Source organism: Salmo salar, chromosome ssa14 (assembly GCF_905237065.1).
Source record: "Salmo salar chromosome ssa14, Ssal_v3.1, whole genome shotgun sequence".
NCBI classification, from domain to species: Eukaryota; Metazoa; Chordata; class Actinopteri; order Salmoniformes; family Salmonidae; genus Salmo; species Salmo salar.
The window spans coordinates 101,043,854-101,115,942 of record NC_059455.1 but is presented as its reverse complement, the minus strand read 5'-3'; the positions used below and the strand labels follow the sequence as shown (position 1 = coordinate 101,115,942).

The following is a 72,089-nucleotide window of genomic DNA, read 5'->3' as shown; positions in this document are numbered from 1 at the left end:
TCAATGGGGAGGCTATATACAGGGGGTACCGGTACCGAGTCAATGTGGAGGCTATATACAGGGGGGTACCGGTACAGAGTCAATGTGGAGGCTATATACAGGGGTACCGGTACAGAGTCAATGTGGAGGCTATATACAGGGGTACCGGTACCGAGTCAATGTGGAGGCTATATACAGGGGGTACTGGTACCGAGTCAATGTGGAGGCTATATACAGGGGGTACCGGTACAGAGTCAATGTGGAGGCTATATACAGGGGGTACCAGTACAGAGTCAATGTGGAGGCTAAAAACAGGGGGTACCAGTACCGAGTCAATGTGGAGGCTATATACAGGGTATTACGGTACAGAGTCAATGTGGAGGCTATATACAGGGGGTACCAGTACCGAGTCAATGTGGAGGCTATATACAGGGTATTACGGTACAGAGTCAATGTGGAGGCTATATACAGGGGGTACCGGTACAGAGTCAATGCGGAGGCTATATACAGGGGGTACCAGTACAGAGTCAATGTGGAGGATATATACAGGGGGTACCGGTACCGAGTCAATGTGGAGGCTATATACAGGGGGTACCAGTACCGAGTCAATGGGGTGGCTATATACAGGGGGTACCGGTACCGAGTCAATGTGGAGGCTATATACAGGGTGTACCAGTACAGAGTCAATGGGGAGGCTATATACAAGGGGTACCAGTACAGAGTCAATGTGGAGGCTATATACAGGGGGTACCAGTACCGAGTCAATGTGGAGGCTATATACAGGGGGTACCGGTACAGAGTCAATGTGGAGGCTATATACAGGGGGTACCAGTACCGAGTCAATGTGGAGGCTATATACAGGGGGTACCGGTACCGAGTCAATGTGGAGGCTATATACAGGGGGTACCGGTACCGAGTCAATGGGGAGGCTATATACAGGGGGTACCGGTACCGAGTCAATGTGGAGGCTATATACAGGGGGTACCGGTACAGAGTCAATGTGGAGGCTATATACAGGGGGTACCGGTACCGAGTCAATGTGGAGGCTATATACATGGGGGTACCGGTACAGAGTCAATGTGGAGGCTATATACAGGGGGTACCGGTACAGAGTCAATGTGGAGGCTATATACAGGGGGTACCGGTACCGAGTCAATGTGGAGGCTATATACAGGGGTACCGGTACAGAGTCAATGTGGAGGCTATATACAGGGGGTACCAGTACCGAGTCAATGTGGAGGCTATATACAGGGGGTACCGGTACCGAGTCAATGTGGAGGCTATATACAGGGGGTACCGGTACAGAGTCAATGTGGAGGCTATATACAGGGGGGGTACCGGTACAGAGTCAATGTGGAGGCTATATACAGGGGGTACCGGTACAGAGTCAATGTGGAGGCTATATACAGGGGGTACCAGTACAGAGTCAATGTGGAGGCTATATACAGGGGGTACCGGTACAGAGTCAATGTGGAGGCTATATACAGGGGGTACCGGTACAGAGTCGATGTGGAGGCTATATACAGGGGGTACCGGTACAGAGTCAATGTGGAGGCTATATACAGGGGGTACCGGTACAGAGTCAATGGGGAGGCTATATACAGGGGGTACCGGTACAGAGTCAATGTGGAGGCTATATACAGGGGGTACCGGTACAGAGTCAATGTGGAGGCTATATACAGGGGGTACCAGTACCGAGTCAATGTGGAGGCTATATACAGGGGGTACCAGTACAGAGTCAATGTGGAGGATATATACAGGGGGTACCGGTACCGAGTCAATGTGGAGGCTATATACAGGGGGTACCAGTACCGAGTCAATGGGGTGGCTATATACAGGGGGTACCGGTACCGAGTCAATGTGGAGGCTATATACAGGGTGTACCAGTACAGAGTCAATGGGGAGGCTATATACAAGGGGTACCAGTACAGAGTCAATGTGGAGGCTATATACAGGGGGTACCAGTACCGAGTCAATGTGGAGGCTATATACAGGGGGTACCGGTACAGAGTCAATGTGGAGGCTATATACAGGGGGTACCAGTACCGAGTCAATGTGGAGGCTATATACAGGGGGTACCGGTACCGAGTCAATGTGGAGGCTATATACAGGGGGTACCGGTACCGAGTCAATGGGGAGGCTATATACAGGGGGTACCGGTACCGAGTCAATGTGGAGGCTATATACAGGGGGTACCGCTACAGAGTCAATGTGGAGGCTATATACAGGGGGTACCGGTACCGAGTCAATGTGGAGGCTATATACAGGGGGGTACCGGTACAGAGTCAATGTGGAGGCTATATACAGGGGGTACCGGTACAGAGTCAATGTGGAGGCTATATACAGGGGGTACCGGTACCGAGTCAATGTGGAGGCTATATACAGGGGGTACCGGTACAGAGTCAATGTGGATGCTATATACAGGGGGTACCAGTACCGAGTCAATGTGGAGGCTATATACAGGGGGTACCGGTACCGAGTCAATGTGGAGGCTATATACAGGGGGTACCGGTACAGAGTCAATGTGGAGGCTATATACAGGGGGTACCAGTACAGAGTCAATGTGGAGGCTATATACAGGGGGTACCGGTACAGAGTCAATGTGGAGGCTATATACAGGGGTACCGGTACAGAGTCAATGTGGAGGCTATATACAGGGGGTACCGAGTCAATGTGGAGGCTATATACAGGGGGTACCGAGTCAATGTGGAGGCTATATACAGGGGGTACCGGTACAGAGTCAATGTGGAGGCAATATACAGGGGGTACCGGTACAGAGTCAATGTGGAGGCTATATACAGGGTGTTAAGGTACCGAGTCAATGTGGAGGCTATATACAGGGGGTACCGGTACAGAGTCAATGTGGAGGCTATATACAGGGGGGTACCGGTACAGAGTCAATGTGGGGGGCTATATACAGGGGGTACCGGTACAGAGTCAATGTGGAGGCTATATACAGGGGGTACCGGTACAGAGTCAATGTGGAGGCTATATACAGGGGGTACCGGTACAGAGTCAATGTGGAGGCTATATACAGGGGGTACCGGTACAGAGTCAATGTGGAGGCTATATACAGGGGGTACCGGTACAGAGTCAATGTGGAGGCTATATACAGGGGGGGTACCGGTACAGAGTCAATGTGGAGGCTATATACAGGGGGGTACCGAGTCAATGTGGAGGCTATATACAGGGGGCACCGGTACAGAGTCAATGTGGAGGCTATATACAGGGGTACCGGTACAGAGTCAATGTGGAGGCTATATACAGGGGGACCGAGTCAATGTGGAGGCTATATACAGGGGGTACCGGAGTCAATGTGGAGGCTATATACAGGGGGTACCGGTACAGAGTCAATGTGGAGGCTATATACAGGGTGTTACGGTACCGAGTCAATGTGGAGGCTAAATACAGGGGGTACCGGTACAGAGTCAATGTGGAGGCTATATACAGGGGGTACCGGTACAGAGTCAATGTGGAGGCTATATACAGGGGGTACCGGAGTCAATGTGGAGGCTATATACAGGGGGTACCGGTACAGAGTCAATGTGGAGGCTATATACAGGGTGTACCGGTACCGAGTCAATGTGGAGGCTAAATACAGGGGGGTACCGGTACAGAGTCAATGTGGAGGCTATATACAGGGGGTACCGGTACAGAGTCAATGTGGAGGCTATATACAGGGGGTACCGGTACAGAGTCAATGTGGAGGCTATATACAGGGGGTACCGGTACAGAGTCAATGTGGAGGCTATATACAGGGGGTACCGGTACCGAGTCAATGTGGAGGCTATATACAGGGGGTACCGGTACAGAGTCAATGTGGAGGCTATATACAGGGGGGTACCGTACAGAGTCAATGTGGAGGCTATATACAGGGGACCGGTACAGAGTCAATGTGGAGGCTATATACAGGGGGTACCAGTACAGAGTCAATGTGGAGGCTATATACAGGGGTACCGGTACAGAGTCAATGTGGAGGCTATATACAGGGGGTACCGGTACAGAGTCGATGTGGAGGCTATATACAGGGGGTACCGGTACAGAGTCAATGTGGAGGCTATATACAGGGGGGTACCGGTACAGAGTCAATGGGGAGGCTATATACAGGGGGTACCGGTACAGAGTCAATGTGGAGGCTATATACAGGGGGTACCGGTACAGAGTCAATGTGGAGGCTATATACAGGGGGTACCAGTACCGGAGTCAATGTGGAGGCTATATACAGGGGGTACCAGTACAGAGTCAATGTGGAGGATATATACAGGGGGTACCGGTACCGAGTCAATGTGGAGGCTATATACAGGGGGTACCAGTACCGAGTCAATGGGGTGGCTATATACAGGGGGTACCGGTACAGAGTCAATGTGGAGGCTATATACAGGGTGTACCAGTACAGAGTCAATGTGGAGGCTATATACAGGGGTACCAGTACAGAGTCAATGTGGAGGCTATATACAGGGGGTACCGGTACCGAGTCAATGTGGAGGCTATATACAGGGGGGTACCGGTACAGAGTCAATGTGGAGGCTATATACAGGGGGTACCAGTACCGAGTCAATGTGGAGGCTATATACAGGGGGTACCAGTACCGAGTCAATGTGGAGGCTATATACAGGGGGTACCGGTACAGAGTCAATGGGGAGGCTATATACAGGGGGGTACCGGTACCGAGTCAATGTGGAGGCTATATACAGGGGGTACCGGTACAGAGTCAATGTGGAGGCTATATACAGGGGGTACCGGTACAGAGTCAATGTGGAGGCTATATACAGGGGGTACCGGTACAGAGTCAATGTGGAGGCTATATACAGGGGGTACCGGTACCGAGTCAATGTGGAGGCTATATACAGGGGGTACCGGTACAGAGTCAATGTGGAGGCTATATACAGGGGGTACCAGTACCGAGTCAATGTGGAGGCTATATACAGGGGGTACCGGTACCGAGTCAATGTGGAGGCTATATACAGGGGGTACCGGTACAGAGTCAATGTGGAGGCTATATACAGGGGGGTACCGGTACAGAGTCAATGTGGAGGCTATATACAGGGGGTACCGGTACAGAGTCAATGTGGAGGCTATATACAGGGGGTACCGGTACAGAGTCAATGTGGAGGCTATATACAGGGGGTACCAGTACCGAGTCAATGTGGAGGCTATATACAGGGGGTACCGGTACCGAGTCAATGTGGAGGCTATATACAGGGGGTACCGGTACAGAGTCAATGTGGAGGCTATATACAGGGGGTACCGGTACAGAGTCAATGTGGAGGCTATATACAGGGGTACCGGTACAGAGTCAATGTGGAGGCTATATACAGGGTACCGGTACAGAGTCAATGTGGAGGCTATATACAGGGGTACGGCACAGAGTCAATGTGGAGGCTATATACAGGGGGTACCAAGAGTCAATGTGGAGGCTATATACAGGGGGTACCGGTACAGAGTCAATGTGGAGGCTATATACAGGGGGTACCGGTACAGAGTCAATGTGGAGGCTATATACAGGGTGTTACGGTACCGAGTCAATGTGGAGGCTATATACAGGGGGTACCGGTACAGAGTCAATGTGGAGGCTATATACAGGGGGGTACCGGTACAGAGTCAATGTGGGGGCTATATACAGGGGGTACCAGTACAGAGTCAATGTGGAGGCTATATACAGGGGGTACCGGTACAGAGTCAATGTGGAGGCTATATACAGGGGGTACCGGTACAGAGTCAATGTGGAGGCTATATACAGGGGGTACCGGTACAGAGTCAATGTGGAGGCTATATACAGGGGGGTACCGGTACAGAGTCAATGTGGAGGCTATATACAGGGGGGTACCGGTACAGAGTCAATGTGGAGGCTATATACAGGGGGTACCGAGAGTCAATGTGGAGGCTATATACAGGGGGCACCGGTACAGAGTCAATGTGGAGGATATATACAGGGGGTACCGGTACAGAGTCAATGTGGAGGCTATATACAGGGGGGTACGCGCAGAGTCAATGTGGAGGCTATATACAGGGGGTACCCGAGTCAATGTGGAGGCTATATACAGGGGGTACCGGTACAGAGTCAATGTGGAGGCTATATACAGGGTGTACCGGTACCGAGTCAATGTGGAGGCTAAATACAGGGGTACCGGTACAGAGTCAATGTGGAGGCTATATACAGGGGGTACCGGTACAGAGTCAATGTGGAGGCTATATACAGGGGGTAGACCGAGTCAATGTGGAGGCTATATACAGGGGGTACCGGTACAGAGTCAATGTGGAGGCTATATACAGGGTGTTCCGGTACCGAGTCAATGTGGAGGCTAAATACAGGGGGGTACCGGTACAGAGTCAATGTGGAGGCTATATACAGGGGGGTACCGGTACAGAGTCAATGTGGAGGCTATATACAGGGGGTACCGGTACAGAGTCAATGTGGAGGCTATATACAGGGGTACCGGTACAGAGTCAATGTGGAGGCTATATACAGGGGGTACCGGTACCGAGTCAATGTGGAGGCTATATACAGGGGGTACCGGTACAGAGTCAATGTGGAGGCTATATACAGGGGGGTACCGGTACAGAGTCAATGTGGAGGCTATATACAGGGGGTACCGGTACAGAGTCAATGTGGAGGCTATATACAGGGGGTACCAGTACAGAGTCAATGTGGAGGCTATATACAGGGGGTACCGGTACAGAGTCAATGTGGAGGCTATATACAGGGGGTACCGGTACAGAGTCGATGTGGAGGCTATATACAGGGGGTACCGGTACAGAGTCAATGTGGAGGCTATATACAGGGGGTACCGGTACAGAGTCAATGTGGAGGCTATATACAGGGGGTACCGGTACAGAGTCAATGTGGAGGCTATATACAGGGGGTACCGGTACAGAGTCAATGTGGAGGCTATATACAGGGGGTACCAGTACCGAGTCAATGTGGAGGCTATATACAGGGGGTACCAGTACAGAGTCAATGTGGAGGATATATACAGGGGGTACCGGTACCGAGTCAATGTGGAGGCTATATACAGGGGGTACCAGTACCGAGTCAATGGGGTGGCTATATACAGGGGGTACCGGTACCGAGTCAATGTGGAGGCTATATACAGGGTGTACCAGTACAGAGTCAATGGGGAGGCTATATACAAGGGGTAGCAGTACAGAGTCAATGTGGAGGCTATATACAGGGGGTACCAGTACCGAGTCAATGTGGAGGCTATATACAGGGGGTACCGGTACAGAGTCAATGTGGAGGCTATATACAGGGGGTACCAGTACCGAGTCAATGTGGAGGCTATATACAGGGGGTACCGGTACAGAGTCAATGTGGAGGCTATATACAGGGGGTACCGGTACAGAGTCAATGGGAGGCTATATACAGGGGGTACCGGTACAGAGTCAATGTGGAGGCTATATACAGGGGGTACCGCTACAGAGTCAATGTGGAGGCTATATACAGGGGGTACCGGTACAGAGTCAATGTGGAGGCTATATACAGGGGTACCGGTACAGAGTCAATGTGGAGGCTATATACAGGGGGTACCGGTACAGAGTCAATGTGGAGGCTATATACAGGGGGTACCGGTACCGAGTCAATGTGGAGGCTATATACAGGGGGGTACCGGTACAGAGTCAATGTGGATGCTATATACAGGGGGTACCAGTACCGAGTCAATGTGGAGGCTATATACAGGGGTACCGGTACAGAGTCAATGTGGAGGCTATATACAGGGGGTACCGGTACAGAGTCAATGTGGAGGCTATATACAGGGGGGTACCAGTACAGAGTCAATGTGGAGGCTATATACAGGGGGTACCGGTACAGAGTCAATGTGGAGGCTATATACAGGGGGTACCGGTACAGAGTCAATGTGGAGGCTATATACAGGGGGGTACGAGTCAATGTGGAGGCTATATACAGGGGGGTACCGAGTCAATGTGGAGGCTATATACAGGGGGTACCGGTACAGAGTCAATGTGGAGGCAATATACAGGGGGTACCGGTACAGAGTCAATGTGGAGGCTATATACAGGGTGTTAAGGTACCGAGTCAATGTGGAGGCTATATACAGGGGGTACCGGTACAGAGTCAATGTGGAGGCTATATACAGGGGGGTACCGGTACAGAGTCAATGTGGGGGCTATATACAGGGGTACCAGTACAGAGTCAATGTGGAGGCTATATACAGGGGGGTACCGGTACAGAGTCAATGTGGAGGCTATATACAGGGGGTACGGTACAGAGTCAATGTGGAGGCTATATACAGGGGGGTACCGGTACAGAGTCAATGTGGAGGCTATATACAGGGGGTACCGGTACAGAGTCAATGTGGAGGCTATATACAGGGGGGTACCGGTACAGAGTCAATGTGGAGGCTATATACAGGGGGTACCGAGTCAATGTGGAGGCTATATACAGGGGGGCACCGGTACAGAGTCAATGTGGAGGATATATACAGGGGTACCGGTACAGAGTCAATGTGGAGGCTATATACAGGGGGTACCGAGTCAATGTGGAGGCTATATACAGGGGGTACCGAGTCAATGTGGAGGCTATATACAGGGGGTACCGGTACAGAGTCAATGTGGAGGCTATATACAGGGTGTTACGGTACCGAGTCAATGTGGAGGCTAAATACAGGGGGTACCGGTACAGAGTCAATGTGGAGGCTATATACAGGGGGTACCGGTACAGAGTCAATGTGGAGGCTATATACAGGGGGTACCGAGTCAATGTGGAGGCTATATACAGGGGGCCGGTACAGAGTCAATGTGGAGGCTATATACAGGGGTACCGGTACAGAGTCGATGTGGAGGCTATATACAGGGGTACCGGTACAGAGTCAATGTGGAGGCTATATACAGGGGGTACCGGTACAGAGTCAATGGGAGGCTATATACAGGGGGTACCGGTACAGAGTCAATGTGGAGGCTATATACAGGGGGTACCGGTACAGAGTCAATGTGGAGGCTATATACAGGGGGTACCAGTACCGAGTCAATGTGGAGGCTATATACAGGGGGTACCAGTACAGAGTCAATGTGGAGGATATATACAGGGGGTACCGGTACCGAGTCAATGTGGAGGCTATATACAGGGGGTACCAGTACCGAGTCAATGGGGTGGCTATATACAGGGGGTACCGGTACCGAGTCAATGTGGAGGCTATATACAGGGTGTACCAGTACAGAGTCAATGGGGAGGCTATATACAAGGGGTACCAGTACAGAGTCAATGTGGAGGCTATATACAGGGGGTACCAGTACCGAGTCAATGTGGAGGCTATATACAGGGGGTACCGGTACAGAGTCAATGTGGAGGCTATATACAGGGGGTACCAGTACCGAGTCAATGTGGAGGCTATATACAGGGGGTACCGGTACCGAGTCAATGTGGAGGCTATATACAGGGGGGTACCGGTACCGAGTCAATGGGGAGGCTATATACAGGGGGTACCGGTACCGAGTCAATGTGGAGGCTATATACAGGGGGTACCGCTACAGAGTCAATGTGGAGGCTATATACAGGGGGTACCGGTACCGAGTCAATGTGGAGGCTATATACAGGGGGTACCGGTACAGAGTCAATGTGGAGGCTATATACAGGGGGTACCGGTACAGAGTCAATGTGGAGGCTATATACAGGGGGTACCGGTACCGAGTCAATGTGGAGGCTATATACAGGGGGTACCGGTACAGAGTCAATGTGGATGCTATATACAGGGGGTACCAGTACCGAGTCAATGTGGAGGCTATATACAGGGGGTACCGGTACCGAGTCAATGTGGAGGCTATATACAGGGGGTACCGGTACAGAGTCAATGTGGAGGCTATATACAGGGGGTACCAGTACAGAGTCAATGTGGAGGCTATATACAGGGGGTACCGGCACAGAGTCAATGTGGAGGCTATATACAGGGGTACCGGTACAGAGTCAATGTGGAGGCTATATACAGGGGGTACCGAGTCAATGTGGAGGCTATATACAGGGGGGTACCGAGTCAATGTGGAGGCTATATACAGGGGGTACCGGTACAGAGTCAATGTGGAGGCAATATACAGGGGGTACCGGTACAGAGTCAATGTGGAGGCTATATACAGGGTGTTAAGGTACCGAGTCAATGTGGAGGCTATATACAGGGGTACCCGGTACAGAGTCAATGTGGAGGCTATATACAGGGGGGTACCGGTACAGAGTCAATGTGGGGGCTATATACAGGGGGTACCAGTACAGAGTCAATGTGGAGGCTATATACAGGGGGTACCCGGTACAGAGTCAATGTGGAGGCTATATACAGGGGGGTACCGGTACAGAGTCAATGTGGAGGCTATATACAGGGGGTACCCGGTACAGAGTCAATGTGGAGGCTATATACAGGGGGTACCGGTACAGAGTCAATGTGGAGGCTATATACAGGGGGTACCGGTACAGAGTCAATGTGGAGGCTATATACAGGGGGTACCGAGTCAATGTGGAGGCTATATACAGGGGGCACCGGTACAGAGTCAATGTGGAGGATATATACAGGGGTACCGGTACAGAGTCAATGTGGAGGCTATATACAGGGGGTACCGAGTCAATGTGGAGGCTATATACAGGGGGTACCGAGTCAATGTGGAGGCTATATACAGGGGGTACCGGTACAGAGTCAATGTGGAGGCTATATACAGGGTGTTACGGTACCGAGTCAATGTGGAGGCTAAATACAGGGGGTACCGGTACAGAGTCAATGTGGAGGCTATATACAGGGGGTACCGGTACAGAGTCAATGTGGAGGCTATATACAGGGGGTACCGAGTCAATGTGGAGGCTATATACAGGGGGTACCGGTACAGAGTCAATGTGGAGGCTATATACAGGGTGTTACGGTACCGAGTCAATGTGGAGGCTAAATACAGGGGGTACCGGTACAGAGTCAATGTGGAGGCTATATACAGGGGGTACCGGTACAGAGTCAATGTGGAGGCTATATACAGGGGGTACCGGTACAGAGTCAATGTGGAGGCTATATACAGGGGGGTACCGGTACAGAGTCAATGTGGAGGCTATATACAGGGGGTACCGGTACAGAGTCAATGTGGAGGCTATATACAGGGGTACCGGTACAGAGTCAATGTGGAGGCTATATACAGGGGTACCGGTACAGAGTCAATGTGGAGGCTATATACAGGGGGTACCGGTACAGAGTCAATGTGGAGGCTATATACAGGGGGGTACCGGTACAGAGTCAATGTGGAGGCTATATACAGGGGGGTACCGGTACAGAGTCAATGTGGAGGCTATATACAGGGGATATCAGTACAGAGTCAATGTGGAGGCTATATACAGGGGATACCGGTACAGAGTCAATGTGGAGGCTATATACAGGGGGACACGGTACAGAGTCAATGTGGAGGCTATATACAGGGGGTACCGGTACAGAGTCAATGTGGAGGCTATATACAGGGGGGACTAGTACTGAGTCAATGTGGAGGCTATATACAGGGTATTACGGTACAGAGTCAATGTGGAGGCTATATACAGGGGGTACCGGTACTGAGTCAATGTGCAGGGTACGGGGTAGTCGAGGTCATTGAGGTAATATGTACATGTAGGTAGGGCTAAAGTGACTGCATAGATAATAAACAGAATATCAGCGGCGTAAAAAAGTAATGCAAATACTCTGGGTAGCAATTTGATTAACTGTGTAGCAGTCTTATGGTTTAGGGGTAGAAGCTGTTATGGAGCCTTTTGGACCTAGACTTGGCACAGCATCACATTCCACCGGCTCTTAAAGGGGCAGCAGCATCATATGCTCTGGCTGGCATTCGTATCCTTCTCACCAAAAAAACGTCCTGCAGAATCAGCAAGCTCCTCTCCACAGAGGAGAGGAGAGGAGAGGAATGAAATGGAGAGGAGAGGAGAGAAATGGAGAGGAGAGGAGAGAAATGGAGAGGAGAGAAATGGAGAGGAGAGAACTGGAGAGGAGAGAACATTAGAGAAATGGAGAGGGAGAGAAATGGAGAGGAGAGAACATTAGAGAAATGGAGAGGAGAGAAATGGAGAGGAGAGAAATGGAGAGGAGAGAACATTAGAGAAATGGAGAGGAGAGAAATGGAGAGGAGAGAAATGGAGAGGAGAGAACATTAGAGAAATGGAGAGGAGAGAAATGGAGAGGAGAGAAATGGAGAGGAGAGAACATTAGAGAAATGGAGAGGAGAGAAATGGAGAGGAGAGAAATGGAGAGGAGAGAAATGGAGAGGAGAGAACTGGAGAGGAGAGAACATTAGAGAAATGGAGAGGAGAGAAATGGAGAGGAGAGAACTGGAGAGGAGAGAACATTAGAGAAATGGAGAGGAGAGAAATGGAGAGGAGAGAACTGGAGAGGAGAGAACATTAGAGAAATGGAGAGGAGAGAAATGGAGAGGAGAGAACATTAGAGAAATGGAGAGGAGAGAACTGGAGAGGAGAGAACTGGAGAGGAGAGAACATTAGAGAAATGGAGAGGAGAGAAATGGAGAGGAGAGAACATTAGAGAAATGGAGAGGAGAGAAATGGAGAGGAGAGAACATTAGAGAAATGGAGAGGAGAGAAATGGAGAGGAGTGAAATGGAGAGGAGAGAGAAATGGAGAGGAGAGAAATGGAGAGGAGAGAAATGGAGATGAGAGAACATTAGAGAAATGGAGAGGAGAGAAATGGAGAGGAGATGAGAGGAGAGGAAATGAGGGGACAACAGGAGCTTGCCACCTGTATGTCAACGCCTGCTTGCACAATCCTTTCCTGTGTTTCTCCAGTGGAGGGTGAGTTCAGCTCTGATGTCACCTTCTGATAACTGGCTGCATCACTGAGAGGAGGCCTGCGCCCAAACGGCACACTATTCCCTACATAGGGCACTACTTTTGACCAGGGCCCATCTGCACTACTTTGACCAGAGCCCTATTTTATTTATTTATTTCACCTTTATTTAACCCGGCAGGCAAGTTGAGAACAAGTTCTCATTTACAATTGCGACCTGGCCAAGATAAAGCAAAGCTGTGAGATGCAGTCGAGGAGTACCACGTGAGGTATATGATGGTAGTGTTGTGCCTTGTCTGACAACACCGGGACAATGATGGTGGAGGGAGAGAGGAGGGGAGGGGCAGGGAGAGAGGAGGGAGGGGCAGGGAGAGAGGTAGGGGAGGGGCAGGGGAGAGGTAGGGGGAGGGGCAGGGGCAGGGAGAGAGGTAGGGGAGGGGCAGGGAGAGAGGCGGGGGCAGGGAGAGAGGCAGGGGAGGTGCAGGGAGAGAGGCAGGGGAGGTGCAGGGAGAGAGGAGAGATGGGGGGAGGGGCAGGGAGAGGGGAGGGGCAGGGAGATGGGCAGGGGAGGGGCAGGGAGAGAGGCAGGGAGAGAGGCAGCGAGAGAGGCAGGGGGAGGTGCAGGGAGAGGTGCAGGGAGAGAGGCAGGGAGAGGTGCAGGGGAGAGGCAGGGGAGGTGCAGGGAGAGAGGCAGGGAGAGAGGCAGGAGAGAGGCAGGGGAGGTGCAGGGGGAGGTGCAGGGAGAGAGGCAGGGGGAGGGGCAGGGAGAGAGGCAGGGGAGGTGCAGGGAGAGAGGCAGGGGGAGGTGCAGGGAGAGAGGCAGGGAGAGGTGCAGGGAGAGAGGCAGGGGGAGGTGCAGGGGAGAGAGGCAGGGAGAGGTGCAGGAGAGAGGCAGGGGAGGTGCAGGGAGAGAGGCAGGGAGAGAGGCAGGGAGAGAGGCAGGGAGAGAGGAGGGGAGGTGCAGGGAGAGAGGCAGGGAGAGAGGCAGGGGGAGGGGCAGGGAGAGTGGCTCGGGAGGTGCAGGGAGAGGCAGGGGAGGGGCAGGGAGAGATGCAGGGGAGGGGCAGGAGAGAGGCAGGGAGAGGGGCAGGGAGAGGGGCAGGGGGAGGTGCAGGGAGAGAGGCAGGGAGAGGGGCAGGGAGAGAGGCAGGGGAGGTGCAGGGGAGAGGCAGGGGAGGTGCAGGGAGAGAGGCAGGGGAGAGAGGCAGGAGAGAGGCAGGGGAGGTGCAGGGAGAGAGGCAGGGGAGGTGCAGGGGGAGAGGCAGGGGAGAGGCAGGGAGAGATGCAGGGGAGGGGCAGGGAGAGATGCAGGGAGAGGGAGGGGCAGGGAGAGAGGCAGGGAGAGGGGCAGGGAGAGAGGCAGGGGGAGACGAGAGATGGGGGGAGGGGCAAGGAGAGAGGAGGGGGAGGGGCAGGGAGAGAGGAGGGGCAGGGAGAGAGGAGGGGGAAGTGCAGGGAGAGAGGCAGGGGGAGGGGCAGGGAGAGAGGAGAGATGGGGGGGAGGGGCAGGGAGAGAGGAGGGGGAGGGGCAGGGAGAGTAGTAGAGGAAGTGACTGAATGAAAGGGAAGAACAGAGTTACTTCCTGTTCCTTCAACATCCTTCACCCGGGAAGGGAGAAAAAGGACATGTGAAATTTACATGTAAACATGTACGACACCAATAAAACTGGGTCTAAATAAAAACAGTAATCATCTGGATACTGCAACAACTCTTCTCAGCGTTCACTAGTCTCTAGCCCTGTGGGTTGAAAGTATTGTTGTGGGACATATTCTGACAATAGTCTGCAGACACAGATAATTGTCCTGTCTTATTAATGAATAGAAGGACTTGAAAACACATTCAAAGCTCAGTGATTCTCTTGGCACTTCATCTGACCTTACGCTCCCCAATTTAAAACATGTTTTAAAACAAATTGATTGTCAAAAAGAAAAGTTGTGAATAATCGTATTTCCTAAACTATATTGTATCGATGGCCAACAGAAAAACAGTCGGTGGGTTAGCTAACCCAAAGTTGCTCTGCTACGTTACAGCTCTACCTCTGGAAGACAAAGTAGAACAGAAGCCAGAATGGGAACTAACTCAGGCTGTCTGAAGCAAATCCTCCCTTTTCACAGGGACAATGAACAGCCTGATCAAATTCTCCTGTGCCACTATTGAATGACTGACACCTGGGAGATTTCCTTTTACACAGCCTGGGGCTGGACAGCTCCACCCAGCCAGGTAGATGGTGGTGTGTGTGTGTGTGTGTGTGTGTGTGTGGGAAGGAGTAGGATCTAGGCTGCGATGTGTGTCCTTTGTCATAAGAGGACATTCTCACTGAAAGCAGGGAGGTTTTGTCCTTCGAAGCATAGTCATGTCCTTCACTCTCGAGAGAAATTTCCCTTTCACAAAGGACTGTAGGGATTCTCTTTCTTATGATGTGAAAGGAGGCGAATATTATACAAGCCCCTAAATGGAAACAAGCACCTAAACACGTGGAAACAAGCCCCTAGCTGGAAACAAGCCCCTAGCTGGAAACAAGCTCCCTAGCTGGAAACAAGCCCCTAAATGGAAACAAGCCCCTAAATGGAAACAAGCCCCTAAATGGAAACTTTTCTCACAGTAACCACGTTTCCATACACAGTATTATGTGAGTATTAAAAAAAAAAAATCAAGACAGCTGTCATGGAAACAGGAAGTTGATACAATATTATAAATGTCAACAGATAATTTGTTAGTTTGGCATAGTGGAATCTACCCCAAGCCATCAGACTGCTGAACAGCTTCTACCCCCAAGCCATCAGACTGCTGAACAGCTTCTACCCCAAGCCATCAGACTGCTGAACAGCTTCTACCCCAAGCCATCTGACTGCTGAACAGCTTCTACCCCCAAGCCATCAGACTGCTGAACAGCTTCTAGCCCCAAGCCATCAGACTGCTGAACAGCTTCTACCCCAAGCCATCAGACTGCTGAACAGCTTCTACCTCCAAGCCATCAGACTGCTGAACAGCTTCTACCCCCAAGTCACCAGACTGATGAACAGCTTCTACCCCCAAGCCATCAGACTGCTGAACAGCTTCTACCCCCAAGCCATCAGACTGCTGAACAGCTTCTACCCCCAAGCCATCAGACTGCTGAACAGCTTCTACCCCCAAGCCATCAGACTGCTGAACAGCTTCTACCTCCAAGCCATCAGACTGCTGAACAGCTTCTACCCCCAAGCCATCAGACTGCTGAACAGCTTCTACCCCCAAGCCATCAGACTCCTGAACAGCTAATCACAGGGCTACCCAGACCCCTCATTTACGCTGCTGCTACTCTCTGTTTATAATATTCACTTTAACTCCACATACATGTACATTATTACCTCGACTAACCGGTGCCGCCGCACATTGACTCTGTACCGGTACCCCCTGTATATAGCCTCCACATTGACTCAGTACCGGTACCCCCTGTATATAGCCTCCACATTGACTCTGTACCGTAAATGCCCCTGTATATAGCCTCCACATTGACTCTGTACCGGTACCCCCTGTATATAGCCTCCACATTGACTCTGTACCGTAGTACCCCTGTATATAGCCTCCACATTGACTCTGTACCGGTACCCCCTGTATATAGTCTCCACATTGACTCTGTACCGGTACCCCCTGTATATAGCCTCCCACATTGACTCTGTACCGGTACCCCCTGTATATAGCCTCCACATTGACTCTGTACCGGTACCCCCTGTATATAGCCTCCACATTGACTCTGTACCGGTACCCGTGTATATAGCCTCCACATTGACTCTGTACCGGTACCCCTGTATATAGCCTCCACATTGACTCTGTACCGGTACCCCCTGTATATAGCCTCCACATTGACTCTGTACCGGTACCCCCTGTATATAGCCTCCACATTGACTCTGTACCGTAATACCCTGTATATAGCCTCCACATTGACTCTGTACCGGTACCCCCTGTATATAGCCTCCACATTGACTCTGTACCGGTACCCCCTGTATATAGCCTCCACATTGACTCTGTACCGGTACACCCTGTATATAGCCTCCACATTGACTCGGTACCGGTACCCCCTGTATATAGCCTCCACATTGACTCTGTACCGTTACCCCCTGTATATAGCCTCCACATTGACTCTGTGCCGTAATCACCCTGTATATAGCCTCCACATTGACTCTGTACCGGTACCCCCTGTATATAGCCTCATGACTCAAACATTGACTCTGTACCGGTACCCCCTGTATATAGCCTCCACATTGACTCTGTACCAGTACCCGCTGTATATAGCCTCCACATTGACTCTGTACCGGTACCCCCTGTATATAGCCTCCACATTGACTCTGTACCAATACCCCTGTATATAGCCTCCACATTGACTCTGTACCAGTACCCCCTGTATATAGCCTCCACATTGACTCTGTACCGGTACCCCCTGTATATAGCCTCCACATTGACTCTGTACCGGTACCCCCTGTATATAGCCTCCATATTGACTCTGTACCGGTACCCCCTGTATATAGCCTCCACATTGACTCTGTACCGGTACCCCCTGTATATAGCCTCCACATTGACTCTGTACCGTAATACCCTGTATATAGCTCCACATTGACTCTGTACTGGTACCCCCTGTATATAGCCTCCACATTGACTCTGTACCGGTACCCCTGTATATAGCCTCCACATTGACTCTGTACCGGTACCCCCTGTATATAGCCTCCACATTGACTCTGTACCGGTACCCCCTGTATATAGCCTCCACATTGACTCTGTACCGTAATACCCTGTATATAGCCTCCACATTGACTCTGTACTGGTACCCCCTGTATATAGCCTCCACATTGACTCTGTACCGTAATACCCTGTATATAGCCTCCACATTGACTCTGTACCGGTACCCCCTGTATATAGCCTCAAATCAAATCAAATTTCAAATTTACATTGACTCGGTACTGGTAGCCCCTGTATATAGCCTCCACATTGACTCTGTACCAGTACCCGCTGTATATAGCCTCCACATTGACTCTGTACCGGTACCCCTGTATATAGCCTCCACATTGACTCTGTACCGTAATACCCTGTATATAGCCTCCACATTGACTCTGTACCGGTACCCCCTGTATATAGCCTCCACATTGACTCTGTACCGGTACCCCCTGTATATAGCCTCCACATTGACTCTGTACCGTATATGTATATAGCCCACATTGACTCTGTACCCGTATATAGCCTCCACATTGACTCTGTACCGCCCCCTGTATATAGCCTCCACATTGACTCTGTACCGGTACCCCCTGTATATAGCCTCGCTTGTTATTTTACATCTGCTGTTTAATTATTTGTAACTTTTTTTTTGTTATTCTTAACTTCTTAAAGCATTGTTGGTTAAGGGCTTGTCAGTAAGCATTTCACTGTGAGGTCTACACCTGTTGTATTCAGCATTTCACTGTGAGGTCTACTACACCTGTTGTATTCAGCATTTCACTGTGAGGTCTACTACACCTGTTGTATTCAGCATATCACTGTGAGGTCTACTACACCTGTTGTATTCAGCATTTCACTGTGAGGTCTACTACACCTGTTGTATTCAGCATTTCACTGTGAGGTCTACTACACCTGTTGTATTCAGCATTTCACTGTAAGGTCTACTACACCTGTTGTATTCAGCATTTCACTGTGAGGTCTACTACACCTGTTGTATTCAGCATTTCACTGTAAGGTCTACTACACCTGTTGTATTCAGCATTTCACTGTGAGGTCTACTACGCCTGTTGTATTCAGCATTTCACTGTGAGGTCTACTACACCTGTTGTATTCAGCATTTCACTGTGAGGTCTACTACACCTGTTGTATTCAGCATTTCACTGTGAGGTCTACTACACCTGTTGTATTCAGCATTTCACTGTGAGGTCTACTACACCTGTTGTATTCAGCATTTCACTGTGAGGTCTACCTACACCTGTTGTATTCGGTGCGTGTGACAAAAGACATTTATTTGATATGTCGTGTGATCGTCCCACTATGACTCGTCAGGAAAGCATGTCGTGTATTAGGCTACAGATGAAATAACTTGTGATGAACTTAACAGGGTGCTGAACGCGCCCGGTGATCTTAATCGTTCAATTAATATCGAGGTCTTATTCTGATGACAGGATGATCAATGATTGGCGGCCGTTTGAGAAATAAAAAATATTCTGTCTCTTATCCATAATAATGTCATCATGTAGACTAGCCTTCACACACACTATCTGAGAGCTGCTGGCTAGAGCACACGTGCCAAGACCAGAGTAGTGCTATTTAACGCAGACAGTTTCAGTACATGAAAACTTCATCGAAAAGTATATTTCGTGTGCGCTATGCTCATCACGCTCAGATTTGTATCCGAAAAACTAAATTTGGTGGGAAGATTTGCATACCTTCTTCATGCAGATTCTAGAGAATTCGGATAAAAATCAAATTGGATTGAAAACCAAAATCAATTGGATTGAAAACCTAGCTAGCGATAACATTTATCTCATGAAAGGGCACAACACTTCAACTGACCACTAAATACGCTTTTTAAAAATAGTTATGGGAGTAAAAGTGGAAAAAGAATCATGTACCTTTGTACCTATGATTCTGACTATAGAGGTTTACTGTCACGCCCTGGCCTTAGAGAGCCCCTTTTTAATTCTCTATTTGGTTAGGTCAGGGGTGATTTGGGGTGGGCATTCTAGTTTTCTATTTCTTTGTTTGCCAGCTAAGGTTCCCCAATCAGAGGCAGCTGTCTATCGTTGTCTCTGATTGGGGATCATACTTAGGCAGCCTTTTTCCCACCTTTAGTTTGTGGGATCTTGATTTTGTTGCTGTGTAGCCCTGCAGAACTTTACGTCCGTTTTTTTGTGTATTTTGTTGTTTTATCAGGTGTTCATTTTAATAAAAGTAAATGTTTGCCTACCACGTTGAGGTCCGATCTTTACGACAGCGTAACATTCACATCATTCACCAGTTATTCCAGAGAAACTAGAACTCAGAGAAGCTGGTTGAATGGGCTGTTTGTTTGAACCTTATACCCATCATACACAACCTAATAACAACTACTAAACAAGTCACAACCAGACTGCTATTCTGGTGTGTCAGAGAGGGTGTGTGTTGAGAGTGAGGATCAGGTCCTTGGGCTGTAGATATATTAGCTCGAGAAGAGGTGTGGCCCTGTGGAGAAAGAGGGCAAAGTCTTTTTGAAATATTATATTGTGTTATCAACTACTTTGAAATGGGATGTAAATCTGTTATTTACTTTGTAACATGAAATGCTGATAAAGAAGAGAGATACATGTGCTCTGCTGTGATTGTTATACAACCTCGTTCTTTAGAAACACATCTAGATATGCTACATCTAGATATGCTACATCTAGATATGCTACATCTAGATATGCTACATCTAGATATGCTACATCTAGATATGCTACATCTTCTGAACAAATACAGCTATGTATTTGGTATTTCATTACAATCCACAAACTGTTGCAAAAGCAGCAGCTACTCTTCCTGCGGTCCACACAAACTTTGACATAATACAGAACATTAACAGACAAGACAAGCTCAAGGACAGAACTACAAACCATAAGCATACACAGCCTACACAGCGATACACAGCCTGCACACAGCGATACATGCACACACAGCGATGGACATGCACACACAGCGATACATGCACACACACAAACTACATATCAATACATGCACACACACAAACTACATATCAATACACACACAGCCTACATAATCAACACACACCCAGCCTACATATCAATACACACCAGCCTACATATCAACATACACCCAGCCTACATATCAACACACACCCAGCCTACGTATCAACACACACCCAGCCTACATATCAACACACACCCAGCCTACATATCAACACACACCCAGCCTACATATCAACACACACCCAGCCTACATATCAATAACACCCAGCCTACATATCAACACACACCCAGCCTACATATCAACACACACCCAGCCTACATATCAATACACACCAGCCTGCATATCAATACACACCCAGCCTACATATCAACACACACCCAGCCTACATATCAAACATACCCAGCCTACATATCAACACACACCCAGTCTACATATCAAACACACCCAGCCTACATATCAAACACACCCAGCCTAGATATCAACACACACCCAGCCTACATATCAACACACACCCAGCCTACATATCAATACACACCCAGCCTACATATCAACACACACCCAGCCTACATATCAACACACACCCAGCCTACATATCAACACACACCCAGCCTACATATCAACACACACCCAGCCTACATATCAACACACACCCAGCCTACATATCAACACACACCCAGCCTACATATCAATACACACCCAGCCTACATATCAACACACACCCAGCCTACATATCAACACACACCCAGCCTACATATCAACACACACCAGCCTACATATCAACACACACCCAGCCTACATATCAACACACACCCAGCCTACATATCAACACACACCCAGCCTACATATCAACACACACCCAGCCTACATATCAACACACACCCAGCCTACATATCAATACACACCCAGCCTACATATCAACACACACCCAGCCCACATATCAACACACACCCAGCCTACATATCAACACACACCCAGCCTACATATCAACACACACACCCAGCCTACATATCAACACACACCCAGCCTACATATCAACACACACCCAGCCTACATATCAACACACACCCAGCCTACAATCAACACACACCCAGCCTACATATCAACACACACCCAGCCTACATATCAACACACACCCAGCCTACATATCAATACACACCCAGCCTACATATCAACACACACCCAGCCTACACATCAAACACACACCCAGCCTACATATCAACACACACCCAGCCTACATATCAACACACACACCCAGCCTACATATCAGCACACACCCAGCCTACATATCAACACACACCCAGCCTACATATCAACACACACCCAGCCTGCATATCAATACACACCCAGCCTACATATCAACACACACCCAGCCTACATATCAACACACACCCAACCTACATATCAACACACACCCAGCCTACATATCAACACACACCCAGCCTACATATCAATACACACCCAGCCTACATATCAATACACACCAACCTACATATCAACACACACCCAACCTACATATCAACACACACCCAACCTACATATCAATACACACCCAGCCTACATATCAACACACACCCAGCCTACATATCAACACACACCCAGCCTACATATCAACACACACCCAACCTACATATCAATACACACCCAGCCTACATATCAATACACACCCAGCCTACATATCAACACACACCCAGCCTACATATCAACACACACCCAGCCTACATATCAACACACACCCAGCCTACATATCAATACACACCCAGCCTACATATCAACACACACCCAACCTACATATCAATACACACCCAGCCTAATATCAACACACACCCAGCCTACATATCAACACACACCCAGCCTACATATCAATACACACCCAGCCTACATATCAACACACACCCAGCCTACATATCAATACACACCCAGCCTACATATCAACACACACCCAGCCTACATATCAATACACACCCAGCCTACATATCAACACACACCCAGCCTACATATCAAACACACCCAGCCTACATATCAACACACACCCAGCCTACATATCAACACACACCCAGCCTACATATCAATACACACCCAGCCTACATATCAACACACACCCAGCCTACATATCAACACACACCCAGCCTACATATCAATACACACCCAGCCTACATATCAAACACACACAGCCTACATATCAACACACACCCAGCCTACATATCAATACACACCCAGCCTACATATCAACACACACCCAGCCTACATATCAACACACACCCAGCCTACATATCAACACACACCCAGCCTACATATCAATACACACCCAGCCTACATATCAATACACACCCAGCCTACATATCAACACACACCCAGCCTACATATCAACACACACCCAGCCTACATATCAACACACACCCAGCTACATATCAATAAACACCCAGCCTACATATCAATACACACCCAGCCTACAACAATACACACCCAGCCTACATATCAACACACACCCAGCCTACATATCAACACACACCCAGCCTACATATCAATACACACCCAGCCTACATATCAATACACACCCAGCCTACATATCAACACACACCCAGCCTACATATCAACACACACCCAGCCTACATATCAACACACACCCAGCCTACATATCAACACACACCCAGCCTACATATCAACACACACCCAGCCTACATATCAACACACACCCAGCCTACATATCAACACACACCCAGCCTACATATCAACACACACCCAGCCTACATATCAACACACACCCAGCCTACATATCAACACACACCCAGCCTACATATCAACACACACCCAGCCTACATATCAACACACACCCAGCCTACATATCAACACACACCCAACCTACATATCAATACACACCCAACCTACATATCAACACACACCCAACCTACATATCAACACACACCCAACCTACATATCAATACACACCCAGCCTACATATCAACACACACCCAGCCTACATATCAACACACACCCAGCCTACATATCAACACACACCCAACCTACATATCAATACACACCCAGCCTACATATCAATACACACCCAGCCTACATATCAACACACACCCAGCCTACATATCAATACACACCCAACCTACATATCAATACACACCCAGCCTACATATCAACACACACCCAACCTACATATCAACACACACCCAGCCTACATATCAATACACACCCAGCCTACATATCAATACACACCCAGCCTACATATCAATACACACCCAGCCTACATATCAATACACACCCAGCCTACATATCAATACACACCCAACCTACATATCAACACACACCCAGCCTACATATCAACACACACCCAGCCTACATATCAACACACACCCAGCCTACATATCAATACACACCCAGCCTACATATCAATACACACCCAGCCACATATCAACACACACCCAGCCTACATATCAACACACACCCAGCCTACGTATCAACACACACCCAGCCTACGTATCAACACACACCCAGCCTACGTATCACACACACACCCAGCCTACATATCAACACACACCCAGCCTACATATCAATACACACCCAGCCTACATATCAACACACACCCAGCCTACATATCAACACACACCCAGCCTACATATCAATACACACCCAGCCTACATATCAACACACACCCAGCCTACATATCAACACACACCCAACCTACATATCAACACACACCCAGCCTACATATCAACACACACCCAACCTACATATCAATACACACCCAGCCTACATATCAATACACACCCAACCTACATATCAACACACACCCAACCTACATATCAACACACACCCAAACCTACATATCAATACACACCCAGCCTACATATCAACACACACCCAGCCTACATATCAACACACACCCAGCCTACATATCAACACACACCCAACCTACATATCAATACACACCCAGCCTACATATCAATACACACCCAGCCTACATATCAACACACACCCAGCCTACATATCAACACACACCCAGCCTACATATCAACACACACCCAGCCTACATATCAATACACACCCAGCCTACATATCAACACACACCCAACCTACATATCAATACACACCCAGCCTACATATCAATACACACCCAGCCTACATATCAACACACACCCAGCCTACATATCAATACACACCCAGCCTACATATCAACACACACCCAGCCTACATATCAACACACACCCAGCCTACATATCAACACACACCCAGCCTACATATCAATACACACCCAGCCTACATATCAACACACACCCAGCCTACATATCAACACACACCCAGCCTACATATCAATACACACCCAGCCTACATATCAACACACACACAGCCTACATATCAACACACACCCAGCCTACATATCAATACACACCCAGCCTACATATCAACACACACCCAGCCTACATATCAACACACACCCAGCCTACATATCAACACACACCCAGCCTACATATCAATACACACCCAACCTACATATCAATACACACCCAGCCTACATATCAACACACACCCAACCTACATATCAACACACACCCAGCCTACATATCAATACACACCCAGCCTACATATCAATACACACCCAGCCTACATATCAATACACACCCAGCCTACATATCAATACACACCCAGCCTACATATCACACACACACCCAACCTACATATCAATACACACCCAGCCTACATATCAATACACACCCAGCCTACATATCAACACACACCCAGCCTACATATCAACACACACCCAGCCTACATATCAACACACACCCAACCTACAGTATCAATACACACCCAACCTACATATCAACACACACCCAGCCTACATATCAACACACACCCAGCCTACATATCAACACACACCCAACCTACATATCAATACACACCCAGCCTACATATCAACACACACCCAGCCTACATATCAACACACACCCAGCCTACATATCAACACACACCCAGCCTACATATCAACACACACCCAGCCTACATATCAACACACACCCAACCTACATATCAACACACACCCAGCCTACATATCAACACACACCCAGCCTACATATCAACACACACCCAGCCTACATATCAACACACACCAAACCTACATATCAATACACACCCAGCCTACATATCAACACACACCCAGCCTACATATCAACACACACCCAGCCTACATATCAACACACACCCAGCCTACATATCAACACACACCCAGCCTACATATCAACACACACCCAACCTACATATCAACACACACCCAGCCTACATATCAACACACACCCAGCCTACATATCAACACACACCCAGCCTACATATCAACACACACCCAACCTACATATCAATACACACCCAGCCTACATATCAATACACACCCAGCCTACATATCAACACACACCCAACCTACATATCAACACACACCCAACCTACATATCAACACACACCCAACCTACATATCAACACACACCCAGCCTACATATCAACACACACCCAGCCTACATATCAACACACACCCAGCCTACATATCAACACACACCCAGCCTACATATCAACACACACCCAGCCTACATATCAACACACACCCAGCCTACATATCAACACACACCCAGCCTACATATCAATACACACCCAGCCTACATATCAATACACACCCAGCCTACATATCAATACACACCCAGCCTACATATCAACACACACCCAGCCTACATATCAACACACACCCAGCCTACATATCAACACACACCCAGCCTACATATCAATACACACCCAGCCTACATATCAACACACACCCAGCCTACATATCAATACACACCCAGCCTACATATCAATACACACCCAGCCTACATATCAACACACACCCAGCCTACATATCAACACACACCCAGCCTACATATCAATACACACCCAGCCTACATATCAATACACACCCAGCCTACATATCAATACACACCCAGCCTACATATCAACACACACCCAGCCTACATATCAACACACACCCAGCCTACATATCAACACACACCCAGCCTACATATCAACACACACCCAGCCTACATATCAATACACACCCAACCTACATATCAACACACACCCAGCCTACATATCAACACACACCCAGCCTACATATCAACACACACCCAGCCTACATATCAATACACACCCAGCCTACATATCAATACACACCCAGCCTACATATCAACACACACCCAGCCTACATATCAATACACACCCAGCCTACATATCAATACACACCCAACCTACATATCAATACACACCCAGCCTGCATATCAACACACACCCAGCCTACATATCAACACACACCCAGCCTACATATCAACACACACCCAGCCTACATATCAATACACACCCAACCTACATATCAACACACACCAGCCTACATATCAACACACACCCAGCCTAAATATCAACACACACCCAGCCTACATATCAATACACACCCAGCCTACATATCAATACACACCCAGCCTACATATCAACACACACCCAGCCTACATATCAATACACACCCAGCCTACATATCAATACACACCCAACCTACATATCAATACACACCCAGCCTACATATCAACACACACCCAGCCTACATATCAACACACACCCAGCCTACATATCAACACACACCCAGCCTGCATATCAACACACACCCAACCTACATATCAATACACACCCAGCCTACATATCAACACACACCCAGCCTACAGTATCTAGGTCAAATAGGGGAGAGGCGTTGTTTTATATGTTTTTTTTAAATCAGATTTGCGGTTCATTTGAGCAATATGAGATGGAACGGAGTTCCATGCAATAAGGGCTCTATATAATACTGTACGCTTTCTTGAATTTGTTCTGGATTTGGGGACTGTGAAAAGACCCCTGGTGGCATGTCTGGTGGGATAAGTGTGTGTGTCAGAGCTGTGTGTAAATTGACTATGCAAACAATTTGGGATTTTCAACACAATGTTTCTTATAAAAAGAAAAAGTGATACTTATTTTCCACCGTAATTTGCAAATAAATTCATAAAAAATCCTACAATGTGATTTTCTGGAAAAATTCTCAATTTGTCTGTCATAGTTGAAGTGTACCTCTGATGAAAATTACAGGCCTCTCTCATCTTTTTAATTGGGAGAACTTGCACAATTGGTGGCTGACTAAATACTTTTTTGCCCCACTGTATATCAGCCCTCTGATTACAATGAAGAGCAAGACGTGCCACTCTGTTCTGGGCCAGCTGCAGCTTTACTAGGTCTTTCCTTGCAGCACTCGACCACACGACTGGACAATAATCAAGATAAGACAAATCTAGAGCCTGCAGGACTTGCTTGGTGGCGTGTGGTGTCAAAAAAGCAGAGCATCTCTTTATTACGGCCAGACCTCTCCCCATCTTTACAACCATTCAATCTATATGTTTGACAAGTTTACAATCTAAGGTAACAACAAGTATTTTAGTCTCCTCAACTTGTTCAACAGCCACACCGTTCATTACCAGACTCAGCTGAGGTCTAGAACTTAGGGAATGATTTGTACCAAATACAATGCTCTTAGTTTTAGAGATGTTCAGGACCAGTTTATTACTGGCCACCCATTCCAAAACAGACTGTAACTCTTTGTTAAGGGTTTCAGTGACTTCGTTAGCTGTGGTTGCTGATGTATTTATGGTTGAATCATCAGCATACATGGACACACATGCTTTGTTTAATGCCAGTGGCAGGTCATTGGTAAAAAATAAAAGAGTAGAGGGCCCAGAGAGAACTCTGGTGGTATGTCTTGTGGGGTGTCCGAGCTGTGTGCTAGTAGTTTATTTAAAAAATATATATATACTTTTACCCATTTTCATGATATCCAATTGGTAGTTACAGTCTTGTCCCATTGCTGCAATTCCCCTATAGACTCGGGAGAGGTGAAGGTCGAGAGCCATACGTCCTCTGAAACATGACCCTGCCAAGCTGCACTGCTTCTTGACACACTGCTCGCTTAACCCGGAAGCCAGCCTCACCAATGTGTCAGAGGAAACATCTTCCAGCTGGCGACTGAAGTCAGCTTGCAGGCACCCGACCCGCTAGAATGCGACGGGATAAGGAAATCCCAGCCAACCAAACCCTCCCCTAACCCGGACGATGCTGGGTCAATTGTGCGCCGCCTCAGGGGTCTCCCGGGAACGGCCGACTGTGACACAGCTTGGGATCAAACCCAGGTCTGTAGTGATACCTCAAGCACTGCGATGCAGTGCCTTAGACCGATGTGCCACTCGGGGAGGCCTGTGTGCTAGTAGTTTAAACAAACAGCTCGGTCGATTCAGCCGGTCAACACTTCTTACAAAATAAGTTGTGATGAAGTCAATCTCTCTTCCACTTTGAGCCATGAGAGATTGACATGCATATTATTAATGTTAGCTCCCCGTGTACTTTTAAGGTCCAGCCGTGCTGCCCTGTTCTGAGGCAAATGTAATTTACCGAGGTCCCTCTGTGGCATCTGACCACACGACTGAACAGGTTCCACAAAGAGGGACTTAGGGAAATTACTGTTGTATCAATATGTTTTGACCATGACAGTTTACAATCCAGGGGTTACTCCAAGTAGTTTAAATCACCTCAACTTGCTCAATTTCCACATTATTTATTACAAGATTTAGTTGAGGTTTAAGGTTTAGTGAATGATTTGTCCCAAATACAATGCTTTTAGTTGTAGAAATATTTAGGACTGACTTATTCCTTGCCACCCATTCTGAAACTAACTGCAGCTCTCTGTTAAGTGTTTCAGTCATTTCAGTCACTGTGGTAGCTGATGTGTTTAGTGTTGAGTCATCCGCATACATAGACACTCTGGCTTTACTCAAAGCCAGTGGCATGTCGTTAGTAAAGATTGAAACAAGTCAGGGGCCTGAAAAAAGCAAGGTGCCTAGACAGCTGTCCTGGGGAATTCCTAATTCTACATGGATTATGTTGGAGAGGCTTCTATTAAAGAACACCCTCTGTGTTCTGTTAGACAGGTAACTCTTATCCACATTATAGCAGGGCGTGTTAAGCCATATCACATACGTTTTTTCCAGCAGCAGACTATGATCAATAATGTCAAAAGCCGCACTGAAGTTTAACAAAACAGCCCCCACAATCTTTTTATCATCAACTTCTCTCAGCCACTCAGTCATTTGTGTAACTGCTCTGCTTGCTGAATGTCCTTCCCTATAAAGCGTGCTGAAAGTCTGTTGTCAATTTGTTTACTGTAAAACAGTACTGGATCTGGTCAAACACAATTTTATCCAAAAGAGTTGGTACAGTAACAGGCTGATTGGTCAGCTATTTGAGCCAGCATTACAGGGATATTGCTCTGAATATATACAGTAACACCTCCCCCATAAGCATTCCTGTCTCTTCTATAGATGTTACATCCTTGTATTGTTATGGCTAACATTCATATATTATCTGATGTTAACAAGTTATTGATTTCATGAACCTTATTTCTAAGTCCTGAGTAGCTTATGAGAGGTAGATATAATACTGAAAAGAGCAAACAAAACAAGAGGAGAAAATATACATTCACTGTGTGTGTGTGTGTGTGTGTGTGTGTGTGTGTGTGTGTGTGTGTGTGTGTGTGTGTGTGTGTGTGTGTGTGTGTGTGTGTGTGTGTGTGTGTGTGCTGCAGGGTTGAAGCTACGAACCGATAGGCTTGGCTCTCTCATCCCTTCCAGGCTTCTGGGAGGGAGGGTGGAAAATGAGTCTTGTATAGTGGATGTAAGCAATGTCCCCACGCGCTCTGGCAGCTTTCATGGCTGGGATAAGTTCCTTCCTCTTCTGGCGCACAGCTTCAGGATATCAAGTTCTTGGCTCTTTCCAGAACAGCTACCTTGTCCTTAAATCTCAGGAACTTGACCACTATCGGCCTGAGCCTGTCACCTGGGCTGGCGGTGGGTTTTTGCTCACTTTGTCCTCAGACTCAGGTGCAGGTTTCATGTGGAGATTCTGCAATTCCGTCCACAACCATGTTGTTCCACCTTGATTTCTCCGTCATTGTCATCATGGATTCACATACAGAACTGATGTCCTCTCTCAATGACTTACAGATTGTAGTCATCTTGCCGTTCTCCTATTTAAACTCATCAAGCTGACCCTGGGATATGAGGGATTCCTTCAAACTGTTCTTCAGGTCCTGTGCCTCTCTGGTCAGGTCAGCCATTCTTTTATTAGTTGACTCCACCATTATTTGGGACAAAACACTTGAAGCTATTTTGTTATTGTAGTAAGAACTATATTTGTTCGTTTAAAAAAAAATCCTTCACCTGTGATAGAGAGACGCCACTGTCCTCAACGCTACTCCCACTGGCTTTGGTCGTTGTCATGGCAGCAACGTAGGCTACGCTGTTACTCCTCGCAGTTCCAGACAGGGCAGGTCACAGGAAAGATTGAAAACAACAAACAGCAGGTATCTAGACAGCCACAAGCCTGGGACAATCTGCGGTCCCAGCCACAATGGCTAACCGCTACGGGCTGCACTCAAGCCCTCAAGAACAACCCCTGCTAGCTTGATAGGCAGCTAGCTAGCAGCTAGGCTAGCTGCTACTGTCACGAACCGGCTCAAAGTTTGTAACAAATAGGGAGACAACGTGGAGACAAGGAATAACAAAATAGATTTATTAACTGAAGTAAACTAAATACAATTAACAATGGTGCGTGTAGTCAGTAATCAAATCAAAGTTTGTCACGTGCGCCGAATACAACAGGTGTAGTAGACCTCACAGTGAAATGCTGAATACAACAGGTGTGTAGACCTCACAGTGAAATGCTGAATACAACAGGTGTAGTAGAACTCACAGTGAAATGCTGAATACAACAGGTGTAGTAGACAGAGTGAAATGCTGAATACAACAGGTGTAGTAGACCTCACAGTGAAATGCTGAATACAACAGGTGTAGTAGACCTCACAGTGAAATGCTGAATACAACAGGTGTAGTAGACCTTACAGTGAAATGCTGAATACAACAGGTGTAGTAGACCTCACAGTGAAATGCTGAATACAACAGGTGTAGTAGACCTCACAGTGAAATGCTGAATACAACAGGTGTAGTAGACCTCACAGTGAAATGCTGAATACAACAGGTGTAGTAGACCTCACAGTGAAATGCTGAATACAACAGGTGTAGTAGACCTCAAAGTGAAATGCTGAATACAACAGGTGTAGTAGACCTCACAGTGAAATGCTGAATACAACAGGTGCAGACATTACAGTGAAATGCTGAATACAACAGGTGTAGACATTACAGTGAAATGCTGAATACAACAGGTGTAGTAGACCTCACAGTGAAATGCTGAATACAACAGGTGCAGACATTACAGTGAAAAATGCTGAATGCTGAATACCTAACAGGTGTTCGAAAGCTGAATACAACAGGTGCAGACATTACAGTGAAATGCTGAACAGACACCAGTTTAGTCAGTGTCACATCTTGACCATTGAGTGCTCTTATTTTCTATGGTAGAGTAGGTCAGGGCGTGACTGGGGGGGTTTATCTAGTTTCTTTTTTCTATGTCAGGGTTTTTGTAGGATTCCCAATTAGAGGCAGCTGGTAATCGTTGTCTCTAATTGGGGATCATATTTAAGTCGTTGTTTTTCCCACCTGTGTTTGTGGGAGATTATTTTGAGTTAGTGCATGTAGCACCTCTGTCGTCACGGTTTGTGTTTTTGTTTATAGTTGATTGTTTGTCTGGTTTCACAATATAATAAAGATGTGGAACGATACTCACGCTGCGCCTTGCTCCGTTACCTACACTCGTGACAGAATCTCCCACCTCAACTGGACCAAGCAGCGTGCCCGGGAGGAGATGGCATCCTGGTCTTTGGAGGAGGTTGAGGAGAGAATAGACTTGACTTGGAAGGAAGTATTGAGAGATACGAAAGCCTGCCGGGGAAGCAGGTGGAGGCAGCGAGAGAGGAACGGCGACGAGACCGGTAGTCACGGCAACGACGGAAGCCCGAGAGGCAGCTCAAAAAAGAAAAATGTTTTGGGGTGGGGCACACGGGGAGATTGGTAGAGTCAGGGTTTAGACCTGAGCCAACTCCCCGTGCTTACCGTGGGGAGCGTGTGACCAGTCAGGCACCGTGTTATGCGGTGATGCGTACGGTGCGCATTCACAGCCCGGTGCGCTCGTTGCCGGCTCCCTGCATTTGCCGGGCTAAAGTGAGCATTCAGCCAGGACGGGTTGTGCCGGCTCAACGCTCCTGGTCTCCAGTACGCCTCCTCAGTCCAGGATATCCTGCACCAGCTCTACGCACTGTGTCGCCAGTGCGCCTTCAGGACGGGTTGTGCCAGCCTTACGCTCCAGAACTCCAGTGCGCCTCCACGGCCCAGTGAGACCTGTTCCGGCTCCACGTATGAAGCCTCCAGTGATGATCCATGGCCCGGAGCCTGTAGTGATGATCCATGGCCTGGAGCCTGTAGGGATAATCCATGGCCCGGAGCCTCCAGTGATGATCCATGGCGCAGAGCCTCCAGTGATGATCCATGGCACGGAGCCTGTAGTGATGATCCATGGCATGAAGCCTCCAGTGAAGATCCATGGCACGGAGCCTGTGCAGATAGCCCGGTTAGCCAATGTGCGGGAGCACTGGTTGGTCGGTCCAATGGAGGTAGTATGCACATGAATGTATAGTTAAAGTGACTATGCATATATGATAAACAGAGACTAGCAGCAGCAGCATAAAAGAGGGGTTGGGGGGCACACAATGCAAATAGTCCGGGTATCCATTTGATTACCTGTTCAGGAGTCTTATGGCTTGGGGGTAAAAACTGTTGAGAAGCCTTTTTGTCCTAGACTTGGCACTCCGGTACCGCTTGCCATGCGGTAGTAGAGAGAACAGTCTATGACTGGGGTGGCTGGGATCTTTGACAATTTTTGGGGCCTTCCTCTGACACCGCCTGGTGTCGAGGTCCTGGATGGCAGGCAGCTTGGCCCCAGTGATGTACTGGGCCGTACGCACTACCCTCTGTAGTGCCTTACAGTCGGAGGCCGAGCAGTTGCCATACCAGGCAGTGATGCAACCAGTCAGGATGCTCTCAATGTAATCATTAGTGTAAGTGAGTGTTTGCGTGCAGAAATGTGATAATGAGAGATGTTGAAAAGTGCCAACGCAAACAAATAACGGCTATAAAAATGCCACAACCAAAATCTATAAGTGTGTCTGCATGGAGAGAGTCTCCTCAATGAATGTGGAAGAGGTGCATTTATCCCGGACACACCCGGGCCCAGGTGTGTCCCATGTCGCTGACAACCCTCCCAACTCCGCCCGCCGACATCCTAATAAGGAAAACAAGAGCAAAGAGAGAGAATCCGGCAGACCGAGTGGGAGGGTCGCCACACTACGCCAAATAGCTCCTCAGACCCGGCCTTGGTCGGCAGGATCACTGGACAGAGACAAGCAGCCCCAGCAACTGATGCAGACTGCGTCGTGGGATCCAAAAAAGTTAGCTAGATAAAAATACACTCAATACACTTTCAAAACAACAAAGCTCTCCCTATGATTGTTATGCAACCTCATTCCATAGAAACAGAGATATGTTATATCTTCTGAACAAATAGAGCAGTATGTATTGAAGACTGACAGAATAACAGACTGATAGAATGACAGGTGGAAGTGTGGGTAGCTGGACAGGTAGGATGACTGACAGTGAAGGTGAACAGGTGGTCACGGGTCAGGTGACAGAGGAATGGATGAGACTGAGGCAGGAATTCCTTTAAACATAAAGTGGTATATTAACTGGGTAGTCTGTGCTGCATAACAAACTGAATAACATGTATCCAAGCAAATTCATAAATCACAAAGATCAAATCATAACAATCATTCATTATTAACATAATTAGGAAATTCAGCAATTCAGTTCAATAAGAAGTCAAAAGGAATCATCCTTTAGGCTCGTAACTATTCATCATAATCATGAGAAGAATAATACAAAATAATTCAATCAGTGATCGGTTATTCAATCTATAATCCCCATCAGTTTGATATCAGTATTGATCAGTTCAGCAAACACTGACGTTTCATATTTCACCCTTTCAAGTTTGTCTTCATATGTACATGTAATTGCATGACATATTAACCATATGGCGATGGCATAATTGGCCTGTGGTGATCCGTAGGGCCGTGATCATTGGCCATTTACATTACACAATAGGTCTGAACCATGCGCTCCAAGCCGCAATTCTTTTTTATTTTTTATTTCACCTTTATTTAACCAGGTAGGCTAGTTGAGAACAAGTCCTTTATTTAACCAGGTAGGCTAGTTGAGAACAAGTCCTTTATTTAACCAGGTAGGCTAGTTGAGAACAAGTCCTTTATTTAACCAGGTAGGCTAGTTGAGAACAAGTCCTTTATTTAACCAGGTAGGCTAGTTGAGAACAAGTCCTTTATTTAACCAGGTAGGCCAGTTGAGAACAAGTTCTCATTTACAACTGCGACCTGGCCAAGATAAAGCAAAGCAGTTCGACACATACAACAACACAGAGTTACACATGGAATAAACAACCATACAGTCAATAATACAGTAGAACAAAAGAAAACAAAAAGTCTATATACAGGGAGTGCAAATGAGGTAAGATAAGGGAGGTAAGGCAATAAATAGGCCATGGTGGCGAAGTAATTACAATATAGCAATTAAACACTGGAATGGTAGGATGTGCAGAAGACGAATGTGCAAGTAGAGATACTGAGGTGCAAAGGAGCAAGATAAATACATAAATACAGTATGGGGATGAGGTAGTTGGATGGGCTGTTTACAGATGGGCTATGTACAGGTGCAGTGATCTGTGAGCTGCTCTGACAGCTGGTGCTTAAAGCTAGTGAGGGAGTTAACTATAATAACTATAAACATTAACTAATGGCCAGCAGATAGTTCAGATGAAAGGTAACAGATTCGGTGGATTTATGTGGATTCATGGACACACAGAACGTCTGGAATAGACGGAGTTAAGGAAGAGGAAGCAGCGTGATCGGGCGATGGAGAGTTCCTCCTTTTAATGAGTGGAGATCTGTCGGACATTTCCACCTGACCGAATTAAAGCGCCCCTTGCCCAGCTGAGTAAGTGGCAATGAATTAAAGGATTCTTCCACCGACTCCATGGGCCTTTTCGACAACACCTCTGACTGTAGAATTAAAGACAGACAGAATGACAGGTCTGACTGTGGAATTAAAGACAGATAGAATGACAGGTCTGACTGTAGAATAAAAGTGAGCTTGTATTCTGTTGGAAAGACTGAGTAATCAGTCTATCTACGATAACTGGGGTGGGTCTGCCAGACTGAGTAATCAGTCTATGATAACTGGGGTGGATCTGCCAGACTGAGTAATCAGTCTACGATAACTGGGGTGGATCTGCCAGACTGAGTAATCAGTCTATCTACGATAACTGGGGTGGATCTGCCAGACTGAGTAATCAGTCTATGATAACTGGGGTGGATCTGCCAGTCTGAGTAATCAGTCTATGATAACTGGGGTGGATCTGCCAGTCTGAGTAATCAGTCTATGATAACTGGGGTGGATCTGCCAGACTGAGTAATCAGTCTACGATAACTGGGGTGGATCTGCCAGACTGAGTAATCAGTCTATGATAACTGGGGTGTGTCTGCCAGACTGGTGTGGATCTGCCAGACTGAGTAATCAGTCTATGATAACTGGGGTGGATCTGCCAGTCTGAGTAATCAGTCTATCTACGATAACTGGGGTGGATCTGCCAGACTGAAATGGACATTAGATTAATTTGCATACTCATTGGATGTAGTCAAATATGAGGAGGGATTACTGCTGTAGGTATGAAGACCAAATACACAGCTCTACTATAGGAACAGGCTGGGAGTGGTCTAATATGTTGAGGTATGCTGTGGTGTTGGATAAGGGAGGCGGATAACTCATCCACATTTACAGTTCAGAGGGTTTTCAAGTCAAGTTCAAGTTTTCTATATACTGTGAGTTGGTTATAGGCCTTATCCCTTCCATACCTGCCTAGCCTACCTACCTCAAGAACCTTCCAGATGATTGTGGTTACCCTGCCCCCTAGTGGTTAGTTAGTGGTAAATACAGTTTGTAACAGCATTCAGGTGTTAGACTGTAGAACACTGAACAAAAATATAAACGCAACATGCAACAAGTTCAAAGATTTTACTGAGTTACAGTTCATATGAGGAAATCAGTCAGTGGAAATAAATTCATTAGGCCCTAATCTATGGATTTCACGTGACTGGGAATACAGATATGAATCTGTTGGTCACAGATACATTAAAAGAAGGTAGGTAGGTAATTCATTAGGCCCTAATCTTGAGCTCCCGAGTGCTGCAGTGGTCTACAGCTCTTCATCTCATTCCCACTGGCACAGCCAGAAGAGGACTGGCCACCCCTCAGAGCCTGGTTCCTCTCTACCCAGTACAGCCAGAAGAGGACTGGCCACCCCTCAGAGCCTGGTTCCTCTCTAACCATTACAGCCAGTAGAGGACTGGTCACCCCTCAGAGCCTGGTTCCTCTCTAACCAGTACAGCCAGTAGAGGACTGGTCACCCCTCAGAGCCTGGTTCCTCTCTAACCAGTACAGCCAGAAGAGGACTGGTCACCCCTCAGAGCCTGGTTCCTCTCTACCCAGTACAGCCAGTAGAGGACTGGTCACCCTCAGAGCCTGGTTCCTCTCTACCCAGTACAGCCAGAAGTCCTGGGAGTGCATTCTGACGAAGACGAAGACAGCAAAGGTAATAACATTTTTCTTATAGTAAATCTGACTTTGGTGAGTGCTAAACTTGCTGGGTGTCTAAATAGCTAGCCCTGTGATGCCGGGCTATCTACTGAGAATATTGCAAAATGTGCTTTCACCGAAAAGCTATTTTAAAATCGGACATATCGAGTGCATAGAGGAGTTCTTTATCTATAATTCTTAAAATAATTGTTATGCTTTTTGTGAACGTTTATCGTGAGTAATTTAGTAAATTCACCGGCAGTGTTCGGTGGGAATGCTAGTCACATGCTAGTCACATGCTAATGTAAAAAGCTGTTTTTTGATATAAATATGAACTTTATTGAACAAAACATGCATGTATTGTATAACATAATGTCCTAGGGTTGTCATCTGATGAAGATCATCAAAGGTTAGTGCTGCATTTAGCTGTGGTTTGGGTTTATGTGACATTATATGCTAGCTTGAAAAATGGGTGTCTGATTATTTCTGGCTGGGTACTCTGCTGACATAATCTAATGTTTTGCTTTCGTTGTAAAGCCTTTTTGAAATCGGACAGTGTGGTTAGATTAACGAGAGTCTTGTCTTTAAAATGCTGTAAAATAGTCATATGTTTGAAAAATTGAAGTTTTTTGCATTTTTGAGGTATTTGAATAACGCGCCACGGGATTACACTGGCAAGCGTCCCACCTAGCCCATAGAGGTTAAAAAGGCCCTAAAGATTGATGCTATACATCGTTTGACATGTTTCTACGAACGTAAATAGAACTTTTTTGGACTTTTCGTCGTGAAATTTTCGGCGTGCTTCCTACATTTGGAGTAGCTTATTGAACGCGCTAACAAAGAGGACATAAATGATGGACTTTATCGTACAAAACAACATTTATTGTGGACCTGGGATTCCTAGGAGTGCATTCTGATGAAGATCATCAAAGGTAAGTGAATATTTATAATGCTATTTATGATTTTAGATGACTCCAAAATGGCGGGTATCTGTATTGCCTGCTGTTGTTTTCTGAGCGCCGTACTCAGATTATTGCAAAGTATGCTTTTCCCGTGAAGCTTATTTTAAATCTGTCACAGCGGTTGCATTAAGGAGATGTTCATCTATAATTCTTTGAATAACAGTTTAATATTTTATCAACATTTATGATGAGTATTTCTATAAATTGATGTGCTCATTCACCGGAAGTTTTCGGAGGCAAAACATTTCTGAACATTACAGGCCAATGTAAAATGGGGTTTTTGGATATAAATATGAACTTTATCGAGCAAAACATAAATGTCTTGTGTAACATGAAGTCCTATGAGTGCCATCTGATGAAGATCATCAAAGGTTAGTGCTTAATTTTAGCTGTATTTTTGGTTTCCTCTACACTCTAACCACTAGGCTACCTGCCTCCTCTACGCTCTAACCACTAGGCTACCTGCCTCCTCTACACTCTAACCACTAGGCTACCTGCCTCCCCTACACTCTAACCACTAGGCTACCTGCCTCCCCTACACTCTAACCACTAGGCTACCTGCCTCCTCTACACTCTAACCACTAGGCTACCTGCCTCCTCTACACTCTAACCACTAGGCTACCTGCCTCCTCTACACTCTAACCACTAGGCTACCTGCCACCTCTACACTCTAACCACTAGGCTACCTGCCTCCTCTACACTCTAACCACTAGGCTACCTACCTCCTCTACACTCTAACCACTAGGCTACCTGCCTCCTCTACACTCTAACCACTAGGCTACCTGCGTCCTCTACACTCTAACCACTAGGCTACCTGCCACCTCTACACTCTAACCACTAGGCTACCTGCCCCTCTACACTCCAACCACTAGTCTACCTGCCTCCCTCTACACTCTAACCACTAGGCTACCTGCCTCCTCTACACTCTAACCACTAGGCTACCTGCCTCCTCTACACTCTAACCACTAGGCTACCTGCCTCCTCTACACTCTAACCACTAGGCTACCTGCCGCCTCCACTCTAACCACTAGGATACCTGCCTCCTCTACACTCTAACCACTAGGCTACCTGCCTCCTCTACACTCTAACCACTAGGCTACCTGCCTCCTCTACACTCTAACCACTAGGCTACCTGCCTCCTCTACACTCTAACCACTAGGCTACCTGCCTCCTCTACACTCTAACCACTAGGCTACCTGCCTCCTCTACACCTAACCACTAGGCTACCTGCCTCCTCTACACTCTAACCACTAGGCTACCTGCCTCCTCTACACTCTAACCACTAGCCTGTCCACTACCACTAACCACTTCCCTCACACTAACAACCTCCTGTCCACTACACACCTGCCACTACACTACCATCCTGTCCACTACACTACCTGTCCACTACCACTGCCTCCTGTCCACTCCCCCTGCCCTCCCCTACCTGTAACCACTAGGCCACCTGCCCCTCTACACAACCACTAGGCTACCTGCCTCCTCACACTCTAACCACTAGCTACCTGCCGCCTCTACACTCTAACCACTAGGCTACCTGCCTCCTCTACACTCTAACCACTACACCTGCCTCCTCTACACTCTAACCACTCACCTGCCTCCCCTACACTCTAACCACTACCCTGTCCACTACCACAAAACCCTGTCCACTGCCACACACCCTGTCCACTACCACACAACCCTACCCTGTCCACTACCACACTACCCCCTGTCCACTACCACACTACCCTGTCCACTACCACACTACCCTCCCCTGTCCACTACCACACTACCCCACTACCCTGTCCACTACCACACTACCCTGTCCACTACCACACTACCCTGTCCACTACCACACTACCCTCCCCTGTCCACTACCACAAACCCTACCACACTACCCTCCCTGTCCACTACCACACTACCCTGTCCACTAACACACTACCCTGTCCACTACCACACTATCCCTGTCCACTACCACACTACCACACTACCCTCCCCTGTCCACTACCACACTACCCTGTCCACTACCACACTACCCTGTCCACTACCACACTACCCCTGACCACTACCACACCACCCTACCCTGTCCACTACCACACTACCCTACCCTGTCCACTACCACACTACCCTGTCCACTACCGCACTACCCTGTCCACTAACCTGTCCACTACCACCTCCCCTGTCCACTACCACACTACCCTGTCCACTGCCACACTACCCTGTCCACTACCACAACTACCTGTCCACTACCACACTACCCTGTCCACTACCACACTACCACACTACCCTGTCCACTACCACACTACCCTGTCCACTACCACACTACCCCACTACCCTGTCCACTACCACACAACCCTTCCACTGTCCACACACTACCCTCCCCTGTCCACTACCACACTACCCTGTCCACTACCACACACCCTCCCTGTCCACTACCACACTACCCTGTCCACTACCACACTACCCTGTCCACTACCACACTACCCTGTCCACTACCACACTACCACCTCCCCTGTCCACTACCACACTACCCTGTCCACTACCACACTACCCTGTCCACTACCACACTACCCTGTCCACTACCACACTACCCTGACCACTACCACACTACCCTACCCTGTCCAATACCACACTACCCTGTCCACTACCGCACTACCCTGTCCACTACCGCACTACCCTGTCCACTACCGCACTACCCTGTCCACTACCCAACTACCCTGTCCACTACCACACTACCCTGTCCACTACCACACTACCCTGTCCACTACCACACTACCCTGTCCACTACCACACTACCCTCCCCTGTCCACTACCACACTACTCTGTCCACTACCACACTACCCTGTCCACCCACTCCCTGTCCACTACCACACTACCCTCCCCGTCCACTACCACACTACCCCCGTCCACTACCACACTACCCTGTCCACCACCCTCCCTGTCCACTAACACTACCCTGTCCACTACCACACTACCCTGTCCACTACCACACTACCCTCCCCTGTCCACTACCACACTACTCTGTCCACTACCACACTACTGTCCACTACCACACTACCCTGTCCACTACCACACTACCCTCCCCGTCCACTACCACACTACCCCCGTCCACTACCCACTACCCTGTCCACACCACACTCCTCCCTGTCCACTACCACACTACCCTGTCCACTACCACACTCCCCTGTCCACTACCACACTACCCTGTCCACTACCACACTACCCTGTCCACTACCACACTACCCTGTCCACTACCACACTACCCTCCCTGTCCACTACCACACTACCCTCGTCCACTACCACACTACCCTGTCCACTACCACACACCCTCCGCACTACCCACCACTCCCGTCCATTACCACTCCCCTGTCCACTACCACACTACCCTCCCTGTCCACTACCACACTACCCTGTCCACTACCACACTACCCCTGTCCACTACCACACTACCCTCCCTGTCCACTACCACACTACCCTGTCCACTACCACACTACCCTCCTGTCCACTACGCACTACCCTGTCCACTACCACACCACTCCTGTCCACTACACACCACCCTGTCCACTACCACACTACCCTGTCCACTACCACACTACCCCTGTCCACTACCACACTACCCGTCCACTACCACACTACCCTCCCCTGTCCACTACCACACTACTCCTGTCCACTACCACACTACCCTGTCCACTACCACACTCACTCCCTGTCCACTACCACACTACCTCCTGTCCACTACCACACCCCTGTCCACTACCACACTACCCTGTCCACTACCACACTACCCCCCTGTCCACTACCACACTACCCTGTCCACTACCACACTACCCTGTCCACTACCACACTACCCTGTCCACTACCACACTACCCTCCTGTCCACTACCACACCACCCTGTCCACTACCACACTACCCTGTCCACTACCACACTACCCTGTCCACTACCACACTACCCTGTCCACTACCACACTACCCTCCCTGTCCACTACCACACTACCCTGTCCACTACCACACTCCCCTGTCCACTACCACACTACCCTGTCCACTACCACACTACCCTGTCCACTACCACACTACCCTGTCCACTACCACACTACCTCCCCTGTCCACTACCACATACCCTGTCCACTACCACACTACCCCTCCCTGTCCACTACCACACTACCCTGTCCACTACCACACTACCCTGTCCACTACCACACTACCCTCCTGTCCACTACCACACTACCCTGTCCACTACCACACTACCCTGTCCACTACCACACTACCCTGTCCACTACCACACTACCCTGTCCACTACCACACTACCCGTCCACTACCACACTACCCTGTCCACTACCTCACTCCCTGTCACTACCACCTACCCCCTGTCCACTACCACACTACCCTCCCCTGTCCACTACCACACTACCCTGTCCACTACCACACTACCCTGTCCACTACCACACTACCCTGTCCACTACCACACTACCCCTGTCCACTACCACACTACCCCCCACTACCGCACTACCCTGTCCACTACCACACTACCCCCTGTCCACTACCGCACTACCCTGTCCACTACCACTACCCTGTCCACTACCACACTACCCTGTCCACTACCACACCACCCTGTCCACTACCACACTACCCCATCCCTGTCCACTACCACACTACCCCCTGTCCACTACCACACTACCTCCTGTCCACTACCACACCACACCCTCCCTGTCCACTACCACACCACCCTGTCCACTACCACACTACCCTGTCCACTACCACACTACCCTGCCACTACCACACCGTCCACTACCACACCCCCTGTCCACTACCACACTACCCTGTCCACTACCACACTACCCTGCCTGTCACACTACCACACTACCCTGTCCACTACCACTACCTGTCCACTACCACACTACCCTGTCCACTACCACACCACCTGTCCACCACTCACACCACCCTGTCCACTACCACACTACCCTGTCCACTACCACACCCCTGTCCACTACCACACTACCTCCCCTGTCCACTACCACACTACCCTGTCCACTACCACACTCCCCTGTCCACTACCACACTACCTGTCCACTACCACACTACCCTGTCCACTACCACACTACCCTGCACACTACCTGTCCACTACCACACACCCTACCCTGCCCACTACCACACTACCTGTCCACTGCCCACACCTTCACCCCACACACCCCGTCCACTACCACACTACCCGTCCACTACCACACCACCCCCGTCCACTACCACACTACCCCTGTCCACTACCACACTACCCTGTCCACTACCACACTACCCTGTCCACTACCACACTACCCCTGTCCACTACCACACTACCCTGTCACTACCACACCACTCCCTGTCCACTACCACCCCCTGTCCACTACCACACTACCCTGTCCACTACCACACTCCCCCTGTCCACTACCACACTACCCTCCCTGTCCACTACCACACTACCCTGTCCACTACCACACTACCCTGTCCACTACCACACTACCTCCCCTGTCCACTACCACACTACCCTGCCCACTACCACACCTACCCTGTCCACTACCACACTACTCCTGTCCACTACCACTACCCTGTCCACTACCACACTACCCTGTCCACTACCACACTACCCTGTCCACTACCACACTACCCTCCCTGTCCACTACCACACTACCCTGTCCACTACCACACTACCCTGTCCACTACCACACTACCCTGTCCACTACCACACTACCCTCCCCTGTCCACTACCACACTACCCTGTCCACTACCACACTACCCTGCACCCTGTCCACTACCACACTACCCTGTCCACTACCACACTACCCCTGTCCACTACCACACTACCCTCCCCGTCCACTACCACACTACCCTCCCGTCCACTACCACACTACCCTGTCCACTACCACACTCCCCTGTCCACTACCACACTACTGCCCCCCTGTCCACTACCACCCCCCTGTCCACTACCACACTACCCTGTCCACTACCACACTACCCTCCCCTGTCCACTACCACACTACCCTGTCCACTACCACACTACCCTGTCCACTACCACACTACCCTGTCCACTACCACACTACCCCCCTGTCCACTACCACACTACCCCCCTGTCCACTACCACACTACCCTGTCCACTACCCCCTGTCCACTACCACACTACCCCCTGTCCACTACCACACTCCCCAGTCCACTACCACACTACCCTCCCCTGTCCACTACCACACTACCTGTCCACTACCAACAACCCTCCTTCCACTACCACACTACCCTGTCCACTACCACACTACCCTGTCCACTACCACACTACCCTGTCACTACCACACTACCTCCCCTGTCCACTACCACACTACCCTGTCCACTTATCACACCCTGTCCACTACCACACACCCTGTCCACTACCACCCCCTGTCCACTACCACACTACCCGCACTACCACACCACCCTGTCCACTACCACACTCCCCCTGTCCACTACCACACTACCCTGTCCACTACCACAACTACCCTGTCCACTACCACACTACCCCCTGTCCACTACCACACCCCCCTGTCCACTACCACACTACCCTGTCCACTACCACACTACCCTGTCCACTACCACACTACCCCTGTCCACTACCACACTACCCTGTCCACTACCACACTACCCCCCTGTCCACTACCACACTACCCTCCCTGTCCACTACCACACTACCCTGTCCACTACACACTACCCTGTCCACTACCACACTACCCTGTCCACTACCACACTACCCTCCCCTGTCCACTACCAAACCACACTATCCCCTGTCCACTACCACACTACCCTGTCCACTACCACACTACCCTGTCCACTACCACACTACCCTGTCCACTACCACACTACCCTGTCCACTACCACAACCTACCCTGTCCATACCACACCCCTGTCCACTACCGCACTACCCTCTCCACTACGCACTACCCTGTCCACTACCACACTACCCTGTCACTACACCCTGTCACTACACTCCCTGTCCACTACCACACTACCCTGTCCACTACCACACTACCCTACCCTGTCCACTACCACACCACCCTGTCCACTACCACACAACCCCTGCCCACTACCACACTACCCTGTCCACTACCACACTACCCCCTGTCACACCACACTACCCGTCCACTACCACACTACCCTGTCCACTACCACACCTACCCTGTCCACTACCACACTACCCCTGCCCACTACCACACTACCCTGTCCACTACCACACCACCCTGTCCACTACCACACAACCCTGCCACTACCACACTACCCTGTCCACTACCACACTACCCCCCGTCCACTACCCACTGTCCACTACCACACTACCCCCTGTCCACTCCACACTACCCCTGTCCACTACCACACACCCCTGTCCACTACCACACTACCCTGTCCACTACCACACTACCCTGTCCACTACCACACACTCCCCTGTCCACTACCACACTACCCTGTCCACTACCACACTACCCTGTCCACTACCACACTACCCTGTCCACTACCACACTACACCCTGTCCACTACCACACTACCCTGTCCACTACCACACTCCCCTGTCCACTACCACACTACCCTGTTCACTACCACACTACCCCGTCCACTACCACACTACCCTGTCCACTACCACACTACCCTCCCCTGTCCACTACCACACTACCCTGTTCACTACCACACTACCCACTATCCTGTCCACTACCACACTACCCCTGTCCACACCACACACTCCCCTGTCCACTACCACACTACCCTGTCCACTACCACACTACCCCCCCTGTCCACTACCACACTACCCTGTCCACTACCACACTACTCCCTGTCCACTACCACACTACCCTGTCCACTACCACACTACCCCCCTGTCCACTACCACACTACCCTGTCCACTACACACTACCCTGTCCACTACCACACTACCCTGTCCACTACCACACTACCCTCCCTGTCCACTACCACACTACCCTCCCCGTCCACTACCACACTACCCTGTCCACTACCCTCCCTGTCCACTACCACACTACCCTGTCCACACCACACTACCCTCCCTGTCCACTACCACACTCCCTGTCCACTACCACACTACCCCTGTCCACTACCACACTACCCTGTCCACTACCACACTACCCCTGTCCACTACCACACTCGCCCTGTCCACTACCACACCACTCCCCCTGTCCACTACCACACTACCCTGTCCACTACCACACTACCTGTCCACTACCACACTACCCCCTGTCCACTACCACACTACCCTCCGTCCACTACCACACTACCCTCCCTGTCCACTACCACACTACCCTGTCCACTACCACACTACCCTGTCCACTACCACACCTCCCTGTCCACTACCACACTACCCTCCCCGTCCACTACCACACTACCCTGTCCACTACCCACTCCTGTCCACTACCACACTACCCCCCTGTCCACTACCACCTCCCCTGTCCACTACCACACTACCCTGTCCACTACCACTACCCTGTCCACTACCACACTACCCTTCCTGTCCACTACCACACTACCCTGTCCACTACCACACTACCCTCCTGTCCACTACCACACTACCCTGTCCACTACCACACTACCACTACCCCTGTCCACTACCACACTACCCTGTCCACTACCACACTACCCTGTCCACTACCACACTCCCCTGTCCACTACCACACTACCCTGTCCACTACCACACTACCCCTGTCCACTACCACACTACCCTGTCCACTACCACACTACCCTGTCCACTACCACACTACCCTGACCACTACCACACTACCCTACCCTGTCCACTACCACACTACCCTGTCCACTACCGCACTACCCTCTCCACTACCGCACTACCCTGTCCACTACCACACTACCCTGTTCACTACCCACTACCCTGTCCACTACCACACTCCCCTGTCCACTACCACACTACCCTGTCCACTGCCACACTACCCTGTCCACTACCACACAACCCTACCCTGCCCACTACCACACTACCCTGTCCACTACCACACTACCCCTGTCCACACCACACTACCCTCCCCTGTCCACTACCACACTACCCTGTCCACTACCACACTACCCTCCCCTGTCCACTACCACACTACTCTGTCCACTACCACACTACCCTGTCCACTACCACACAACCCTCCCTGTCCACTACCACAACTACCCTGTCCACTACCACACTACCCTGTCCACTACCACACTACCCTGTCCACTACCACACTACCACTCCCTGTCCACTACCACACTACCCTGTCCACTACCCACTACACACTACCCTCCCCTGTCCACTACCACACTACTCTGTCCACTACCACACTACCCTGTCCACTACCACACTACCCTGTCCACTACCACACTACCCTCCCCGTCCACTACCACACTACCCTCCCCGTCCACTACCACACTACCCTGTCCACTACCACACTACCCTGTCCACTACCACACTACCCTCCCCGTCCACTACCACACTACCCTCCCCGTCCACTACCACACTACCCTCCCTGTCCACTACCCTCCCCTGTCCACTACCACCCCCCCTGTCCACTACCACACTACCCTGTCCACTACCACACTACCCTGTCCACTACCACACTACCCTGTCCACTACCACACTACCCTCTCCTGTCCACTACCACACTACCCTGTCCACTACCACACTCCCCTCCCCTGTCCACTACCACACCCCTGTCCACTACCACACTACCCTGTCCACTACCACACTACCCTCCCTGTCCACTACCACACTACCCTCCTGTCCACTACCACACTACCCTGTCCACTACCACACTACCCCTGTCCACTACCACACTACCCCTGTCCACTACCACACTACCCCCCTGTCCACTACCACACTACCCTCCCCTGTCCACTACCACACTACCCTGTCCACTACCACACTACCCTGTCCACTACCACACTACCCTGTCCACTACCACACCTGTACCACCACTACCCTCCCTGTCCACTACCACACTACCCTGTCCACTACCACACTACCCTGTCCACTACCACACTACCCTGTCCACTACCACACTACCCCCTGACCACTACCACACTACTCTCCTGTCCACTACCACACTACCCTGTCCACTACCACACTACCCTGTCCACTACCACACTCCCCTGTCCACTACCACACTACCCTGTCCACTACCACACTACCCTGTCCACTACCACACTACCCTGTCCACTACCACAATCCACTACCAGCACTACCACACTACCCTCCCTGTCCACTACCACACTACCCTGTCCACTACCACACTACCCTGTCCACTACCACACTACCCTGTCCACTACCACACTACCCTGACCACTACCACACTACCCTACCCTGTCCACTACCACACTACCCTGTCCACTACCGCACTACCCTCCCTCCACTACCGCACTACCCTGTCCACTACCACACTACCCTGTTCACTACCCACTACCCTGTCCACTACCACACTCCCTGTCCACTACCACACTACCCCGTCCACTGCCACACTACCCTGTCCACTACCACACTACCCCTACCCTGTCCACTACCACACTACCCTGTCCACTACCACACTACCCTGTCCCTGCCACTACCACACTACCCTCCCTGTCCACTACCACACTACCCTGTCCACTACCACACTACCCCGTCCACTACCACACTACCCTCCCACACTGTCCACTACCACACTACCCTGTCCACTACCACACTACCCTGTCCACTACCACACTACCCTGTCCACTATCACACTACCCTGTCCACTACCACACTATCCTGCCACACTACCCTGCCACTACCACACTACCCTCCCCTGTCCACTACCACACTACCCTGTCCACTACCACACTACCCTGTCCACTACCACACTACCCTGTCCACTACCACACTACCCTCTCCTGTCCACTACCACACTACTCTGTCCACTACCACACTACCCTGTCAACTACCACACTACCCTGTCCACTACCACACTACCCTCCCCGTCCACTACCACACTACCCTCCCCGTCCACTACCACATAACATAGTCACTTAACATACTGTAACAGAACGTTCATTCAGCCTGCAGGCTCTGACTGGAAGCCCATCTATTACAATGACAATACTGCCCTCTGCTGTTACAGTTGGGATATAACATTGACCCAGTCATATCAAATTCATAAACACTAGTGGTTTTCATTTAAGAGGCATTATGAGGTGTTTCGTAGTATGTTAATGGAATCTAATTTACAATTGACCCATTGGTTTAGTTTTGGTAGACTGTTAATCAGTCAGTGAATAAATCTGACCAACTGCTTGTGTCATACAGGATAGGTCGGAAAGTCTTAGGTTATTCTAATCTGGGGAATAATATTAATTCTAATAAATAATAATAAACTAATCGAATATATTATAATTATAATACAATTTCTTCTCTTGTTAGTAATGCCATGATACCCTACTGGGTTATATTGGACAAATAAATTGACCTTGAGAAAATATTTCATTAGAAACCAGATAAGTAGGATAGCCTAGTGGTTAGAGCGTTGGCTTAGTAATCGAAAGGTTGCAAGATAGAATCCCCGAGCTGACAAGGTAAAAATCTGTCGTTCTGCCCCTGAACAAGGCAGTTTAACCCACTGTTCCCCAGTAGGCCGTCATTGAAAATAACAACTTGTTCTTAACTGACTTTCCTAGTTAAATAAGTAGAAGATACTAATGTCAACACTGCTTAGATACTTCTCTAAATTAGAGGATTAACCCCTGTCTGCATTATTATATGAACGGCTACAGTACATTATTTATCATAGAACATTCCTCAACATGGAAGACAGAGCATGGAAGTATACTGTCTACCTGCCACCCAATCAAATCAAGACAGGGCTCTAGTGAGGGGATTGTAATAGATACAAGGACAACCATGGACACACGGCAGCAGGTAGCCATGCAGACACGGCAGCAGGTAGCCATGCACACACGGCAGCAGGTAGCCACTACCACACGGCAGCAGGTAGCCACTACCACACGGCAGCAGGTAGCCACTACCACACGGCAGCAGGTAGCCTAGTTGAGAACAAGTCCTTTATTTAACCAGGTAGGCTAGTTGAGAACAAGTCCTTTATTTAACCAGGTAGGCTAGTTGAGAACAAGTTCTCATTTGCAACTGCGACCTGGCCAAGATGAAGCAAAGCAGTTCGACAACATACAACAACACAGAGTTACACATGGATTAAACAACCATACAGTCAATAATACAATAGAAAAATTAGTCTATATACACAATGTGAGTTATGTGGCTTATTTTTCTACTGTATTATTGACTGTATGTTTGTTTTACTCCATGTGTAACTCTGTGTTGTTGTATGTGTCAAACTGCTTTGCTTTATCTTGGCCAGGTCGCAATTGTAAATGAGAACTTGTTCTCCACTAGCCTACCTGGTTAAATAAAGGTGAAATAAAAAATGTAAAAAAAATTAAATAAAGGCCATGGTGGCAAAGTAAATACAATATAGCAAGTAAAACACTGGAATGGTCGATTTGTAGTGGAAGAAAGTGCAAAGTAGAAATAGAAATAATGGGGTGCAAAGGAGCTAAATAAATAAATAAATACAGTAGGGGAAGAGGTAGTTGTTTGGGCTAAATTATAGATGGGCTATGTACAGGTGCAGTAATCTGTGAGCTGCTCTGACAGCTGGTGCTTAAAGCTAGTGAGGGAGATAAGTGTTTCCAGTTTCAGAGATATTTGTAGTTCGTTCCAGTCATTGGCAGCAGAGAACTGGAAGGAGAGACGACCAAAGGAGGAGTTGGCTTTAGGGGTGACCAGAGAGATATACCTGCTGGAGCGCGTGCTACAGGTGGGTGCTGCTATGGTGACCAGCGAGCGGAGATAAGGGGGGACTTTACCTAGCAGGGTCTTGTAGATGACCTGGAGCCAGTGGGTTTGGCGACGAGTATGAAGCGAGGGCCAACCAATGAGAGCGTACAGGTCACAGTGGTGGGTAGTATATGGGGCTTTGGTGACAAAACGGATGGCACTGTGATAGATTGCATCCAATTTGTTGAGTAGGGTGTTGGAGGCTATTTTGTAAATGACATCGCCGAAGTCAAGGATCGGTAGGATGGTCAGTTTTACGAGGGTATGTTTGGCAGCATGAGTGAAGGATGCTTTGTTGCGAAATAGGAAGCCAATTCTAGATTTAACTTTGGATTGGAGATGTTTGATGTGAGTCTGGAAGGAGAGTTTACATTGGGCCGAAAGATTGCTGGATCGAATCCCCGAGCTGACAAGGTAGTCTGTCGTTCTACCTCTGAACGAGTAATAAGTAAATGGTAAATGCTAAATAAGAATTTGTTCTTAACTGACTTGCCAAGTTTAAAAAAATAAAAATAAAAAGCATGAAAATATTTTGATCAACCATGATTCATCGCTTTCACATTCTATTGGTTGATCATGAAAGACTAAAAGTTTTTCAACCAATCAGCATCATAGTTGTTGAGCTGTTTATCTGAACCACGTGTGACGTGTGTGAGGGTATAAAAACCACCATATTTCCCTTCACAAACCCCAGGCTGATACTGCCAGCACCTCCTCACCACACATTCCTGTAAAATAACATCTCAAATCTAAAAATAAAACATAGCTCAAAACTTTAAAGACTTTAAAAACATGTATATTTTTGGACTAAGTATTGAATCAGGAGTTTCTATTCCAACGATAAGAATGTTCCCCTCCGTTTCTCTGGTTACTGTTACCATCTGCAACGGGGAAAGCCAGCTAGGACGTGTTGATTTCATGCTCTACTTTCTCAATTATATACACATATTAAACCTTTCATAATATTTATCTAGTAAATCTGAACTTCATTAGTACTTGTCAAGCTTGCTTAAAGTTTCCTAGCCAGCTGGTATAGATTCAACCATCGACTTAGCGTAACCAGACCCTTTTTAAATTAAGAACAATTTCGTCTGAAAGGTAAACATTTTTTTTGTCGGATTTCGTTAAGGAAAATGAACCCCAGTGCTCCTACTTACCCCGTGGCATCCCTGTATGTCGGGGATCTTCATCAAGATGTGACCGAAGCCTTGCTATATGAGAAATTCAGCCCCGCCGGGACCATCCTTTCAATTCGGGTCTGCAGGGATATGATTACCCGCCGGTCCCTCGGGTACGCCTATGTCAACTTCCAACAGCCAGCTGATGGTATGTAGCGAACTGTCATGTAAATATCTATTTCTTTTAAAGGTTGTCAAAAGCCTGGAAAGATGAGACGACTGGTCTGTTTCTCCTCGACGTGACAGTGAGACAGACATTGTAAACGTCCATCAGCATCGCTGTCTAGTCACAAACACCTCGGTACAAACACACGTCTGTATGACTGATTCCTCATACACTTATCATGAATCATTTAATTATAGTAGAGATGAATGGCTGGGATCCTATGGACAGGATAACAGTTAGCTTGTCCTGTTTGTTTTGGGTGGGGCATCTTGTGTAAACCACTGGGTGGATTTAATATCTGACCAAATTACCTGGCTGTAGTGTAAACCACTAGGTGGATTTAATATCTGACCAAATTAACTGGCTGTAGTCTAAACCATATCACTGGATGGATTTAATATCTGACCAAATTAACTGGCTGTAGTCTAAACCATATCACTGGATGGATTTAATATCTGACCAAATTAACTGGCTGTAGTGTAAACCAGATCACTGGATGGCTTTTAATATAATTTTCAGCTAATTTGGTCAGATCTAAGCCAGTTATTTGAAGAAATAGGGAAGTAGCATGGGGGTCGAAATGTAGTTTTCACTGGAGTGGGGGGGCTATCCCTGGAGTGGGGGGGGCTATCCCTGGAGTAGGGGGGGCTATCACTGGAGTGGAGTGGGGGGGGCTATCACTGGAGTGGAGTGGGGGGGGCTGTCACTGGAGTGGGGGGGGCTATCCCTGGAGTAGGGGGGGCTATCACTGGAGTGGAGTGGGGGGGCTATCACTGGAGTGGAGTGGGGGGGGCTGTCACTGGAGGCGTAATGTGTTAATATAATTCCTCTTCTCAGCTGAGAGGGCTCTAGACACCATGAACTTTGACGTGATCAAGGGCCGTCCCGTCCGCATCATGTGGTCTCAGCGTGACCCATCCCTGAGGAAGAGCGGGGTGGGCAACATCTTCATCAAGAACCTAGACAAGTCTATTGACAACAAGGCCCTCTACGACACCTTCTCTGCCTTCGGCAACATCCTGTCCTGCAAGGTAATAACTCGCACAACCTTTCAGCCCCAAGGAGGCTGTTCGAACAGTGCTGTTGTATTGGTTAGAAATGTTGCATGATGGGATAGTTTTTATCTTCAAGTTGACCTTAATTGTATTGCATGTCTAAATCTTATGCCAACCCTCCTTTCTCCAAGGTGGTTTGTGATGAGAATGGCTCAAAGGGGTATGGCTTTGTGCATTTTGAGACCCAGGAGGCTGCGGAAAGAGCCATTGAGAAAATGAACGGCATGCTGCTCAATGACAGGAAAGTGTAAGTGTGATCAGTAAAAGTTTATTCTGCCTTGGATCTTTAATGGTACTAATCACAATTGTTTTAATACTAATAGTGTTGGTTGTTTTGTTTAAACTTGCGTCTCTGACTGTGAACTTGGTTTCTTGCTGCAATGCCACAGTTCTACCTGGAAGTGTACATCCTGGTAACATGGTTGTGTCGTACAGGGTTTCCCAAACTCGGTCCTGGGGCCCCTGTTTGGTGCACGTTTTGTCTCCTCATGATGAGTTGGTTAGTTGAATCAACTGTGTAGTACTAGGGCAAAACATGACACGTGCAGCCAGGGGAGGGGGAGGGTGGGAAGGGGGGACTAGGACAGAGTTTGGGAAAGGGGAGGGGGGTAGGACAGAGTTTGGGGAAGGGGGGACTATGACAGAGTTTGGGAAAGGGGGACTATGACAGAGTTTGGGGAAGGGGGGACTAGGACAGAGTTTGGGGAAGGGGGACTAGGACAGAGTTTGGGAAAGGGGGACTAGGACAGAGTTTGGGAAAGCCTTGTGTAGTAGGCTAAGGGGGAGCAAGTCAGGACATTTTAGGAGGGTTTTGTCTGCCAGCCCCAACTCTAGTTTTTCTGTCGCAGGTTTGTGGGGCGATTCAAATCTCACAAAGAACGTGAGGCTGAGCTTGGTGCCCGGGCCAAAGAGTTCACCAACGTTTACATCAAGAACTTTGGTGAAGATATGGATGATGAGAAACTGAGGGAGGTCTTCAGCAAGTATGCTGAGTATGGTATGTCATGGTTTTATCACTCAGACACCAAGTCACATAGCTGTACTCTGGGTAGTATGGTATGTCATGGTTTTATCACTCAGACACCAAGTCACATAGCTGTACTCTGGGTAGTATGGTATGTCATGGTTTTATCACTCAGACACCAAGTCACATAGCTGTACTCTGGGTAGTATGGTATGTTATGGTTTTATCACTCAGACACCAAGTCACATAGCTGTACTCTGGGTAGTATGGTATGTTATGGTTTTATCACTCAGACACCAAGTCACATAGCTGTACTCTGGGTAGTATGGTATGTTATGGTTTTATCACTCAGACACCAAGTCACATAGCTGTACTCTGGGTAGTATGGTATGTTATGGTTTTATCACTCAGACACCAAGTCACATAGCTGTACTCTGGGTAGTATGGTATGTCATGGTTTTATCACTCAGACACCAAGTCACATAGCTGTACTCTGGGTAGTATGGTATGTTATGGTTTTATCACTCAGAAACCAAGTCACATAGCTGTACTCTGGGTAGTATGGTATGTCATGGTTTTATCACTCAGACACCAAGTCACATAGCTGTACTCTGGGTAGTATGGTATGTTATGGTTTTATCACTCAGACACCAAGTCACATAGCTGTACTCTGGGTAGTATGGTATGTTATGGTTTTATCACTCAGACACCAAGTCACATAGCTGTACTCTGGGTAGTATGGTATGTCATGGTTTTATCACTCAGACACCAAGTCACATAGCTGTACACTGGTTACTGAGTCATGTCTCCTGTAACATCTAGGCAGGTCCATGAGTATCTGAACTGTCTCCTTAACATCTAGGCAGGTCCATGAGTATCTGGACTGACTCCTCTAACATCTAGGCAGGTCCATGAGTATCTGAACTGTCTCCTTAACATCTAGGCAGGTCCATGAGTATCTAAACTGTCTCCTCTATCATCTAGGCAGGTCCATGAGTATCTGAACTGTCTCCTCTATCATCTAGGCAGGTCCATGAGTATTTGAACTGTCTCCTTAACATCTAGGCAGGTCCATGAGTATCTGAACTGTCTCCTTAACATCTAGGCAGGTCCATGAGTATCTGAACTGTCTCCTTAACATCTAGGCAGGTCCATGAGTATCTGAACTGTCTCCTTAACATCTAGGCAGGTCCATGAGTATCTGAACTGACTCCTCTATCATCTAGGCAGGTCCATGAGTATCTGAACTGTCTCCTGTAACATCTAGGCAGGTCCATGAGTATCTGAACTGTCTCCTGTAACATCTAGGCAGGTCCATGAGTATCTGAACTGTCTCCTTAACATCTAGGCAGGTCCATGAGTATCTGAACTGTCTCCTTAACATCTAGGCAGGTCCATGAGTATCTGAACTGTCTCCTTAACATCTAGGCAGGTCCATGAGTATCTGAACTGTCTCCTTAACATCTAGGCAGGTCCATGAGTATCTGAACTGTCTCCTCTATCATCTAGGCAGGTCCATGAGTATCTGAACTGCCTTCTCTAACATCTAGGCAGGTCCATGAGTATGTGAACTGTCTCCTTAACATCTAGGCAGGTCCATGAGTATCTGAACTGTCTCCTTAACATCTAGGCAGGTCCATGAGTATCTGAACTGTCTCCTTAACATCTAGGCAGGTCCATGAGTATCTGAACTGTCTCGTTAACATCTAGGCAGGTCCATGAGTATCTGAACTGTCTCCTTAACATCTAGGCAGGTCCATGAGTATCTGAACTGTCTCGTTAACATCTAGGCAGGTCCATGAGTATCTGAACTGTCTCCTTAACATCTAGGCAGGTCCATGAGTATCTGAACTGTCTCCTTAACATCTAGGCAGGTCCATGAGTATCTGAACTGACTCCTCTAACATCTAAGCAGGTCCATGAGTATCTGAACTGTCTCCTTAACATCTAGGCAGGTCCATGAGTATCTGAACTGTCTCCTCTATCATCTAGGCAGGTCCATGAGTATCTGAACTGTCTCCTTAACATCTAGGCAGGTCCATGAGTATCTGAACTGTCTCCTTAACATATAGGCAGGTCCATGAGTATCTGAACTGCCTCCTTAACATATAGGCAGGTCCATGAGTATCTGAACTGTCTCCTTAACATCTAGGCAGGTCCATGAGTATCTGAACTGTCTCCTTAACATCTAGGCAGGTCCATGAGTATCTGAACTGTCTCCTTAACATCTAGGCAGGTCCATGAGTATCTGAACTGTCTCCTTAACATCTAGGCAGGTCCATGAGTATCTGAACTGTCTCCTCTAACATCTAGGCAGGTCCATGAGTATGTGAACTGTCTCCTTAACATCTAGGCAGGTCCATGAGTATCTGAACTGTCTCCTTAACATCTAGGCAGGTCCATGAGTATCTGAACTGTCTCCTTAACATCTAGGCAGGTCCATGAGTATCTGAACTGTCTCCTCTATCATCTAGGCAGGTCCATGAGTATCTGAACTGTCTCCTTAACATCTAGGCAGGTCCATGAGTATCTGAACTGTATCCTTTATCATCTAGGCAGGTCCATGAGTATCTGAACTGTCTTCTCTAACATCTAGGCAGGTCCATGAGTATGTGAACTGTCTTCTCTAACATCTAGGCAGGTCCATGAGTATCTGAACTGTCTCCTTAACATATAGGCAGGTCCATGAGTATCTGAACTGTCTCCTCTAACATCTAGGCAGGTCCATGAGTATCTGAACTGTCTCCTTAACATATAGGCAGGTCCATGAGTATCTGAACTGTCTCCTCTAACATCTAGGCAGGTCCATGAGTATCTGAACTGTCTCCTTAACATCTAGGCAGGTCCATGAGTATCTGAACTGTCTCCTCTAACATATAGGCAGGTCCATGAGTATCTGAACTGTCTCCTCTAACATCTAGGCAGGTCCATGAGTATCTGAACTGTCTCCTTAACATCTAGGCAGGTCCATGAGTATCTGAACTGTCTCCTTAACATATAGGCAGGTCCATGAGTATCTGAACTGTCTCCTCTAACATCTAGGCAGGTCCATGAGTATCTGAACTGTCTCCTTAACATATAGGCAGGTCCATGAGTATCTGAACTGTCTCCTCTAACATCTAGGCAGGTCCATGAGTATCTGAACTGTCTCCTTAACATCTAGGCAGGTCCATGAGTATCTGAACTGTCTCCTCTAACATCTAGGCAGGTCCATGAGTATGTGAACTGTCTCCTTAACATCTAGGCAGGTCCATGAGTATCTGAACTGTCTCCTTAACATCTAGGCAGGTCCATGAGTATCTGAACTGTCTCCTTAACATCTAGGCAGGTCCATGAGTATCTGAACTGTCTCCTCTATCATCTAGGCAGGTCCATGAGTATCTGAACTGTCTCCTTAACATCTAGGCAGGTCCATGAGTATCTGAACTGTATCCTTTATCATTTAGGCAGGTCCATGAGTATCTGAACTATCTTCTCTAACATCTAGGCAGGTCCATGAGTATGTGAACTGTCTTCTCTAACATCTAGGCAGGTCCATGAGTATCTGAACTGTCTCCTTAACATATAGGCAGGTCCATGAGTATCTGAACTGTCTCCTCTAACATCTAGGCAGGTCCATGAGTATCTGAACTGTCTCCTTAACATATAGGCAGGTCCATGAGTATCTGAACTGTCTTCTCTAACATCTAGGCAGGTCCATGAGTATCTGAACTGTCTCCTTAACATCTAGGCAGGTCCATGAGTATCTGAACTGTCTCCTCTAACATCTAGGCAGGTCCATGAGTATGTGAACTGTCTCCTTAACATCTAGGCAGGTCCATGAGTATCTGAACTGTCTCCTTAACATCTAGGCAGGTCCATGAGTATCTGAACTGTCTCCTTAACATCTAGGCAGGTCCATGAGTATCTGAACTGTCTCCTCTATCATCTAGGCAGGTCCATGAGTATCTGAACTGTCTCCTTAACATCTAGGCAGGTCCATGAGTATCTGAACTGTATCCTTTATCATTTAGGCAGGTCCATGAGTATCTGAACTATCTTCTCTAACATCTAGGCAGGTCCATGAGTATGTGAACTGTCTTCTCTAACATCTAGGCAGGTCCATGAGTATCTGAACTGTCTCCTTAACATCTAGGCAGGTCCATGAGTATCTGAACTGTCTCCTCTAACATCTAGGCAGGTCCATGAGTATCTGAACTGTCTCCTCTAACATCTAGGCAGGTCCATGAGTATCTGAACTGTCTCCTCTAACATCTAGGCAGGTCCATGAGTATCCGCGTCATGACTGATGACAGTGGCAAATCCAGAGGCTTTGGCTTTGTGAGCTTCGAGAGGCACGAGGACGCCCAAAAGGTGAGCATAATGTTAATGTGTTTGAAATGGCCGCTTGGTTGGTGGTGTTTGATACGGAGGGTCTCAATCGAGGACGGGAAGGCCGATGGTCATATTGTAAAAGAGGATGTCTGTTCCAGGCTGTTGTTGAGATGAATGGGAAGGAGCTGAATGGAAAGCTCATCTACGTAGGCCGCGCCCAGAAGAAGGTGGAGCGCCAGACTGAGCTGAAACGGAAGTTTGAACAGATGAAACAGGACCGCGTGATGCGCTACCAGGTCACAGTGAATCGGCACTTTGTGATGTTGTTGCAGTTATTGTTGCAGCCATGTCAAATTCTGTGTTTTCTCTACAATGGACTGTACTGGTCAAAATGGCTGCCACAGTGAGTAGTTCATGAGCACCACATCCCTCTGGCATGGTTGCTGGGGATAAATATGTACTACAGGCAATTAATAGTTCATCGAAGGTTAATATGTTGTCTGTCAACGCAAGGTCAGAATCTAAAGGAATGTTGAGTAGTTTTATAAAAGTTTGTTCTGTGTCTCCAGGGTGTCAATCTCTACGTGAAGAACCTTGACGATGGAATTGATGACGAGCGCCTGCGTAAAGAGTTTTCCCCATTCGGCACCATCACCAGCGCCAAGGTAGGAACCAACCTCCTGGCTGCACCATCACCAAGGTAGGAACCAACCTCCTGGCTGCACCATCACCAAGGTAGGATCCAACCTCCTGGCTGCACCATCACCAAGGTAGGAACCAACCTCCTGGCTGCACCATCACCAAGGTAGGAACCAACCTCCTGGCTGCACCATCACCAGCACCAAGGTAGGAACCAACCTCCTGGCTGCACCATCACCAGCGCCAAGGTAGGAGCCCAACCTCCTGGCTGCACCATCACCAAGGTATGAACCAACCTCCTGGCTGCACCATCACCAAGGTAGGAACCAACCTCCTGGCTGCACCATCACCAAGGTAGGAACCAACCTCCTGGCTGCACCATCACCAAGGTAGGAACCAACCTCCTGGCTGCACCATCACCAGCGCCAAGGTAGGAACCAACCTCCTGGCTGCACCATCACCAAGGTAGGAACCAACCTCCTGGCTGCACCATCACCAAGGTAGGAACCAACCTCCTGGCTGCACCATCACCAGCACCAAGGTAGGAACCAACCTCCTGGCTGCACCATCACCAGAGCCAAGGTAGGAACCAACCTCCTGGCTGCACCATCACCAAGGTAGGATCCAACCTCCTGGCTGCACCATCACCAGCACCAAGGTAGGAACCAACCTCCTGGCTGCACCATCACCAAGGTAGGAACCAACCTCCTGGCTGCACCATCACCAAGGTAGGAACCAACCTCCTGGCTGCACCATCACCAAGGTAGGAACCAACCTCCTGGCTGCACCATCACCAAGGTAGGAACCAACCTCCTGGCTGCACCATCACCAAGGTAGGATACAACCTCCTGGCTGCACCATCACCAAGGTAGGAACCAACCTCCTGGCTGCACCATCACCAAGGTAGGAACCAACCTCCTGGCTGCACCAGCACCAAGGTAGGAACCAACCTCCTGGCTGCACCATCACCAAGGTAGGAACCAACCTCCTGGCTGCACCATCACCAAGGTAGGAACCAACCTCCTGGCTGCACCATCACCAAGGTAGGAACCAACCTCCTGGCTGCACCATCACCAAGGTAGGAACCAACCTCCTGGCTGCACCATCACCAGCGCCAAGGTAGGAACCAACCTCCTGGCTGCACCATCACCAGCACCAAGGTAGGAACCAACCTCCTGGCTGCACCATCACCAGCACCAAGGTAGGAACCAACCTCCTGGCTGCACCATCACCAGCGCCAAGGTAGGAACCAACCTCCTGGCTGCACCATCACCAAGGTAGGATCCAACCTCCTGGCTGCACCATCACCAGCACCAAGGTAGGAACCAACCTCCTGGCTGCACCATCACCAAGGTAGGAACCAACCTCCTGGCTGCACCATCACCAAGGTAGGAACCAACCTCCTGGCTGCACCATCACCAAGGTAGGAACCAACCTCCTGGCTGCACCATCACCAAGGTAGGAACCAACCTCCTGGCTGCACCATCACCAAGGTAGGAACCAACCTCCTGGCTGCACCATCACCAAGGTAGGATCCAACCTCCTGGCTGCACCATCACCAGCACCAAGGTAGGAACCAACCTCCTGGCTGCACCATCACCAAGGTAGGAACCAACCTCCTGGCTGCACCATCACCAGCGCCAAGGTAGGAACCAACCTCCTGGCTGCACCATCACCAGCGCCAAGGTAGGATCCAACCTCCTGGCTGCACCATCACCAGCACCAAGGTAGGAACCAACCTCCTGGCTGCACCAGCGCCAAGGTAGGAACCAACCTCCTGGCTGCACCATCACCAAGGTAGGAACCAACCTCCTGGCTGCACCATCACCAAGGTAGGAACCAACCTCCTGGCTGCACCATCACCAAGGTAGGAACCAACCTCCTGGCTGCACCATCACCAAGGTAGGAACCAACCTCCTGGCTGCACCATCACCAAGGTAGGAACCAACCTCCTGGCTGCACCATCACCAGCACCAAGGTAGGAACCAACCTCCTGGCTGCACCATCACCAAGGTAGGAACCAACCTCCTGGCTGCACCATCACCAGCACCAAGGTAGGAACCAACCTCCTGGCTGCACCATCACCAAGGTAGGAACCAACCTCCTGGCTGTTGACACGTGTTAAAGAGAACTGCTTTGTTCTGTTCAGCTGTTCTGTTCAGCTGTTCTGTTCAGCTGTTCTGTTCAGCTGTTCTGTTCAGCTGTTCTGTTCAGCTTTTCTGTTCAGCTGTGTACTAAGCAAACCGTTTCCTCCCCCCTCCTCCATTAGGTGATGATGGAGGGCGGTCGCAGCAAGGGCTTCGGCTTCGTGTGCTTCTCCTCGCCAGAGGAGGCCACCAAGGCCATGACGGAGATGAACGGCCGCATCGTGGCCACCAAGCCGCTGTACGTGGCGCTGGCTCAGAGGAAAGAGGAGCGGCAGGCTCACCTCACCAACCAGTACATGCAGAGGATGGCCACCGTCCGGCCCGTACCCAACCCAGTCCTCAACCCCTACCAGCCTGCCCCTCCCTCTGGGTACTTCATGGCTGCCATCCCACAGGTCACCACTTGGTCAATTCAATTCATGTCAATCAATCAAACAATCACATTAATGTCAATTAATCGATCTAGCCCTTGACATTCATGGTGTTCACAGCATCACAGTTGAGTCCATGGACGAAGTGGAAGTGTGTCAGACTGGTTGCTGTTGGATGTAGATACTACCTGCACTGTGTTCTCCATCCCTATAGGCTCATAACGGAGCTGCTTACTACCCTGCCAACCAGATAGCCCAGCTGAGACCCAGCCCTCGCTGGGCCACCCAGGGTGTGAGACCTCAACGTGAGTAGTACGCCCTCGTAACCTCTTACTGCTTTACGACATGACCTCTGACCTCTACAATCATAGAGTTTAGTGTTTAAAAGTATTCCTAAATGACACTCCCTGGTGCTGTTTGGGACTTCAGACTTCCAGAACATACCAGGCTCCATGCGTCCTTCCGCACCCAGACAGCCCAGCTTCAGCCCTATGAGGCCAACCAATCAGGTGCCTCGCATGATGTCCACGCGAGGTGTGGGTGAGTCACCTCGAGAGATACTCATTTGTGCCCCAGTCTTTGTAATATGTAGTAGAGTGCTTATGCATTATGTACATGCTAATGCAGGATTTATATTAGATTTAGGTGCTTTATGAAGTTACGTTTTGAAATAACGTCAAAATGATCTCTTCTTGCCCCTCTGCAGGCCCCCAGACCATGGGGCCCCGCGCCCCTTCGGCCCCAGTGAGTGGACCCCCGGTGCGTGGCGTACCTCAGTATAAGTACGCCGCAGGAGTCCGCAACCCTCAGCACCACATGAACTCACAGCCCCAAGTCACTATGCAGCAGGTATACCCCCCTCTCTCCTATCAAATAGAAAATAATAGATCATGTGCCATTTATCAGACACTTTTATCCAAAGTTACTTAGTCATACCTGCATTCATTTAGCGTATGGGTGTTCCCGGGAATCGAACCCACTGCAATCACCATGCTCTACCAACTCCGTTAGGGCTCTGCGCGGCGTTACAGGGGACCACAAAAAATATTATCTACAGTGTCAATATTACACTGGTGTGTTCTCTCTAACCGTGTGTCCGTAGCCTGCTGTCCATGTGCAGGGCCAGGACCCTCTGACTGCCACTGCACCTCCTCAGGAACAGAAGCAGATGTTGGGTGAGTCTAAACTCAACAAGACAATCTTTCAGCGGACTGAAGACCAGGCGTTCAGATCAATACGACTGTTTCCACGGTAATGGTGCTTCTACAATGACGTGATGAAACACTTGATGTAGCAAGGTGTTGTAACAAACCAGTTTCATGAAACGTTTCTTGTTTTTGTTTAACTAGGCAAGTCCTATTAAGAACAAATTCTTATTTACAATGTCGGCCTTACCCGGGGAACAATGGGTTACCTGCCTTGTTCAGGGGCAGAACAATTTTTACCTTGTCAGGTCAAGGATTCGATCCAGCAACCTGTCGGTTACGGCCCCAACGCTCTAACCACTAGGCTACCTGCCTCCTCTACACTCTAACCACTAGGATACCTGCCTCCTCTACACTCTAACCACTAGGCTACCTGCCTCCTCTACACTCTAACCACTAGGCTACCTGCCTCCTCTACACTCTAACCACTAGGCTACCTGCCTCCTCTACACTCTAACCACTAGGCTACCTGCCTCCTCTACACTCTAACCACTAGGCTACCTGCCGCCTCTACACTCTAACCACTAGGCTACCTGCCGCCCCTACACTCTAACCACTAGGCTACCTACCTCCTCTACCCTCTAACCACTAGGCTACCTGCCTCCTCTACACTCTAACCACTAGGCTACCTGCCTCCTCTACACTCTAACCACTAGGCTACCTGCCTCCTCTACACTCTAACCACTAGGCTACCTGCCTCCTCTACACTCTAACCACTAGGCTACCTGCCTCCTCTACACTCTAACCACTAGGTTACCTGCCTCCTCTACACTCTAACCACTAGGCTACCTGCCTCCTCTACACTCTAACCACTAGGTTACCTGCCTCCCCCCTCTAACCACTAGGCTACCTGCCTCCTCTACACTCTAACCACTAGGCTACCTGCCTCCTCTACACTCTAACCACTAGGTTACCTGCCTCCTCTACACTCTAACCACTAGGCTACCTGCCTCCCTACACTCTAACCACTAGGCTACCTACCTCCTCTACACTCTAACCACTAGGCTACCTGCCTCCTCTACACTCTAACCACTAGGCTACCTGCCTCCCTACACTCTAACCACTAGGCTACCTGCCGCCCCTACACTCTAACCACTAGGCTACCTGCCTCCTCTACACTCTAACCACTAGGCTACCTGCCTCCTCTACACTCTAACCACTAGGCTACCTGCCGCCCTACACTCTAACCACTAGGCTACCTGCCTCCTCTACACTCTAACCACTAGGCTACCTGCCGCCCTACACTCTAACCACTAGGCTACCTGCCTCCTCTACACTCTAACCACTAGGCTACCTGCCGCCCCACACTCTAACCACTAGGCTACCTGCCTCCTCTACACTCTAACCACTAGGCTACCTGCCTCCCCTACACTCTAACCACTAGGCTACCTGCCTCCTCTACACTCTAACCACTAGGCTACCTGCCTCCTCTACACTCTAACCACTAGGCTACCTGCCGCCCCTACACTCTAACCACTAGGCTACCTGCCGCCCCTACACTCTAACCACTAGGCTACTCTAACCACTAGGCTACCTGCCTCCTCTACACTCTAACCACTAGGCTACCTGCCTCCTCTACACTCTAACCACTAGGCTACCTGCCACCTCTACATGCACCAGAAACAGGCTAGCTATTTCTCAGTGGTGGAAAAAGTACCCAATTGTCATACTTGAATTAAAGTAAAGATACCTTAATACAAAATGACTCAAGGAAAAATGATTTACCCAGGAAAATCCGACTTCAGTAAAAGAATATAAAGTAAATGTAATTGCTCAAATATACTTAAGTATCAAAAGTAAAAGTATAAATCATTTCAAATTCCTTATATTAACCTTTTTAGGTATGGGGGCAGTATTTTCACTTTCGGATGAAAAGCGTGCCCAGAGTAAACTGCCTAATACTCGGGCCCAGAGTCAAATATTTGCATATTATTACTAGATTTGGATAGGAAACACTCTGCAGTTTCTAAAACTGTTTGAATGATGTCTGTGAGTATAACAGAACTCATATGGCAGGCAAAACCTGAGAAAAAATCCAACCAGGAAGTGGGAAATCTGAGAATTGTAGTTCTTCTTTTGAATCCTTATCGAAACTACAGTGTCTGTGGGGTCACGTTGCACTTCCTAAGGCTTCCATTGGCTGTCAACAGCCTTCAGAAAGTTTTTCCATTATTCTCCTGTTATCGCATTTTTACGTTAAAAATACCCTAAAGATTGATTGTAAACAACGTTTGACATGTTTCTACAAACGGTAATGGAACTATTTGACTTTTCGGCTCTGGTACTGCGCTCGCGCATTATGCCTTTGGATAGTGATCTGAACACACGAACAAAACTGAGGTATTTGGACATAAATATGGAGTATTTCGAACAAAAAGAACATTTCTTGTGGAAGTAGGAGTCCTCGGAGTGCATTCTGACGAAGATCAGCAGATCTAAAAAAAACAGTTTTAGAAACTTCCGAGTGTTTTCTATCCAAATCTACTAATAATATGGAAATATTTGACTCTGGGCCCGAGTATTAGGCAGTTTACTCTGGACACGCTTTTCATTACCTTGACAGGTTAATGACTTTACACCGCTGCTATTACTGCAGCAAAACAGCTAGCGAGCTGTCTGCTTGGCTAAACTCGTCAGCGCACTGTTCTCTTATTGGCTAAAGGAATCCGTCTCGTCGCAAGTCTTTCACTAAGATTTGACATGCAGACGACATTTTAAAACTGTTCAGATCAAGCAAACTGCATAAAATTGGGCTTCACATCCACTCAACCCACCACACTACACTGTTAATCTCCCTCCTGTTTCTGAGCCAGGACACTAAAACCCGGTTTGTCCCCAGGTGAGCGCCTGTTCCCATGCATCCAGAACATGCACCCCAGTCTGGCTGGGAAGATCACTGGCATGCTGCTGGAGATAGACAACTCTGAACTGCTTCACATGCTGGAGTCTCCCGAGTCTCTCCGCTCGAAGGTCAGTTCTGCTCCCTGACAAGAATGTGTCACCAGGAGAAATTCCTTGAAGCCCAGGGAACCCAAAGTAGTCATAGCATTTGAGGAAACTGTGTATCCCTCTGATGGGTTTTAAATGGTGTCGTGTACAGATGAGTTTGTAGCTGTGGTAATAGGTGATGCTGTTATTAACCTGGTTGATGTTGCTGGTAGGTGGATGAGGCTGTGGCTGTGCTGCAGGCCCACCAGGCCAAGGAATTAGTCCAGAAGACTGTCACCAACTCTGCTGGTGGGCCGAGTGTCTAAGCCAAGGTAGGCCTGTTTCAGGTCGAGCATTACACTCAGCATAATACATTGGTCATCTGATGTTCAGACACTTGTTATATACCTACGATCATGACTGGATGCTTTCTCTGTCTTCACAGGGATGGGGAACCTTGGAACTTCATCTATTTAAAGAATGATAATAATTCTGATGAAACGTTGGAAAACGTTAACACAGAAACAATGCAAAAAGGAAAGTCCTCTTTCAGTCAGGCCTAGAGAAGAGCACCCTGGCTTTGGCAAAAGGTTCAAAATAAACATGTAAAGTGTTTTAAAAGAGAATTCCATATGATGGAATGAAAGCTTCCTGAAAGCGTTCCCTTCTGGTGTTTTATTCCTTCCTGAAAGCGTTCCCTTCTGGTGTTTTATTCCTTCCTGAAAGCGTTCCCTTCTGGTGTTTTATTCCTTCCTGAAAGCGTTCCCTTCTGGTGTTTTATTCCTTCCTGAAAGCGTTCCCTTCTGGTGTTTTATTCCTTCCTGAAAGCGTTCCCTTCTGGTGTTTTATTCCTTCCTGAAAGCGTTCCCTTCTGGTGTTTTATTCCTTCCTGAAAGCGTTCCCTTCTGGTGTTTTATTCCTTCCTGAAAGCGTTCCCTTCTGGTGTTTTATTCCTTCCTGAAAGCGTTCCCTTCTGGTGTTTTATTCCTTCCTGAAAGCGTTCCCTTCTGGTGTTTTATTCCTTCCTGAAAGCGTTCCCTTCTGGTGTTTTATTCCTTCCTGAAAGCGTTCCCTTCTGGTGTTTTATTCCTTCCTGAAAGCGTTCCCTTCTGGTGTTTTATTCCTTCCTGAAAGCGTTCCCTTCTGGTGTTTTATTCCTTCCTGAAAGCGTTCCCTTCTGGTGTTTTATTCCTTCCTGAAAGCGTTCCCTTCTGGTGTTTTATTCCTTCCTGAAAGCGTTCCCTTCTGGTGTTTTATTCCTTCCTGAAAGCGTTCCCTTCTGGTGTTTTATTCCTTCCTGAAAGCGTTCCCTTCTGGTGTTTTATTCCTTCCTGAAAGCGTTCCCTTCTGGTGTTTTATTCCTTCCTGAAAGCGTTCCCTTCTGGTGTTTTATTCCTTCCTGAAAGCGTTCCCTTCTGGTGTTTTATTCCTTCCTGAAAGCGTTCCCTTCTGGTGTTTTATTCCTTCCTGAAAGCGTTCCCTTCTGGTGTTTTATTCCTTCCTGAAAGCGTTCCCTTCTGGTGTTTTATTCCTTCCTGAAAGCGTTCCCTTCTGGTGTTTTATTCCTTCCTGAAAGCGTTCCCCTTCTGGTGTTTTATTCCTTCCTGAAAGCGTTCCCTTCTGGTGTTTTATTCCTTCCTGAAAGCGTTCCCTTCTGGTGTTTTATTCCTTCCTGAAAGCGTTCCCTTCTGGTGTTTTATTCCTTCCTGAAAGCGTTCCCTTCTGGTGTTTTATTCCTTCCTGAAAGCGTTCCCTTCTGGTGTTTTATTCCTTCCTGAAAGCGTTCCCTTCTGGTGTTTTATTCCTTCCTGAAAGCGTTCCCTTCTGGTGTTTTATTCCTTCCTGAAAGCGTTCCCTTCTGGTGTTTTATTCCTTCCTGAAAGCGTTCCCTTCTGGTGTTTTATTCCTTCCTGAAAGCGTTCCCTTCTGGTGTTTTATTCCTTCCTGAAAGCGTTCCCTTCTGGTGTTTTATTCCTTCCTGAAAGCGTTCCCTTCTGGTGTTTTATTCCTTCCTGAAAGCGTTCCCTTCTGGTGTTTTATTCCTTCCTGAAAGCGTTCCCTTCTGGTGTTTTATTCCTTCCTGAAAGCGTTCCCTTCTGGTGTTTTATTCCTTCCTGAAAGCGTTCCCTTCTGGTGTTTTATTCCTTCCTGAAAGCGTTCCCTTCTGGTGTTTTATTCCTTCCTGAAAGCGTTCCCTTCTGGTGTTTTATTCCTTCCTGAAAGCGTTCCCTTCTGGTGTTTTATTCCTTCCTGAAAGCGTTCCCTTCTGGTGTTTTATTCCTTCCTGAAAGCGTTCCCTTCTGGTGTTTTATTCCTTCCTGAAAGCGTTCCCTTCTGGTGTTTTATTCCTTCCTGAAAGCGTTCCCTTCTGGTGTTTTATGGGATGTACGTGGCCAGGATGTTGAATAACCCAACCTTGACCTTTGCTTGCTTGAATTAAACTCCTAAAAAGATTGGTGGATGTTGTCATATTGGTGGAAGTTATAAACTATCAAAATAGTCGCACACTCCATGTGTAACCTCCCAGCAATTTAATGGGTATTTACCACCCTGAGGAAGGGCACTCTGAGGAAGGGCACTCTGAGGAAGGGCACTCTGAGGAAGGGCACTCTGAGGAAGGGCACTCTGAGGAAGGGCACTCTGAGGAAGGGCACTCTGAGGAAGGGCACTCTGAGGAAGGGCACTCTGAGGAAGGGCACTCTGAGGAAGGGCACTCTGAGGAAGGGCTCTCTGAGGAAGGGCACTCTGAGGAAGGGCACTCTGAGGAAGGGCACTCTGAGGAAGGGCACTCTGAGGAAGGGCACTCTGAGGAAGGGCACTCTGAGGAAGGGCACTCTGAGGAAGGGCACTCTGAGGAAGGGCACTCTGAGGAAGGGCACTCTGAGGAAGGGCACTCTGAGGAAGGCGGAAGGCACCCTGAGGCCGAAACGTTGGTAAATACCCATTAAATTGCTGGGAGGTTATTTACATTTACATTTACATTTAAGTCATTTAGCAGACGCTCTTATCCAGAGCGACTTACAAAATGGTTATACATGGAGTGTGCGACTATTTTGATAGTTTATTGCCGTTAGTCAGCACCTCCACACATACTATTATTCTGGGTGTGCGCCTGCTCATGTTTTACCTAATATTGGGATGTACGTGGCCAACATTTGGAGAGCATCAGCTGGGGAGTTTGAGTCGTTCAGTCAGTGTCCTCTTCATCGCTAGCTATAGCATACATTCTTCGTTTAACAGTGTTTTCTGGCGAAGGTATTGATGTGAGTTTCTGTCCCTCTGCCTCCCCACACATGGTTTTCACCATATCATTTGCGGCTGGTAATATCGAAGTCTCTGCAATAGTGTGGTTTCATAGCGTAGTGGGCTTAGTCATTCACCATGGGAATGATTCAATAGTGTAGCTAGTCATTCACCATGGGAATGATTCAATAGTGTAGCTAGTCATTCACCATGGGAATGTTTCAATAGTGTAGCTAGTCATTCACCATGGGAATGATTCAATAGTGTAGCTAGTCATTCACCATGGGAATGATTCAATAGTGTAGCTAGTCATTCACCATGGGAATGATTCAATAGTGTAGCTAGTCATTCACCATGGGAATGATTCAATAGTGTAGCTAGTCATTCACCATGGGAATGATTCAATAGTGTAGCTAGTCATTCACCATGGGAATGATTCAATAGTGTAGCTAGTCATTCACCATGGGAATGATTCAATAGTGTAGCTAGTCATTCACCATGGGAATGATTCAATAGTGTAGCTAGTCATTCACCATGGGAATGATTCAATAGTGTAGCTAGTCATTCACCATGGGAATGATTCAATAGTGTAGCTAGTCATTCACCATGGGAATGATTCAATAGTGTAGCTAGTCATTCACCATGGGAATGATTCAATAGTGTAGCTAGTCATTCACCATGGGAATGATTCAATAGTGTAGCTAGTCATTCACCATGGGAATGATTCAATAGTGTAGCTAGTCATTCACCATGGGAATGATTCAATAGTGTAGCTAGTCATTCACCATGGGAATGATTCAATAGTGTAGCTAGTCATTCACCATGGGAATGATTCAATAGTGTAGCTAGTCATTCACCATGGGAATGATTCAATAGTGTAGCTAGTCATTCACCATGGGAATGATTCAATAGTGTAGCTAGTCATTCACCATGGGAATGTTTCAATAGTGTAGCTAGTCATTCACCATGGGAATGATTCAATAGTGTAGCTAGTCATTCACCATGGGAATGTTTCAATAGTGTAGCTAGTCATTCACCATGGGAATGATTCAATAGTGTAGCTAGTCATTCACCATGGGAATGATTCAATAGTGTAGCTAGTCATTCACCATGGGAATGATTCAATAGTGTAGCTAGTCATTCACCATGGGAATGTTTCAATAGTGTAGCTAGTCATTCACCATGGGAATGATTCAATAGTGTAGCTAGTCATTCACCATGGGAATGTTTCAATAGTGTAGCTAGTCATTCACCATGGGAATGTTTCAATAGTGTAGCTAGTCATTCACCATGGGAATGATTCAATAGTGTAGCTAGTCATTCACCATGGGAATGATTCAATAGTGTAGCTAGTCATTCACCATGGGAATGATTCAATAGTGTAGCTAGTCATTCACCATGGGAATGATTCAATAGTGTAGCTAGTCATTCACCATGGGAATGATTCAATAGTGTAGCTAGTCATTCACCATGGGAATGATTCAATAGTGTAGCTAGTCATTCACCATGGGAATGATTCAATAGTGTAGCTAGTCATTCACCATGGGAATGATTCAATAGTGTAGCTAGTCATTCACCATGGGAATGATTCAATAGTGTAGCTAGTCATTCACCATGGGAATGATTCAATAGTGTAGCTAGTCATTCACCATGGGAATGATTCAATAGTGTAGCTAGTCATTCACCATGGGAATGATTCAATAGTGTAGCTAGTCATTCACCATGGGAATGATTCAATAGTGTAGCTAGTCATTCACCATGGGAATGATTCAATAGTGTAGCTAGTCATTCACCATGGGAATGATTCAATAGTGTAGCTAGTCATTCACCATGGGAATGATTTCAATAGTGTAGCTAGTCATTCACCATGGGAATGATTTCAATAGTGTAGCTAGTCATTCACCATGGGAATGATTTCAATAGTGTAGCTAGTCATTCACCATGGGAATGATTCAATAGTGTAGCTAGTCATTCACCATGGGAATGATTCAATAGTGTAGCTAGTCATTCACCATGGGAATGATTCAATAGTGTAGCTAGTCATTCACCATGGGAATGATTCAATAGTGTAGCTAGTCATTCACCATGGGAATGATTCAATAGTGTAGCTAGTCATTCACCATGGGAATGATTCAATAGTGTAGCTAGTCATTCACCATGGGAATGATTCAATAGTGTAGCTAGTCATTCACCATGGGAATGATTCAATAGTGTAGCTAGTCATTCACCATGGGAATGATTCAATAGTGTAGCTAGTCATTCACCATGGGAATGATTCAATAGTGTAGCTAGTCATTCACCATGGGAATGATTCAATAGTGTAGCTGGTCATTCACCATGGGAATGATTCAATAGTGTAGCTGGTCATTCACCATGGGAATGATTCAATAGTGTAGCTGGTCATTCACCATGGGAATGATTCAATAGTGTAGCTAGTCATTCACCATGGGAATGATTCAATAGTGTAGCTAGTCATTCACCATGGGAATGATTCAATAGTGTAGCTAGTCATTCACCATGGGAATGATTCAATAGTGTAGCTAGTCATTCACCATGGGAATGTTTCAATAGTGTAGCTAGTCATTCACCATGGGAATGTTTCAATAGTGTAGCTAGTCATTCACCATGGGAATGATTCAATAGTGTAGCTGGTCATTCACCATGGGAATGTTTCAATAGTGTAGCTGGTCATTCACCATGGGAATGATTCAATAGTGTAGCTAGTCATTCACCATGGGAATGATTCAATAGTGTAGCTAGTCCTTCACCATGGGAATGATTCAATAGTGTAGCTAGTCATTCACCATGGGAATGATTCAATAGTGTAGCTAGTCATTCACCATGGGAATGATTCAATAGTGTAGCTAGTCATTCACCATGGGAATGATTCAATAGTGTAGCTAGTCATTCACCATGGGAATGATTCAATAGTGTAGCTAGTCATTCACCATGGGAATGATTCAATAGTGTAG

General features: G+C 48.2%; 1 protein-coding gene and 1 non-coding gene across 2 annotated transcripts; both read left to right on the top strand.

Annotated features, from left to right (window-relative positions):
• Positions 1–51,842: 51,842 nt before the first annotated feature.
• Positions 51,843–66,531, top strand: LOC106570793 (polyadenylate-binding protein 1A). The gene is made up of 15 exons (XM_045695147.1): positions 51,843–52,233; positions 53,089–53,282; positions 53,438–53,553; positions 54,155–54,303; positions 58,529–58,623; positions 58,743–58,880; positions 59,154–59,249; positions 61,493–61,765; positions 61,956–62,046; positions 62,171–62,281; positions 62,448–62,590; positions 62,844–62,916; positions 65,786–65,916; positions 66,108–66,206; positions 66,320–66,531. The coding sequence occupies exons 1-14, from the start codon at positions 52,041–52,043 to the stop codon at positions 66,198–66,200; spliced, it is 1,896 nt and encodes a 631-aa protein (XP_045551103.1). The 5' UTR covers positions 51,843–52,040; the 3' UTR covers positions 66,201–66,206; positions 66,320–66,531.
• On the top strand, positions 58,924–59,056 carry LOC123726948 (small nucleolar RNA SNORA5). Its single transcript, XR_006759055.1, has one exon. It is a non-coding gene; the product is annotated as a small nucleolar RNA SNORA5 (small nucleolar RNA).
• Positions 66,532–72,089: the final 5,558 nt, after the last annotated feature.

Bases quoted from the DNA above. Each gene is read 5' to 3' on its own strand.
- LOC106570793 (XM_045695147.1), top strand. From the start codon at position 52,041: ATGAACCCCAGTGCTCCTACTTACCCCGTGGCATCCCTGTATGTCGGG. The intron at 53,554-54,154 runs GTAAGTGTGATC...TTTCTGTCGCAG, and splicing joins CTGCTCAATGACAGGAAAGT to GTTTGTGGGGCGATTCAAAT. The intron at 54,304-58,528 runs GTATGTCATGGT...TCTAACATCTAG, and splicing joins CAGCAAGTATGCTGAGTATG to GCAGGTCCATGAGTATCCGC.